Source organism: Nansenia antarctica (assembly GCF_963989245.1).
Source record: "Nansenia antarctica genome assembly, chromosome: 16".
Classification (NCBI taxonomy): domain Eukaryota; kingdom Metazoa; phylum Chordata; class Actinopteri; order Argentiniformes; family Microstomatidae; genus Nansenia; species Nansenia antarctica.
In genome coordinates this window covers 8,469,781-8,541,869 of record NC_137686.1, presented here as the reverse complement: position 1 = coordinate 8,541,869, position 72,089 = coordinate 8,469,781, and the positions used below count along the sequence as shown (strand labels likewise).

The 72,089-nt window shown below is 48.0% G+C and overlaps 3 protein-coding genes and 1 pseudogene across 4 annotated transcripts; all 4 read left to right on the top strand.

The window, feature by feature from the left end:
* Positions 1-15,261: 15,261 nt before the first annotated feature.
* On the top strand, positions 15,262-16,653 carry LOC308171917 (sentrin-specific protease 2-like; the record flags this gene model as incomplete). The annotated part of the gene is made up of 1 exon (XM_080546831.1): positions 15,262-16,653. The coding sequence occupies one exon, from the start codon at positions 15,262-15,264 to the stop codon at positions 16,630-16,632; it is 1,371 nt and encodes a 456-aa protein (XP_080402957.1). The 3' UTR covers positions 16,633-16,653.
* A 14,440-nt stretch (positions 16,654-31,093) lies between these two features.
* Positions 31,094-47,858, top strand: LOC308171605 (kelch repeat and BTB domain-containing protein 4-like; the record flags this gene model as incomplete). The annotated part of the gene is made up of 6 exons (XM_080546481.1): positions 31,094-31,262; positions 35,684-35,979; positions 36,220-36,361; positions 36,512-36,618; positions 36,757-37,275; positions 47,526-47,858. The coding sequence occupies 6 exons, from the start codon at positions 31,094-31,096 to the stop codon at positions 47,856-47,858; spliced, it is 1,566 nt and encodes a 521-aa protein (XP_080402607.1).
* On the top strand, positions 41,207-42,365 carry LOC308171647 (sentrin-specific protease 2-like; annotated as a pseudogene). The gene has a single exon. The product of its transcript is annotated as a sentrin-specific protease 2-like (transcript).
* A 953-nt stretch (positions 47,859-48,811) lies between the features above and the next one.
* Positions 48,812-49,972, top strand: LOC308171916 (sentrin-specific protease 2-like; the record flags this gene model as incomplete). The annotated part of the gene is made up of 1 exon (XM_080546830.1): positions 48,812-49,972. The coding sequence occupies one exon, from the start codon at positions 48,812-48,814 to the stop codon at positions 49,790-49,792; it is 981 nt and encodes a 326-aa protein (XP_080402956.1). The 3' UTR covers positions 49,793-49,972.
* Between the last annotated feature and the right edge of the window lie 22,117 nt (positions 49,973-72,089).

Here is a 72,089-nt window from a genome sequence, read left to right as displayed (position 1 = left end):
GATTTAAATCTTTAAAAAAGATTTTTAAAATTATGTTAGCTATTGTGTTATCTTAGTTTAATATAATTTCAATGTATTATAGACCTATTCTTTATAACAACAACAACAACAACAACAAAAGTTCACTCGTATGCTGATGTCTAGCTAGCTAGCTAACTTACAACATTGTTTTAAGGCTGATTTGTGCATTTTGACACAATCTATGTCGCTTGTGCTGTACATTTGGGTCTCTGATGACATTACTAACACAGAAATTGTAAAATAAAACATATTTCAAGTCAGTATATGAATGTATAGGTTATATAGGGTGGATAACATATGCTATAGTTCCTCATGTTACAAGGGCAAGTACGAACGCAGCCTTTGACTCATCGCGCCGTTCTGCTTTCGGCGCCAAAGAGAACTGGTCTCGCGACCCAGGACGCTTGAGAACGTTGAGAAGGTTTACCTCAGAAAGACACGAGACTCATTTGAGAGCAGCGGAGACACCAACGGTCGCACCTAGTAAGTAGAAAAGGTCAGTGTTTCCCCTACCATTGCCTTGGGGGGGCGGGCCGCCGTCCCAACGGAACCCCCCGCCCCCCCAAGAAAGAGGAATTATTACTGACGGAGACACCAAACATCTGACAAGCAGGCTAAAATATGCGCGTTTTTTAAACGCACCGAACCCGAATCTGGCGAGTGGCAATACAGCTTATTTAATTTAGTTTAAATGAGTGCTAATACCATACCACCATACCAGAACATCACAGCAGGAACAACCTATCTCAAAAAAGCGATCGTATTGTAATAAACCAGTCCGGAAAGTTCTCTGTCGCTTACCAATAATCACAGGATTTTTTCCCACTTTAAGCCCTGCCAATGTCTTCGACGACGAGGTCCTGCAAACACAGCGAGACCTATGCAATGCAGCTAATGGGAATTGTAGAGGAATTGAAAAAACTCTGAAGAGTTCTCACTCATTTGAATAATTCCATCATTGAAAGCCTGCAGTCCGAATAAAAATGTTGTGTGCATCAACTACATTGTGTTAATGAGCTGTTATTGATGTGCTAACTTAAATGCGTTGTATTAGCTGGCGCCTTATCCTAATCGCATTGGTCAGGGCTGCTGCTCCATCGGGTGGATTAGGGGGCTCTTGGGGATCCATCCTCATGTCCAGTGGGTTCAGCTCCAGTCCATGGCTTGTATTCAGACTCTCTTTTGACAATCTCTCAGAGATTAGGTTAGGGGACTATTCCCCAACAGAGTAAATGTTGTGGAATCTCACAGGGATGAGATTTTATCCCCCTACTACTGTATTTCTGTCCACTCAGAGTTGGAAAAAACAAAATAATCAATAATGGTAATAAAAAAAATGGAAATAAAATAAAAACACATAATACATCCAATCACAAGCAGTGTTGCCAACTTGGCGACTTTGTCGCTAGATCTGGCGACTTTCCATACACCAGTGGCGACTAGTCACTAGTCAAAAGCAACCAGCGACAAATCTAGCTACTTTTTTTGGTCATTTGGAGAATTACTGTAAAGTATCTAACATATCCCATCACAATGATTTTTGTACAGTTCAGTATAATATTTGTAGATAGGCCTATGTTTTTCTTTAAATAATATTCACTCAGTCTTTTAGTTTCACTCAATAATCCCTCAAACGGTTCACTGGCAACGCTGATCACAAGACAAATTGAGGAAGGGGCAAGGGGTCTATTCTAATTAGGATAGAAATCCACAAGCTCATGAGGGAAAAATAGTTGGTAGCAGTCTGACATGGAGCAGTAGCAGCAATGTACTTAAGGGCGGGCCTGTATAAAATAGGGTGGGCCAGCTTTTTAAAATTATTTTCTTTATGTTTCAGTTCATATCCATGGTCCTACTTTTGTTTGCATCCATCAAACACGTTTCCAATGCGATGTATATCAGAGGACACCCCGCACACATTGATTTACAGCTGATCAAGTACAGTAGCCTACGGTGCAAGCACACTAATGAAAGGGTGCTGGTGGAGAGAGAGCGCTGGAGCAGTGTTGCCAACTTGGCGACTTTGCCGCTATATCTGGCGACTTTCCAGACCCCCATGGCGACTTAATTAGTCAAAAGCGACTAGCGACAAATCTAGCTACCATTTCGGGTCATTTGGGGAATTATTGTAAAGCATCTAACACAGGGGTAGCCAACACGGTGCCCACGGGCACCAGGTCGCCCGCAGAGACCACGCGAGTCGCCCGTAGGGCAAGTTCTAAAATTAGCAATATTTACCATGAAGGTCCCTTTAAAACATGGGTCTCCAACACGTCGCTCGCGAGCTACCTGGAAAAAAGATGCAGCCTTCCCCCAAAAAAATCACCCTGGAAACCTTTTCCAATTTCAATCCCTTACTAATGTCCCACCCCCTCCAACACAAAAAAATGATATCAGCTGTCAATCAAATTGCTACCGTCTGTCAACACGTCGTCACGTCACTGTCCCAGCGCTGGAGAATAATTTGGTTCTTTGCAAGTGTGCGGGCGCGCGAGACGCAAGAGTTTTTGCAGGGTGAGATGTCTGCAGATGAAAGTAAGCAAGTTGAAAACGTTAGCAAATATACTTGCTGAGTGTTCTGACAGAGAAAGGTTGTTATTATTGTGACTAGTGTCTGATTATAGTTCCATGGTGTCAAAGAACTAGCTAGCTAGCTCAGAGGTGATGAGATGAGCTAGTCTGCTGCACACTTGCCAGCTAAAGAGCTAACTGGAGGCACTTTATTATTTTACTTAAAGTAGATAAACAATCTTTCTTATTCTGCTAGAATTGGGCTTCATGGTAATACCATAATGGTATATTTACAGTACATGGACAGTGGATTGAAGCATTGGCACAACCCTCACTCATTGGAAATGTCTGTTTTCTATAGATGGATATACCATTTATTTTTCAGCAACCCAATATTCAATTCGAATTATGTTATGAATTGATATGGATCAATTTATACCTCTTATTAAATGATAAATACTCTGGTTGTTATGTTTGCCTTTTGGTTGACAGCAAAAGAGGAGGATAGAGAAGGAGAGACGGAGAGAGAGCAGGATGGTGTCGGCACACCAAAGAGAGAGAGCAAGAACCAGGTGAGAAAGTGGACAGGTAGTCAAGACCACATATGCCACAGTCCATGCCACCCCCTCCCCAAGGCAGCAAACCTAGGGGAAACACTGTGAGCAGATAGCTGAACTGTTCAGTGTCAAGCCTAGAGAAATGGAGATGGAGGTTATAAAGCTCCAGAATAATGTCCAGCTACAATCGCAACAACGTTCACAACATTTCTGGAGCCTTGTAGACCCAGAAAACTATAAGAATATTCACCAAGCAGCCCTGAAAGTATTTGTTTTATTTGGCTCTACATACCTTTGAGAATCAGATTTTTCTGATATGAATGTAATGAAATACTACTACTTCTGAACAAGACTGACAGATGAGCATTTAAATTACTCTATAAGAGTGAACCTAAGTGGATACACTCCAGCATACACAACTCTTGTAGACTCCATGCAGTGACATTCATCTCAAGTGTAGGAATGAGTGAATGCATTATTACACACATGCACATTTTTTTTTGAAAGAGACAAAAGAAGAAAAAAATACTAATGTTTTCTGACTGAAAAAACTAGAAAAGGTGAATGCACTTATTACACACATCATGTGGACCATACAATTAAAGCTTTTGATATGTAAATGGAGGTGATGTGATACATTGATATATGGATACAGAATATACTGCTACTACTATAGTGAGCTTACACATTGACATTTGAAACAGAGCATGCTAGTGAAGAATTTCAGAGTGTTTTGATACGTTATGTGAATGAATGTAAGTAATACGATATGAGTAGCTCTCGGCCACTTAAATTTTTTCAAAGTAGCTGGATACGCACTTTTGAGAGCCAGAGCTATGCAGAGCTAGCAAACTGAACTTGAACAGATACTTTGTGTAGATTTCTACAAGCAGTTTTTTTTTTTCCAACCCACAATGGCTGAAGGAGGAGAAGAGATCGATTTTGTCGCAGATATAATTACAACACCATATTCAAGACAAACTTTTCAAGAAAAGCTAGACATCGTGAGAAGAGAACGGCCAACCCCGACGCTAGCGTATATACAGCGCTATACTGTATTTCTGTCCACTCAGAGTTGGAAAAAACAAAATAATCAATAATGGTAGTTTAGGAAGTAAAGAAACCAAGGAAATAAAATAAAAACACATAATACATCCAATCACAAGCAGTGTTGCCAACTTGGCGACTTTGTCGCTAGATCTGGCGACTTTCCATACACCAGTGGCGACTTAACTAGTCAAAAGCAACCAGCGACAAATCTAGCTACTTTTTCTGGTCATTTGGAGAATTACTGTAAAGTATCTAACATATCCCATCACAATTATTTTTGTACAGTTCAGTATAATATTTGTAGATAGGCCTATGTTTTTCTTTAAATAATATTCACTCAGTCTTTTAGTTTCACTCAATAATCCCTCAAACGGTTCACTGGCAACGCTGATCACAAGACAAATTGAGGAAGGGGCAAGGGGTCTATTCTAATTAGGATAGAAATCCACAAGCTCATGAGGGAAAAATAGTTGGTAGCAGTCTGACATGGAGCAGTAGCAGCAATGTACTTAAGGGCGGGCCTGTATAAAATAGGGTGGGCCAGCTTTTTAAAATTATTTTCTTTATGTTTCAGTTCATATCCATGGTCCTACTTTTGTTTGCATCCATCAAACACGTTTCCAATGCGATGTATATCAGATGTCTCCTCTCCCCCTCAACACTCACTCACGGTCACGGACCGCTCTGAGCAAGAGCTGCCTGCAAATGAATCGCGCGTGCGTACCTATCAAGAAAATCAAGAATGATTTTGTACAGTTGAGTAATATTTGTAGATATGTTTTTGTTTAAATAATAATCATTCTGTCTTTTAGTTTCACACTCAAATTCCCTCAAACGGTTCACTCTGTCTCAGTCGGTCTCTCGCAGCCTCTCTGTCAGTTTAGCGAGCTATGTGTACGCTATGCTAGCGTGTGTACACCTTATATAGGCGGAGGGTCCCGTCCCTCGTGACACAAGCGTCGCCTGGGCCAGCCAATGGGCTGGCGCAGTGTAATTCAGTTTCTGATGAGGTCACGCAGGGGGCGTGAGATACGAAATGGATACTGTGAAAGAGAACCATTCTTACTACACTCTCAGCAAGACTTGCCCCCCCCCCCCACACACACACACACACACTGTTTGTTATATACGGAGACAGGTTTATGACTGCCATAAAACCATAAAGTAGTCGGAGCACGGAGCTTCTGTTAGTGCGTCTTTATTTCCACTCGGTACTAACCGGTCTTCCCAACATGCATTGCACTTCCAGCTACGGCAAACAGCACAGACCAAAATACATAACATCTCCTCCCCCCTTAGAACAGAGGCCCTCCCCCAACAATTACAACTGAACTTTAAACTTCAAATCTTAAGGCACAAGAACAACAATATATAGTTATATCGTTTCAAACAGTCTGTTTACCAAAAACACAAACATAACTACGAGATGAGGGTAGAATACCTCATCCCGTGACCATACCCATGGGAATTATTCTGTCCCAGTTGTTTGGGTGGTCTTAAATTTAGAGTCTATAAGTTCAGGCGTTCTGGAGGACGACGATCTCTTCCCGGGTAACGCTGCTCAACAGAATGTTCAGTCTTAAGGCCGGTTTAGGCTTCTGCGTAAAGTCGACGCCGTAGGCTACGCGTAAGCTTACGTAGTCCCGCGTGGACGTGCGTAGCCTGGACGCGAATTTGCGAAACCTAGGATGGTAGGGGGTGGCAGGGCAATACCGCTACCTGATTGGTTGGCGAAGCACTCCCTCATTGCCCCCTCATACTATCTAAAGCAGTGGTCTTCAACCGGGGGTCCGCGACCCCTAGGGGGTCCGCAGAGGTACTGCAGGGGGTCCGCCATTTTTTGTCATAATAATTGACATTTTTCACCAAAATAATCAGTGAGAATTACAAAATATAACAAAAATGATATTGAGTAAAGTACAAGCATTAATAGGCAATAATAAGCTACCTTTGACAAAAAACTATTTACAAAATAAATGATGCCCATGATTCTAGAGTCTCACATAACGTCAGCTGAAAAAGAAAGAAAAAAACACCTGTCTAGCAAGCTAGGTGTTGGCTAAAACGCTGCAGTTCGGTCTTCATTGCGAAATTAACGTTAATTAATAACTAGCATAACGTTACTAATTTAGTTAGTTTGATAATAACAAACCCGCCTCTTTGCTTCTCTATGCGCCGCTATAACGCGCTCCTTTACCATTCCGAGGTCAGATGGCTTTCCCGTGGATCAGTATTGGCGCGCGTTTTTGAATTACATACAGCTATCCACGAGATTCTGCTACCGCGCGGAGCTGGCTGCGCATTTCAATGCATTTCCGCGGATTCCGCGGTGCCCTCGCCTGACGTGAAATGCGCAATTGTTGATCACTTGGAGGCTCTCGAAAGTCAATTTGAGAAGTACTTTTCTGAGACTAAGTCTTGGAGAAAGCACAAGACATGGATACGGTTTCCATGCAAAGACAATGCATCCGACGGCTCAAACCTGACCGCCGCTGAGGAAGATCAAATTGGTGAAAATGTCCACATCTACCTGATAGGGAAGGAAGAGACGCACACATTCACTGGCTGTGTCACTCCACTGCGATGAGGATGATGCCATCAGTGTGAGTGGCCAGAACAGCTTGTGTCATCAGATCACTGCAGCCTGTAAGCATGGAGGGGACCTGTACGTGGTTGGTGGCTCCATCCGCAGTCGCATGTGGAAGTGCAACATGCATACCATGGACTGGGAGCGCTGTGCCCCGCTGCCCAGAGACCGCCTTCATCACACCATGGTGTCAGTGTCCAACCAGGATACCATCTACTCCTTAGGGGGCAAAACCCTGCCGGACACACTGTCCAACGCTGTCACATACTACACTGTCAAGGACAACATGTGGACAGTGACCAGCCAACTGGACACGGCTGTGTCTGGGGCGGCAGGGGTTAACCTGGGAGGGACCATCTACCTGCTGGGAGGGGAGGAACATGACATGGACTTCTTCACCAAACCCTCCCGCCTCATCCAGTGCTTTGACACAGCCACTCAGAAGTGCCAGATGAAGCCCTACATGCTGCCGTTTGCTGGCTGCATGCACGCTACGGCCAGTGTTGCCACAGTTACTTTGAAAAAGTATTCTGATTACTGATTACTGATTACTCCTTTAAAAAGTAATCTAGTTACTTTACTGATTACTTGATTTAAAAAGTAACTAAGTTAGATTACTAGTTACTTTTTTAGTTACTATTGGCAGCTGCCTAGGCACCCGACCCCCCCCCCCCCCCCCGCAACATAAAAATGAAAACTGGTTTTGCCAAAACTCACTTTATTTTAACAGTAACTTAAATTACATAATTAAACTTTAAACAATAACTTAAAACAACAAAATAAAGAGTCTTTCTTTGCCTCACCCAACATAAATACTTGTTTTTAAACAATAAAATAAATATAATCTTTATTTAACACAGTAACTAGCAAGGAGTGGTTTCACAAAACCTAAAACCTACCCTGACCATTCAGATATGATCCTAATATAATCCTAATCCTAAACTGGGTGAGTCTGAGTTTATCAATGAAGAGTGAACTCAGCTGTCAAGACTGGAAGGAGGCCATGAACACGCTATGGAGGCCATGAACACGCTATGGAGGCCATGAACACGCTATGGAGGCCATGAACACACTATGAGTGAAACAGTGGAAAGGGGCGAGTAAACCAGTGGTTGTATCTCATTAACAGAAGCTTCTCAAACCTCTTGTCAGAAAGTCTGTTCCTTCTAGGCGTGAGCACCAAACCTCCCAGACTAAAGAGCCGCTCTACAGGAGCGCTAGATGGGGTTGGAGTGTTATACTTCAAGAAAATGTTCTTAATGTTTGGATACTGATTCAGAATCTGAAGCTCATGCCCTGACCTCAAGTAGTCCATGACTTCCTTTTCTGCCGAGTAGGTCTCCTCTGGCTCCGCCTCAAAAGCAAAAAAGTCCATCTCGCCTTGGTTGGCAGTCGTGGTGGGTACACTGGCAGGGCTCTGTGCTGCAGGAGCAGTTTTGCGACATTCTGCTGTGAGAAGCTCCTTTACTTGCTCCCTCCTACCTTCATCTCTCAGCCATCGGAGTTTGAATTTTGGACAACTAGCAGCTGCGAGAAGGGCATCTTTGTTGTCCAGCACACTGGCAAAACGAGTCTGGATAGCCTGAAAGATATAATTTGATATGTTTATTATTATCTAGTTGTAGCCTATAAGGTCTATTATTTATACCTTTATTTACTAATTATGTATGCAATTAGTTTGTGCAACTGACAACCTACATACTGCAGTATGGTGTGACTCTGCTCCATGTTCATGAATAGTGCAATGAAAATGTATTTATTTATCTTTAAGATGGAACAACATAGCATACCTGCACTATGGCATCTGGAAGGCCTGCAGTCATCTTGGATAGGGTGTCTTTCACAGCAAGGGTCTTCTGCATCAGGACTTCAAGTGTGGGCAGTAAAGTCCCATACGGACAGTCACCTTGTAGGATATCCAGTGCTATAGTTAGAGGCTTCATGACGGTACAGTACTCATGCAGGTACTGGTACTCCTGGTCTTTGAAGCACTTCACTCCCAGCTTGTTGCACAGAGTAGTCAGCTCATTCATGGGGATTTCTGCGATTCTCTTTATGGCTTCGTAAAAGGAATTCCACCTTGTGGATGTCGGTACCAGGAGCTTTCTTTTGTTAACCTCCTCCACCGTTTCTGACGCAACGGTAGATCGGCTTGCTTTCGTCCAGAGAGCTGTGCATTTTGCTGTGCTGCTCCTATACACAGCCTTGCTCTCTGGTTTGGAAGTGATGTACTTCTCCACATCACTTGTAGAAATAAGGTTGAGGGTATGTGAAGCACACCTTTGGTGCGGGGGAAGAATCAGCTGGCCATCACTATCATCCTCAGCTGATAGGATTTCTGACACATCTAAAAAAGTGACATCATCCGTGGCCTCCTCCACCGTCTCATCATCGGACTCTGTGACAGCAGGCTGATAGACTTGAAATGCCTTGACAAAGTTAGATCCATTATCTGTCACTGTTGCTACTACTTTGTTGATTAGTCCATATGAAGAGTGAATGTTTTCGATTTCTGCACCAATAACATCATACGTGTGTCTACCGCGGATTCTCCTACACGCCAATGCAGCCTTGTTGCGGTCTAATGTGGATCTACTAATCCAGTGGAGCGTTACTCCCATATAGCTCCTATTGTTAGCTGTCCAAATGTCCGCTGTAGTTGACACATAGTCGACCTCGTTCAGCGCAGCCTTCAGATGTTTTTCCATCTCTGCATACTCCTTCTCCAAGTACGAAGAAAAAGATGTTCTGTGAGGTAGCTCGGCATTGGTAGTAGTGGGGATCTTGTTAATGATGGCACGGAAAGAGGGCGAGTCAACTGTGTTTATGGGCAGCATTTCCTCTACAACATACCGCCCGACCAATTTATTCAACTCTCCCACACTTACAGGTTGTGATTTTGTAGGCCTACTGAAGTCCAGCTTTTGTTGCTTGAGCGGTGTGGGACCTCCCGCAGAAGTCGAGGCCGCGGTCTCTGGGACTTTCTCCGCGAGCTTGACTGTGCTGTGCAGAGATTCCAAATGTTTCTTTAAATTTGATGTTGTGGTTTTACCACAGGACAATATTTTCTTTCCAGCACAGAGTGTACAACGAACATTTATGTTCTTGTCATCCTTTGCTGACACAAACTCAAAATAATCCCTATATTTCCAGCTATTTAACGCATATCTCTGTTCTCGCTCCATTATACGCTTCTGTTTACACTGTGCAATCAGCGTGGTGATACACGTGAGCGATTCTGCTGCACCTCGTGTTGAAAACGTGATCACTGACGTCACTCCCCAAGACGCGAGAAAAGCAATAAATGTTTGTTTACTATCGAACATTACAAAGAAATACTGCATTTAGCCTAAGTTATGAGGTAGTAACGCAATAGTAACGCACAGTCACTCGAATAAGTAACTTTAATCAGATTACTGATTTGGAAATAGTATCGCGATAGAATACTCGTTACTGGGAAAAGTAATCAGATTAGAGTATCGCGATACTTAGTATCGCGTTACCGGCATCACTGGCTACGGCCCACATGGCCCTGATCTTTGTAGTGGCTGAGGGGGACTCCCTAGCGTGCTACAACCCTCTGCTGGAAAGCTTCACGCGCCTGCGCTTCCCTGAGGTGTGGAGCTGGGTGCCCTCTCTCTGGAAGGTGGCCAGCTGCAATGGCTGCATATACGTCTTCAGGGACAAGTGCAAAAAGGGCGATGCTAACACGCTAAAGTTCAACCCTGCCACCTCTGTCGTCACTGTCATCAGGGGGATAAAAATTCCCCTCACAAACTGGCAGTTCATATTGGCCTGAACATTTCACTCATTGTTGCTGATTTCCATATTTCCCCAAACAGATATAATTTTAGTTATCATTGTGACAGTCATTGTTACTGGTCTACATAAGAAAAACAATATTGTGATTAGCACATAGCATAAAGGTGTTGTAGCTTATTGTGTCTAAAGATTAATGTAAAATCCTGTTTGTGTGCACACAGGACCAGTGGGGATGTTTTGTAACTTTATAACTTTCCATGACTAATTCCTAAAATTTTATTTTCTTGCTGTTCATGTACATTAAATGTATCAATTATACAGTACATTTGTGTATCTCTTTTGATGAATTAGCTGTTGTAAGATGTTCTGATATTATTAAGTTACTAGCCTTGTGGACAGTGATGTTTAACTGTTACCACTGTACTGTAATACCATTTGAATGTTTTAGTGAGTTTTTAGGTTATGCTTTGTGTTAACACAAGGAGTTATGCAATGACAAAAACATGACGTTTAACCTTAGAGATTTATCTTGGGAAAGGTAACCCATCTTGTGAATGGCAAGGCGATAAAAGCGCCTATTTGTATCCCTGTAGACTCTAGAGGAACATGATAACCTACAGAACGGTAGGGAACGGGGAGTGTGTACGTGTATATGGCCTGTCCGACTTAGTCGGCAGGTCGTGACGGCATCTCCGTCACAATACACATCATTACAGACTACAACAAAACAACTGAAAACACAATGTTCAGTGTGTGAGAATGTTCTTTGTTTCACAACTGCCAAAGCACATTTTTAAAAACCTTACAGTATCTGTTCTCAGAATATATCACTGTATATCACAATTGGGCATTCATAGATTTGTGTGTTTCATATGAACAGTATGTAAATCTACAGAAAATACAGTATGTATGTTACGGTACATGTGGGAATACGGTACATGTGGGAAAACTAGGGTTAGGGTTAGGTGCTAGGGTGACTTGGTACATGCTGGCATGTCTAACCCTAACCCTAACCTTAACCCTAACCCTAATCCTAACCCTAACCTTAACCCTAGCACCCTAGCACCTAACCCTAGTTTTCCCACATGTACCGTATTCCCACATGTACCATAACATGTACACTACTGTACTGTATCACAACTCAATGCAAACACTACAGAGGATCCATTACACGCAACAATACTCACTGAAAACAATGTTCAGGGTGTGATGTTTTATTTTGTGGAACTATACCACACACGCACACACACACACACACACACACACCACAATCATTTGCAACAAGTGTCTTAAATGTTGAGTTGTTATGTTTAATGAATGAAGCTAGGTGTGTTCATTGTGTTCAATTTTTGCTGACTGTGGCAAGCATTTTGCATCACATGAGCTTTAATTTGAGAATTTGAGCAGAGTTTTTTGCAACTTGTGTTTTAGCAAGACAAAATGTGTTTAGATTTATGAGAAAAGGAGGATTGTGTTTTGTGAATTGTGTCTTCATGTGAAATGTGTTTATGGTTTTGGCAAATGGGAGCTAGTTTTATTAAATGTGTTTAGAGAACTGGTCATTTGGTTTAGAGAATTGGCTTTTGTGTTTTAGCAATTGGGAAAAACTGTAATAAAGATTTAAAAATGATGTTAGTATTTTTGTATTATCTATGCCATTGTATTATCTTAGTTGAATATAATTTCAATGTATTATAGACCTACTCTTTATAATAACAACAACAAAAGTTCGCTAGTATGCTGATGTCTAGCTAGCTAGCTGATTTGTGCATTTTGACACAATCTATGTCGCTTGTGCTGTACATTTGGGTCTCTGATGACATTACTAACACAGAAATTGTAAAATAAAACATATTTCAATTCAGTATATGAATGTATAGGTTATATAGGGTGGATAACAGACACCTACTAGATTACTAGATAAGTTGACAGTGGTGGCCCTTGCACAACAACAGAGACATAGGATCCCCGACTTGTTTTGCTCGATTGCAAGGTTTCACAATTCCCAACATTAGGACCGTGTCACACATATGTGTATGTGTATATATATTTTTTTTTTTTTACAAATATTTTTTATTTTATTATTTTTTTACTATGAGTGGGCCCCCCCCCCCCCCCCCCCCCCCCCCCCCCCCCCCGCCTTTCGGGGCCCCAGTCGACCGCCTGTATGGCCTGTAGGACGGGCCGGCCATGGTGGTAGTGCTACAAGGCCCTGCACACTGAGCTTTTTCAGAGGCACACTCCAAATGTAGTTGTGTGAAATCTCCCAGAATGCCTTGCAAATCATCGACAATAGTGGGAAATGCACAAGCAACAAAAGATAACAATTGTAATTATTTTCTTCTTTGCTTTGTCGCATATAAAAATATATATTTTTCGACCTCAAGGATCAGCCGTTCGTCGTCCATTCCTGCAACAAGCTTTCAAGCACCTGTGGTGAATAGCAATTCGCAATAGCTGAGTAGTTGGCTACAAGAATGTTCAATCTGGTATTATCTCTATTAACCGCTGTGGTGATTTAACAGCTGATAAAAAAATACCAAAATAATATAATAATATCAAGTAGACTACAAACAGAGCAAAACAATAAAACAACGCCAGAAAACAACTAATAGGCTATACAATTATAACCAACAACTACAATTGTAAATATACAATTTATCTCATTATGACGCATGCGTCCGCCGTCCAAAATCAATTTTTACTTTTGACGCAGCCATCGGACGCGACGCAACGCAGCAAGTGGAGCACCTTTCATTGATTACAATGCATTTGATCCCAATTCCGGACGCAACGCTCGATGGCCATGGTGGAGCTTGGCCGTTACAGGCTCAACATCCCCCATGTAGGAGGCCTCTACGCCACAAGTCAAAACTGTCTTGCGCCTTTGTGATGTCACAGGCGGATGACGGCATACTAGCATGGGTCGATTATAAATAGAGGTGAAACCCGGGATCACCTCAGTTAGAAAATAACATTTGATGCATGCACATGCTCTTTGTATATACAAAGATATATCTAATCTTGTTGAAGAGAAAGATGATACTGGAGAGCATTGGCAAGCCAGGTGATGGCACAGAAAATAACATTTGATGCATGCACATGCTCTTTGTATGTCTACTCTTGTTGAAGAGAAGAGCATTGGCAAGCCAGGTGATGGCACAGACATCCATATGTTCACCAGAATACTGTAGGATTCACGGATGACGGCGTACTAGCATTCGTAGACTATACATAGAGGTGAAACCTGGGATCAGGTCAGTTAGAAAATAACATTTGATGCATGCACATGCTCTTTATATATACAAAGATATATCTACTCTTGTTGAAGAGAAGATGATACTGGAGAGCATTTGGCAAGCCAGGTGATGGCACAGAGACAGTCAGGTCTACCCCGACACAGGGGTCGACAATAACATTTGATGCATCCACATGCTCTTTGTATATAGCATATCTACTCTTGTTGAAGAGAAGATGATATCTACTCTTGTTGAAGAGAAGATGATCAGGGGTGCAAACTTGTCACCTTTTAGACGTTTTTTTTTTTTTTACCTCAAAATAGGTCAACAATGTTCCTATGTTGTCACCTTTTTGGGCCATCACCAGTTTGCATCCCTGATGATACTGGAGAGCATTGGCAAGCCAGGTGATGGCACAGAGACAAGTCAGGTCTACCCCGATACAGGGGGTCGACCGAGGAGTTCATTTCACAGATAACAGGTCTCCTCTCTTTTTCAGGTCCCAAGGTCCTTCTGCAGTGGCCTGATGTCCTACCAGCAGCAGAGAGGCAGTTCTGATTGTGGGCTGTTTGCTGTTGCGAACAGTCTCCCTCTCTGCAGAGGTGAGGACCCAGCAAGCATGGAATATCATCAGTCTGCTATGCGTCACCACCAACAACAAAAGTTCGCTAGTATGCTGATGTCTAGCTAGCTAGCTGATTTACTACATTGTTTTAAGGCACATTTTCCTGCTTTCAGGCTGGGCACCTCCTGACCCCATTCCCCAGCTCCATATGGATGTCCAAGCACAGCCCAGTCAGTGGGACCCAGACGAGCCCTGTTAGCCTGATGGGAATAGATGAGCTCCAGACCTCATGGATGAGCAGCTCTGATTGGAGGATGGAGAAACAGACAGCTGGTGGAATGAGTGAAAGAGACACCCTCCGTGCCGCTGTGGACCGCAGCAAAGGCTCCAAAGATCAGTACCAGCTTCGCCAGAACCCCGCCAGGCACAGCGGGAGGCGCTCACACGCATCCACTTCCAAAGAGGCGGCGAGGGGGACAGCAGGGAAGAAGAGCCCGCCCGGCCGTGCCGCTCAGGTGGAACAGAGCTCCACGCGGAGGAGCGCCTCCCTGCCCGGCGTTACCCCCTCCGCTGCTCACTCCGACACTCTGCGGAGAAGCAGTAAGCAGGCCACCCTCACTGGGATGTTCCGAGGATGAAAGGCAGGGAGAAACACTTCCATGGTGCCAGTGGGCCAGACGACAACTGCCCAGTTGTTTTTGTGTTGGTGTTGTGTGATACAGCTGTAGTATGGTATCTTAGTTTTGTAGGTTGTGTTTGTTAATCTGATTTGATCTGTTAGTTAGGGTTAGAGTTAGGGTTACCACTTGGTCAGTTAATTAAATTACTTTATCATTCATTTATACATTAGATTCATTTCGCTCTTCTTTTATAGAGTAGTTTTCAGTTCATGTGTTTCTAGGAAACCTGTTTGTGTTTCTATTTTACAATAAATCTTGTTTTATTTATATTCTCCCACCTGAAAGAGAGATGGGTGGCCTAAACCATCTGCAGAGCTCCTCTAATCCTTTGTCGAGGAAACACACTAGGTTGTTGCTGTGTGGAGCGAAGGAGAGAACTCAGAGACGCTCCCTCCAGCTGCTGCCCTCCTGGCCCCCTCTTGGCATTGGGGTGGGAACGGGGCCCCCCAACCCAGATCTACCCGGCCCTGTCCGCAGCTATAGGCCCTGCCTTGCTGTAGAGGAGGCAGGAAAGGAGAGCGATCGGGAGCGTTACCATAGTTACAGACGATTGGTGGAGATGGTGTCTGAGAACTACAGCAAGAACCAACCTCTTCCCTTCACCCGAACTAAACCACAGGGTCGTACACTTCCACAAGACACACACAAAGCAGCCATCTTGGGAAGGACCTGTGAGACTATGACCAGAGAGGCCGGACCCCTAAGAGCTAACTCCAATGTGTTTAAGTGGAGAGATGTGTCCTCAACCAAACAGGTCAAAGACAGGAGAGGGGAGGTGGTTCTTCGTAAGCCACTTAGTGGAGCTGTGGACACACAACCTACCAGTGATGCAACAAAGCAAGCAGAGGAGATGGACCTCTCTGCGGAGGTTGCCGCCCGGCTCAATTTGGTAGACAAAGAGTCAACCATCCCAACCCAGACCAACGCATACACCACACACACACGCCACAGTGATGAGGACTTCCCCCGACTAAGCAAAGAGATGGTGGTAGAGGTGAGCCCTGCTTTGGGTCAAAGGGACCCTAACCTGGTCCTTAGTTCTGCCTTTAAACTACGCATTACACAGAGAGACCTGGCTACACTACAGGAGGGCAGCTGGCTCAACGATGAGGTGATTAACGTCTACCTGTCCCTAGTGATGGCACGTACGCCAGGGCAAGAAGGGGGGCTCAGGGTCTACTCATTCAGCACCTTCTTCTTCCCCAAGCTGCATGGTAGAAGAGGGGGACAGGAAGGGGGCCATGCGGCTGTGAGACGCTGGACAAAGGCTGTTGACCTCTTCCTGTATGACGTCATCCTGGTTCCATTACACCTGGGAGTCCATTGGTCTCTGGCTGTGATTGACTTTAAATCCAGAACAGTAAGGGCCTATGACTCTATGGGCCAGAGACATGACGATATCTGCAATTTGTTACTGTTGTACTTGAGAGAGGAGCACAAGGCCAGGAAGGCTAGAGAGCTGGACATCTCTAAGTGGACCATAGGCAGTATGAGGGCAAGTGAGATCCCCCAGCAGAAGAATGGCAGTGACTGTGGAGTTTTTGCCTGTAAATACGCTGACTACATCGCTCAAGGACGGCCTCTCACCTTTAGACAGTGTCACATGCCTCTCTTCAGGAAGCTGATGATCTGGGAGATCCTCAACCAGAGGCTGCTCTAGAACTACACACCACTACAAACGACTACAGAAACGACAGCTAGATGACCAACAACAACAGAAGGACTACTTCTCAACAACCACAACCGGCTCGACAACTACATTTAAGCAAGAATAAGCACAACAGCAATAAACAACAACCTACAGGACCAAATCAGGGGACCACAGAATGCTCTCCCTCTCTCTGACCCAGTGAACACCCCAACAGTATAAAAATAAAAAATAAAAAAAGAGCAATGAAAGAGAGGGTTAGTCTGTCACATGTATACCATTAACAACTAAACGTAAGTCTTAATGCTGGCTGTCAGGCTTTTCCCTCTAGAATGTCTTTAGAATGTCTCTACATAGGAGTTATCCTCAGCCTCTGAATATATCCCTAGCGCAGTTATGATCAACGGGTGCGTGTGCGCCATGGTCAAGCATCAGTAATGACAGAATATGTCTAATTTTGCCCTTATTATTTTGACTCTTGATTGTGTCTGTTGTTCTGCCCAGATACAGCCTGTGCCTTGACTAGGGGTGCATCAGAAATGCAGGACACTACATGCGGAATAACACATTTCGAGAAGCTTTCGGACTGAGATCATTATAGAGAATGGAGGTGAGGTTGACATTATATCTGCTACAGGGCTTTGAGGAAAGTCACCCCACCTCTGTCATAAAATAACCCAGCATCACTGAATGTGTTTCTGTGTTGGTCACAGGTTATGAATGTGTTTCTGTGCTGGTATGAACCAGTCTGGGTCTTTGCTCCATGTGATAGGATCACCAAGGTGTCACACTCCGGCCAGCAGGACTTCAAGATGGCGGGGTTGTACTTGTTGTACAAATTTCGTTGTATGGTACCTGTACTATGGTGTATGGTGGCGTTGGATTTGATGAACCGACGTTGGTGTGAAATGGTCAACTCTTGGGCGCCGTCCGGCATGTCGTGTTTACGATGAAGATGCCTGCTATAGTAGCAGATAGAGCCTCCCCTTCCTAATGTTGTTTCTCTATTGCTATTTAGATCAGAGCGAGTAAGACAGACAGTGGGAGAGATTAGGGATGTTGACGTCCCCCCCTTGACTTGCTCCCCAAACAATCTGTCCAATGGAAGGAGATGCCGAGATTACCCCAATCCCTCTTTGTAGTGCTCCCCCTCACAGTGAACCTCAACCTCACCTCCTCCCCCTTTCCCCGGGCTCCCCCAGCTGTGACCATGGGAAAAATCCTGCTAACAGGAGGAGTAGGCGCATTCAAGCGGTCAAGGAGAAGACCCAGAAGAAGCAGGAGCCCAAGGACAGAGTGGCAGCTCAGAGACCGTCCAGACAGAACACATCCCCCACCAAAAGAGAGAGGGAGAGTGCCATGACTGGTTTGGATCTCACTGTTGCTTCTGAATATGAGAATAAAGGAGGCAAGGACCCAAAATGCACAAGCAACAAAGTGACAATCTCCTCTCCCATACAAAATTCTGAGTTCCAGTAATGGCTGCATAGACATGGAGGCAACTGAGAAACCCACTGGGCCTTTCATGGAGGATGTGAGGGCAATAAGAAGAGGACGTAAGGGACGTCCTAAACGAAATCATCCTCTCATAACAGAGTCCTCTTTAAGTATGAAAGAGTCAGTAGATCCCTCAGTTACCATGATACATTCTTCACTGTATAGTAGTGAGGGTTTATGTGAGGGCAGCTCAGGAGGTGATGGTAAGGGTGCCTTGAGTTACGTAGAACACAACCCCCTCCCTCGCAATAAAAAACAGAAAAAATACAGCAACTTTGTTTGTCTCAGTGAATCTTACACTGTTAATGTTAATGTTGATCTGGAAACTACAGTGACAACTACATTGATGAAAGAAAAACAGGAAGAGTGTCTATCTGAAATCACAGCACAGAACTTGGATACTGAGGATCAAACAACATCCCTAAAATCTGTCTGTAAGAAGAGGAAAGTTTCCCCAATTGTTGAAGTGGAACCTTCTCAGAATCAAAGGAAGTGCTTAAACTTTAATAGGATTGCTTCAGAAGATTCTCCACTGAGATATCCACAGACATTGCCAAAGCAGAAGACATGTTCTCCATCCCACAAGCTTGGGACATCTTCGGAGCCAACTGATGTCAGTGGCAACCTGTTGCACAATGGATCTAATGGATCCTCTGGTACTGATGGAATACCAGTGGCTGAAAGATTTAAAAATACACAAGAACCTAAGACGGTCATGGGAGGCTCTTTAGCAGAGGACAACGATGAGAGAATACCTGAGCCTTTGTCCATGGAACTTGATCAAATACCAATCCTGTCCTTCAAGAACAGATACACCCTGCAGGCGTCAACCTTCCAGATGGCCATCCTGCTGCAGTACAATGCGGAGGACGTGTACACGGTGCAGCAGCTGGCCGACAGCACGCAGATCAATATTGACATATTGGTGCAGGTGTTGCAGATCCTGTTGAAGTCCAAACTGCTTGTCCTGGAGGATGAGAACGCCAACGTGGACGAGGCAGACTTCAAACCTGACACCTTAATAAAGCTGTTCCTGGGATACAAGAATAAGAAGCTGAGGGTCAACATCAACGTGCCGATGAAGACGGAGCAGAAACAGGAACAGGAAACGACCCACAAGAACATCGAGGAGGACAGGAAGTTGTTAATACAGACGGCCATTGTGAGGATCATGAAGATGAGGAAGGTCCTGAAGCACCAGCAGCTCCTAGCCGAGGTCCTCAACCAGCTGTCCTCCCGCTTCAAACCCCGCGTCCCCGTCATCAAGAAATGTATCGACATCCTGATCGAGAAGGAGTACCTGGAGCGCGTGGACGGAGAGAAGGACACGTACAGCTACCTGGCTTAACAACAACAACAACAACAACAACAAACAAACGTTTCCATTCTTCTCCTCCACCTTCCCCCTCTTTTTCTTTCTTCTTCATCATCAGTTCTCAATCAGTTCATCAGTTCTCGAGTAATAAACAAAACAAAAACAGAAACACACCGTTCGTTTCTCCTCCTGACACCCTGCTGCTGCTGCCGCCGCTGTCGTCGGACGGACAGATAAGGAGAGGAGAGGAGGGGAAAGAAACACACGTGAAAGAAAGAAAGAAAGAAGGAAAGAAAGAAAGAAAGAATGAATGAAGCCCCAGTCTTGGGAGGAGAGGAGAGGAGAGGTGAGGTGGAGGTGTTTTAGTCAGGTTGTGTTGCTGAAGCTGGACTTTGACCCTTGACCCCCCCCCCCCCCTCCCGGAGGACCCCAGCTGCTCCCCGCAGCGCCGGGCCGATCAGAACTGCTCAGGATCGACCAGACGCTCCTCTGTGACCTGTACATAACACACACAGACCTTTGACCTTTATCTAACTACGTTAATAACATCACCCAACCCCCCCCCCTCCTCCCTGTCCCCTGGCTCCCCCAATCAGAAAACAAACCAACCCCCCCTCCCTCCCCCTCTCCCCAAAACATAAATAAATCAGAAAACCAACCCCCCTTCCTCCTTGGAGCCCAGGCTGCATGCTACTGTCTCTCTCTAAAGGTTTCTGTAAAAAAAAAAAAAAAAAAAAAAGAAGAAGAACAGAGCAATGTGTCTTTGCTCTTGCAAGCTGATCAACAATGTATTCGAGGGTTGATAAAGCACAGGGAGGAGAAGAAGGTAGAGGAGGTTTGTAAAGGTGTACCATCTGAAACGAGGCAAAGGACAAGGAGGCCAAGAGAGAAGCCGAAGAAAGCAGAGAAGAAAAGGAGGAAGCCCAGGCCTTTGTTAATAAAGAGAGAGGAAGAGCAGGATGAGGATCAGTTGGACTTGGCCAGAGCAGGAGCACACGCAGCAGATGACAGCCCCAGGTGTCTCTTGTGTTTGGACAAGTCCCATTTCCTCCTCCTCCAGTGTGTGGTATAGCATTGATAAAAGAGGAATAACTTTTGAACCGGACACTCTCTTCTCCTCTGACAGCTCAACTGTGGCATCATTGAATGGGGATAGCACTTTTAGACATTCTGCGATGATGTCATATTGTTCTAATGTGAGTGGGGCAATGTCAGTACGTAGGCCGGCCAAAGCTGCTGCTATAGGCTCCTTGAGGTCATACACACGCTGCAGCATATGGTACGTACTGTTCCAGCGTGTATCCACCTCTTGGATCAGCTTCAGTGCCGGCCGGCCCATTTGCTCCTGCACCTGTGCCAGCCTCTCCTATAAAATTTGCCAACAAAAAGTGATTCATTCAAGAGTCACTGCAGCAGCAACTTAAACCAACCAGCGTCATTTAGAATAATTGCAATGAAAGAAAGGAATTCACCTTTGCAGTGGTGCTGCTCTTAAAATAGCCCACCATCTTCCGAGAATTTACCCGGATGTCAGCCAACACGTTGTTTTCTTTAATAGCCTTTTTTATAAGTAAATTTAAAGTGTGCGCCACACAAATTGTGTGACGCAAGTGCAACTCCTTGGCACAAGCACCCATATTTGCTGCGCCATCCGTCACCATGCAAGACACTTTGGTGGTAATACCCCACTGGGCCATAAGTGCTGCTTTGACGTTGGCCAAATTCGCAGCAGTATGTGCATCAGGGAAATGCAGCACCCCTAAAACAACAGTGTGCAAAGAGGTGCTTTCATCTATAAAATGGCAGGTCACAGCCAGATATGCATCAGTGTTGATGGAGGTCCACATGTCTGTTGTCAAGCTAACTGCAGATGCCTTCAACACAATGGCTTTGGCTTTCTCCTTGGACTCCTGATATCTGGACTCCACCATAGCTTTCAAAGCCTAAAGGAAAGAAGGGAACACTCTTGGAATGGCATATATGCGGAAATGGGGAAATGGGGAAAATGCTTAATGTGCTCACATACACACCTGCCTTGTGGGGAGAACATAGGTAGGGTTGAAATTTGAAAGCTTTAACAAGCTTTCTGAACCCTTTGTCCTCCACAATGGTGAAGGGCTGGCAATCCTCAATCACCATATTGACCATCATTCTTCAGTGCTGATGAAAAAAAATGCAGTATTCAATTGCAGATGTCATTCATTAGTCATATTTAAAATATAAATGAATGTTGTCTAATAAAAACGTACCCTGTAATTTTATGTTTGTATGCTGTCTTATCATTGCATCCTAAAAAGGCTTACCTGAGCTTGGTCCACCTTGGTTGGTCTCCTTGTTCTCATGCAGGGCTCTATAATGCCTCAGCATAGATGAAGTGTTATTGCTGTATCCAAGTTCTTTTGAACACACCAGACACTTCACCTTTTACAATAGCAGAAATTAGAAGAAAGACATTAGAACAATAGACGATACACTGTGTTGTCACATTTATAATTGGAAGGTGTAGAGTAGAGGATAAAAGGGGCCGAGGGGGGGCTACACTAGGGGGGGCTACACTAGGGTGGCCAATGGTCGGATCCCATTGATGTGTTTCAGGAGGCTGTGCAGCTGAAACCCAAGCTCAGTAACATGTCGGACTTTGTGAACTAAGAATTATTGGATGCTACTGAATAAACCAAACAGAATAGGAAACAGAATGGAAATGCATATATATTTTTTAAAAATGGATAGACATAGCTCTCAACTCGGCCAGGGGAAGCGGATGCTACTAGAGGCACCTAAAGTTCGGTCCGGGCCTGTTGAGAGGGTGTCCCACATTGTCCCACACAAACATACTCCTTGTCCCACATTTGGTTTGTTGGGACCTGGTCAGTAGAAGGCACAGGTGAGCTGTTGTACCAGTATGGGAACAATGAAGCAAACCCATGACATAGCATCCTGTAAATGTAGAGAAGACTGTAGAGAACAGTGAGTCCGCTATTACAGACTAAAATACCAAGGTTGTAATTACATGATTTTAATATACTGTAATCGGTTGTGAACTAAAGTGGGCCGGTCTGAGGCATGAAACTCCAGAGCTGAAAATGAGTCCCACTCCGACCCTGTAAGAGTGTATCCTCTTTATATTTAGGGATCTATTTAGGGATCTTGAAAACCCCATTCTCAGCCAGGTAGAGAAAGTGTATGTATGCAACCACTAGGTGTCACTCGGGTGCAGGCAATTAAATTGTCAGTGTGTCTAAAGAGGATTATCGAAGATGTGACAGCAGACGTGTCGTTTGGACCAATCACGATGCAGAACGCAGTCTCTCCGGCAACCTTTCAGTTGTCTCCTGGTCACGCGCACAGCAGGATGCAAGCATAAATGTTTTGATTTAATTTGGCTCAAGATTAACTCCATATAAGGATGCAAGCTGCCGTTAAATTCAACAACAGAAGGTGAGCTTCCCCGCAACTCGACGGTTGGACCTCGCCTTTAGTGTGAATAAAGTGAGTAAAAGGAGCAAACTAATAATATATATATATATATATATATATATAATATAAACTAATAAGCCATGAATTCATACTTTGTTTGATGCCCGTCGAAGGGGAGAACCACCCGACGACCCGGTGTAGTCGGTGAAAGAAGGATTTTATGACCTTGTCTTGACGGGGTCGTGTTTATTTCGATACATAGTGAATACTTCTCTGCCCAGAGCAAAGTGAATACTTCTCTGCCCAGAGCAAAGTGAATACTTCTCTGCCCAGAGCAAAGTGAATACTTCTCTGCCCAGAGCAAAGTGAATACTTCTCTGCCCAGAGCAAAGTGAATACTTCTCTGCCCAGAGCAAAGTGAATACTTCTCTGCCCAGAGCTGAATAGACGAGGATGCTCTCCGTCTAGCGTCCTGTTCTATATCGTGGAGCTCCGCCCCATAGGGGAGCTCTGCTCCTATTGGTTTACCCGCTACCTAAAGTAGCCAATGACTGAATTTTTCAATGCCTGCGCCCGCCTGGGGTGCTATATAAAGGGGCGTACTTCGCTCCATCATCCTCCCAAAAAGTTCAGCACGGGTTTATATCTGAAGACTGAGAAGGACGACTACTAAGACTGGAGGACCCGCCAGACTTTTCCCTTCAAGATGGATCGTCCGCCGCCTATGGAGAAGTTCCTCCGGGACGCCTGCCGCTGCGACTTCCAAGCAGAGGAGGACGCCTTTCAGCGGAGGAGACTTTTCCCTTCAGCGATGGATCGTTCGCCGCCGACCACGAAGAAGTTCCTCCGGGACACCTGCCGCTGCGATTTTCTAGCAGCGGAGGACAAGCAAGAACGGCGTTCTGGGCAGGCACCTCCCCAAGTAGGGATGGTCCCGCCCGCTCAGCCGGCCCTGACATCACGCCGCCCTCACCCAGCTGAGTGGTCGGTGCCGGTGTCAGAATCAGAAAGCTCTGATGAGAGCGAGCGGCAGGTAGAGCACGTGCTCCCCGCCCTCGCCCCCCCATCACTCCGCCACGACTTCCAGGGCCTCCTGGAAGCTGCGGCAGGCGTGTTGGCAATTCCCCGTCCCGCCTCCCCTCCCCCAACGGAGTCCTTCTGGGAGAAGGACCTGTTTTACGGGAAAAGGGCGAAGCGACAGGACCAACCTCCTAACGCTGTCCTCCCGGGCTTAGATAAGTTCGTGGAGGACAAGTGGGGAGAACCACTCACAGGCAGGGCGCCGGTGAAGGCGTTCTTGCCCTTTACCAGAGTGGAGGGGCTCGCGGAGGGGATGACCAACGGCTCCCCGCCGCTCGAACCAGCGCTAGCCGCCTACTTGGTACCGGGGTCCAGCACCTGGTCGGTGCCTAACAAACCTATGCCGCCCAACCAGCGTGACAGGTTTAACGCCACCCTGGTAGACAAGAGCTACGCTCTCGGTGCGCAGGCGGCGGCAGCGGCGAATAACATCGCCGTGTTTAACGCCGCCATTGCGAAAATCACCACAGACCGACCCTACGGTTTGTCTGCAGCGGAGACGGTGCTTCTGAGCAAGCTCAGTGCCGCGACGATGTACCTGGCCCAGGGCGTCGCGGTTTGTGGGGGTCGCCTGATGGCAAACGCGGTGGTGCAGCAGCGACAGATGTGGCTGTCTCTCACCACCATGACCGGGGCGGACCGGATGGCCCTACTGAATGCTCCAATAGAGAGACAAGGGCTATTCGGTCCCGCCATGGACACCTTGACGGTGCGCCTGGCCGCGATGGAGGAGGCTAAGAGGCACCTTGCCAGCCACCTCCCCCTCCAGCGACCCTCCACCTCTTCTTCTTCCGCCGTGGTGACGACTAGACCGTCAACGGCTGCGAAACGGAGGTTTCGGTGTGATGCGGCACTGGCTCCACCTCTACAGACGGAGCCATGCCCCACTCGGCATCCCCAGCCCCCGCCGCTGACCACTGGGAGGGCCCACTACGGCCCCCCACGGCAACGTGGCCCGGTTTCACTGGCGGAGGGGTCGGTAATGACCCCACCACCGGTTTCCTCTTCATGGCTGCTACCTCATAAAGAGGTAAAAGAAGGAAAATCCCCACCTTACTTTTTCAGTAAAGATGATTTCCCATGTTATCTACCGGAGCGGAGACCCGCCTGCCTTGTCGGAGCGTGGTCCAATCGCTACCGGTTAGAAACGAAGCGGAGACTGGCCCAGCGTACCAGCGTGTGGCCAGCTCTCTGCCTAACAGACTTACCCCTATCACGACACAAACAGGGTTAAACACCCCTGTCTGTAGCCGTATAGAGGGATCGTTATTTACATCAATAACCCCTCCATGTCTATCAGGATCTGGCCCAGCTCATGAGCGTGCGGACGGTCCTTTGATTATCAGACATAATAAACCTGCGTCAATAAAGGGCATTGTTACACATAGCAAACACTCTTTACAGACGGCAGCCCATCCCTTTCGAAATGACCCCACCTTGGGCTGTGCCACCTCCTCGGTGTGCAGCGGCGGCTGGGGTCATACAGAAATTCAAGCTTTTTCTGTCGACTGCACCACAACAGACGGCCCAGCCGCTGTCGTTGCGTTATGCAGAATGGCTAGAAGGGGCAGGTATTCTGTCGGGCTGGCTGGACAGGACATTGAGGAGGGGATATGCACTACAGTTCATTCAGCCTCCTCCGCCCTTCAGGGGCGTGAGAGAGACTGTTTTGTCCTGCCCGATAAAAACACGTGCGCTCCAGGAGGAGATTACGAATCTCCTAACAAAGGGCGCAGTGACAATGGTTCCGAGGGACCAGTGGGACGTGGGGTGGTACTCCCCGTATTTCCTTGTCCCAAAGAAATCCGGAGGCATGAGACCCATACTAGATTTAAGGGTCCTCAACGAGAGAGTGGCGAAACGCCCCTTTCGTATGTTGACGACGAGGCGCCTTCTGTCTTGTATACAGAAAGGCGACTACGGAATCAGCATAGACCTGAGGGACGCGTATTTTCATGTGCCAATCACAGAGAGGCACAGGAAATTTCTACGTTTTGCCTTCCAAGGGAAGGTTTACGAGTACACGCGCCTGCCCTTCGGGTACGCGCTTGCTCCTCGAACTTTCTCCAAATGCGTGCAGACAGCACTCGAACCACTGAGGCGAAACGGGATACGCATATTAGCTTATCTCGACGACCTACTGGTCTTGGCCCAATGCCCAAATCGAGCCATTCGGGACGCAACCTCACTGGTGCAGCACCTCACTCAGCTGGGGTTAGCTGTCAACTGGACAAAGAGTGCTCCGTGGCCAGCTCAACAGTTTTCCTATCTAGGCATTCAGTTGGATACTGCCAAGATGAGGGCCAGTTTATCGGCACCACGGAGAGCGACACTGACGTCAGCTCTCCGGGTGTGTCGAGTGACAAATACAATCACCGCTCTGTCAATGATGTCCTTACTAGGAATGATGTCTGCGGCCCATGTAGTGGTCCCCTTAGGCCTATTACACATGCGCAGACTGCAGAGGTGGTTCGCACGACTGCGACTGGATCCAGTGAGACACCGTCGCAAATTGATTGTAATACCGAGATCGGTCAAGACCGACCTGAGCTACTGGAGAGACCCGCGCGTCATCGCGCGCGGAGTCGCCATGGGCAGACCGGCATCCCACTACCCAGTCTTCACGGACGCGTCGTTGACTGGGTGGGGAGGAGTGTGTCAGGCAGGTTCGGTGGCAGGAAGATGGGGACCGTTAGAGACGCGTCACATCAACCTGCTGGAACTCGAGGCGGTGAAGTTAACGCTACTTCACTTTGCCCCAGTGTTAAAGGATCTGGACGTGTTAGTCAGATCCGACAACAGGACAACAGTAGCATACATCAATCGTCAAGGGGGAGTACGCTCAGCGTCACTTCATCGCCTAGCGACAGATATATGGCTGTGGGCTGTCACACACCTGAGTTCGCTAAAAGCTCTCCACATTCCAGGTCTGCTCAACGAAGGAGCAGATCTGTTATCACGGGGAGGCCCGAGGGACGACGACTGGAGGTTAGCACCCTCCATTGTGTCTCTGATTTGGGCACGGTTCGGGCAAGCAGAAGTGGATCTGTTTGCGTCCCGGACGAATGCGCAGTGTCGCCTTTGGTTCTCCCTGCGCGAACAGGACAACCCGCCATTGGGAGTCGATGCATTCGCACACCACCCATGGCCGAGGGTCCTGTTATACGCGTTCCCACCCCTGACATCTATCCTCCCACTGTTGGCACGAGTGAGGTCAGAGAGGCTAGAGTTAATTCTTGTAGCCCCGGACCGTCCCGGAGCCCCGTGGTTTCCGGAACTGATGGAGATGTTGGTAGAGGGCCCATGGCCCATACCTCATCGACAAGATGCACTCTCTCAGGCCAGAGGCTTGGTGAGGGGGCCGCCGATGATGGGGGGCCCCCTCATGGCCTGGTTACTGAGAGGGATTTGTTAGAACGCAGGGGTCTGACAGACGCGGTCATTCAGACCATTCAGAGTGCGCGCGCGCAATCCACTGCAAAGGGATATGCGGCGCGCTGGCGAGTGTTTACACAGTGGTGTGAGGGACAGGACGTTGACCCAGTCTGCTGTCGGGTCGAAACGTTCTTGTGCTTCTTACAGTCGCTGTTTGACAAGGGATTGGCGGCGGGAACTATTAAAGTTTACGCGGCTGCCATCTCAGCTTGTCATGAGGGTTTTGCGACAACGACACTGTTCAGTCATTCGCTGGTTAAGCGTTTTTTGACTGGAGTGTGTAGGCTTAGACGGCCTCTTAGTACTCTAATACCAAAATGGGACCTGTCGATTGTGCTAGAGGCGCTGTGCGTGCCCCCATTCGAACCCATTGACACTGTGTCGTTGCGTTTATTGTCTCTCAAGACGAGTCTACTCCTCGCCTTGACTACGGCTAAGCGAGTGAGTGATTTATGTGCTCTCTCGACACGGGCAGATTGTTTGATCATATCTGATGACGAAACAAAAGCTGTGTTACGCCCTAACCCGGCTTTTATCCCTAAGGTTAATCGTGGGTTTAGGGTTCAGAGCTGTGCTCTGAGCGCCTTTTTTCCTCCTCCTCACGACGGAGAGAGGGAGAGGCGTTTACATTGTCTATGTCCGGTGCGCGCGTTGGCACAATATGTGAAGCGCACGGCAGGACTGAGATCTTCTCCCCAGCTTCTGATCTGCTACGGCGGACAGAAAGCCGGGGCACCACTCTCGAAGCAGAGGCTGTCCCATTGGATTTGCGAGGCTATTAGCCTCGCATACGAATCGAAGGGGCAGCCCGTGCCGACTGGCATTCGGGCTCATTCCACCAGGGGCATGGCCACATCAGTGGCCATTCTCAGGGGAGTGGGAGTGGAGGAGATATGTGAGGCGGCGTCTTGGTCGTCGCCATCACCTTTTGTACGGTATTACTTGAAAGATATTTCTTCCTCATCCTTTTCTCATTCTGTCCTCAGTTTTGCTGATGACTGATGTAGTGGGGAAGGCACTTGGATTACCCTGGTCATGGGGATTCTATTCAAGTGCTGTCAGGATAAATACGGATGTGCCTGGGGAGGGGACCCTCCTCTAGGACATGTTCCGTTAGATCAACAACCCTACGTGCTCACGTATGGGTTAGATCAGTGATATTTCTTCCGCATCCTTTTCTCATTCTGTCCTCAGTTTTGCTGATGACTGATGTAGTGGGGAAAGCACTTGGATTACCCTGGTCATGGGGATTCTATTCAAGTGCTGTCAGGATGAATACGGATGTGCCTGGGGAAGGGACCCTCCTCCAGGACATGTCTGTTAGATCAACAACCCAACGTAAGGGTTAGGTAAGTGATATTTCTTCCTCATCCTTTTCTCACTCTGTCCTCAGTTTGCTGAGGACTGAGGTAGTGGGGATGGCACTTGGATTACCCTGGTTGGGGATGCTATTCAAGTGCTGTCAGGATGATTACGGATGTGCCTGGGGAGGGGACCCTCCTCCAGGACATGTTCCGTTAGATCTACAACCCTGCGTGCTCACGTAAGGGTTGGATCAGTGGAGCCGACTCGGTGTGGGTTGGGCCAACTTTTTAAGGTTGTCTTGAACCAACATCAGTGGTCAGCTCCGGGTGCCGCTGAGATTGTTTTCGGATTAATAGTCTCAGTGGGGGTACATTTGGCCTCGCTCGCTCCGCCTAAACCAATAGGAGCAGAGCTCCCCTATGGGGCGGAGCTCCACGATATAGAACGATAGTTATGGAGATAGACTCCAGTTCTATGAGTGGAGCGGAGCCCCATAGGGCTGCTGGCCCACTTCGACTCGTTCAAACCCGGCTGTTTTGTATGTTTGGGAGAATGATGGAGCGAAGTACGCCCCTTTATATAGCACCCCAGGCGGGCGCAGGCATTGAAAAATTCAGTCATTGGCTACTTTAGGTAGCGGGTAAACCAATAGGAGCAGAGCTCCCCTATGGGGCTCCGCTCCACTCATAGAACTGGAGTCTATCTCCATAACTATCGTTACTGTAGCCTGTAGGGCTCAGAGCAGAGACAGAGAGCTCATTACCGGTATTACATTGCTAGCTAACTTCAACACAATGACTTCATGAATTTCATAATGTGCTTTTGTTTTCTGCATGCAACTGTTTGGCCTGTTACAGTGATAGGCTAGCTGTCATCATTCTGGCGATGGCCACCTACTGTGACCACGTATACATTCAAGATTCAAGATTCAAGAATGCTTTATTGTCTGTCACAGAGTGACAGAAATTCTCCTTTGACAGGCAGAAGTGCAGCTCAAGAATACAGTTTCCACATTAAAACACACATAGGTCACATACATTAATACAATAAAGACAGACAGATATAACAGTGTTTATGTAGTGCCTATTTAAAAAGTCTAGTCATTTAAAAATAATAGTAATAAAAACAGTATTATGATTTAAAAAGCTAAAATGCTCAAATGCAGTGTGCTTCCTATTTTAAAATGTTCAGGGCGGTGGTTGCAGTGGGAATGAATGATTTTTTATATGTGTTTTTCCGGGCCAGTGGAGTTCTATAACGGCGGCCTGATGGAAGTGGCTGAAATGATTGGTGGAGGGGGTGAGAGGGGTCCTGTGTGATTTGTGTGGCTTTTCTGATTAGTGACCGGTTGTAGATTTCAGACAGGGGGGTTTGAGGTGAGCCGATGATTTTACTTGCCTGATTGACTATACGGGAGAGTTTGGTTTTGTGTTTAACAGTGAGGGAGTTGTACCAGGATGTGTTATTGAAGGTGAGAATGGATTCAATAAGTGATTTGTAAACCAGGGTTAAAATGTCCTTGCTGACGTTAAAAGCCCTGAGCTTCCTCAGCAGGTGGAGGCGCTGCTGGGCCTTTTTGTAAACTGAGTCAGTATGCTGGGAGAAGGACAGAGAGATGTCAATCTCTGTCCCCAGGTACTTGAAAGACTGTACCTGTTCAACCAGCTGGCCGTTGATGCTGAGGGGCTGGAAGAGGTGGTGACAGTCTGCCTTCTCCCTGTTCCCAAAGCACAGCTCCTTAGTTTTGCTGGTGTTGAGCTCCAGGGAGCTTTGCTGGAACACCAGGGCTAGGTCTTCTGCTGCCTGGTGGTACTTGGCCAGGGCGTCGGCCCCAGTCAGGTGGGCCACCAAGGCCATGTCGTCTGCATATTTCAGCAGCACCACCCCTTCTGTGCTGCAGGTGATGTGGTTGGTGTAGACAGCGAAGAGTTGGGGGGATGAGACGCAGCCTTGGGGGAGGCCTGTGTTTAAAATCATCTTGCTGGATGTGAAGCCGTTTACCTCCACCTGCTGTGGTCTGTCTGTTAAAAAGTTCTTAAACCATAAAATCAGTGTGGGGCTGACGTCAAGCTCTGCTAGGTGGTGTAGCAGAATGTCAGTTTTTACAGTGTTGATCATTCAGAATGTGTTTCAAAACAACTCTATTATTAGCTAGCTAGAGACATGTTTATCTTACTAAAGGCCCTTGCACACCAATGCGTTTTTTTCAGATGACGGATTTAAAAATATGCATGCGAAAACGCACGCATTGGTGTGCAAAGACCTTAACACGTTAGCTGCTTGCATCATTCTGAATGATCCTACATTCTGGAAAGTTCTGCTGCTTGCCTTTTTTTCTTCCGTAAACCCTCAATGTTTCAATAACATCTAATCTCTGTCTGTTGTGTTCATGCATTATCCTCAGATCGCTAACCTACAGATGAGATGGAGTCCAGTGAGGATGGGCTCAGTGTGGGGGGCTCAGTGGGAGATGAGAACTACTTCATGGGATATACCTTTACCGATCGCTCCCACTCCAGCCGGGTGGTGAAGAGCATCATGGACCTTTGCCTAGAGGACAGACTGTTTGCTGATGTCAACATGACTACAATACGTAATCTATGCACGACACAGACGTAAACAGATATGCGTGAGTTACGACAGTAGAGGGTATATAAGTCATGCTACTGTGTCTGTATGCCATGTGACTCTGAGTCGGGAGTATTGAATATATAAAGTTAACGAACCCTTGAGTTGAGTCCTCCGTGATTTATTACATGGTGTCAGAAGCGGACCATTTTTGCTAAAGTTAGTAAATCATGGCGAAATTTAACCCACCGGAGAGTTTTTCTTTTGATAAACCGACGGAGTGGACCGACTGGAAGAGGCGCTTTGAGAGATTTCGAGTAGCTACCGAGCTCAACAAGAAGACGGGAGAAATACAAGTATGTTCCTTGATATATGCAATGGGGAGTGAAGCGGATAATATCTTCAAATCGTTCACATTTACCGTAGAAAGTCATGCGAATAGTTACAACGTTGTGATGAAAAAATGTGATGAGTACTTTTTCCCAAGACGGAACGTTATCCACGAGCGCGCAGTCTTTTACCAGAGAGTGCAGCGGCATGGTGAGCAGGCAGAGACATTTATCAGAGCTCTTTATGACCTATCAGAACACTGTGAGTTCGGCGAAGTAAGGGATGAGAACATTCGGGACCGGATCGTAGTGGGGATTGTGGATAAGGAGCAGTCTCGTAAATTGCAGCTCATGTCAGGTCTCACTTTGGCGCTAACCATACAGTCTGTTCGGCAGTCGGAGACCGTTAACATGCAAGTCAATGCACAGGAGGAGGCTAATGTAGCCACCGCAGCCGTACAAGAAGTGCGGGGAGCGCGAAATAAAAATCTAAAATGGCGGCGAAATGACCAGAGAGGAGGAAGAGCCGCGGAGCGTGGAGGGAAGTGCGGCCGGTGTGGGAAAACGGAGCACATTGACCCAGAGAGGTGCCCAGCTCGAAATACGACATGCAATAAATGCAACAGGACAGGACACTGGCAGAGCCAGTGCAAAACCAAAGCGGTGAGTGAAGTAACGGATGAGACAGATGAGCAGGAAGAATACTACATGGGATCAGTGAATGCAAAAACAAGTGTTGAGCAGTGGAATGTGCAGCTTCTCATTGGTGCAACATCAGTGAAGTTTAAAATTGATACAGGAGCTGATGCCAGTGTTATGTGTGAAGAGACTTTTAACATGCTTATTCCAGAGAGGGAACTGAAACAGACCAGTGTAGCACTCACCAGCCCAGGGGGTCAATTAGACTGTCAAGGACAATTCCAAGCTAGCACTACATACAAGAGCAAGTCATACTCGTTCCCAGTGTTCGTCATCAGAGGACAGTCTGTCAACAACTTACTCAGCAGGTCCACAGCAGCAGAGATGGGCCTTGTGAAACGTATCGAGGAGGTCCATAGTGCCTTCGGTGAGCATGGCACACTCAAGACGGAGCCTGTGAAGATACAGCTCAAGGACAACGCCACTCCATATGCGGTGCACACAGCGCGCAGGGTCCCAATACCGCTGAGGCCCAAGGTCAGAGAGGAGCTACGCCGCATGGAGGAGAACGGTATCATAGAGGAGGTAACCGAGCCAACTGACTGGTGTGCCCTTATGGTGCCTGTGCTCAAGAAGAATGGAAAGGTGCGTATATGTGTTGATCTCAAGAAACTTAACGAACAGGTCAAGAGAGAGAGATTCATCCTACCTACACCAGAAGAGATCATAGCCGAGCTGAGTGGAGCAACGGTGTTCTCCAGCCTGGATGCAGCCTCGGGGTTCTTCCAGATACCTCTGCACAGCGAGAGTAGCCGGCTCACCACATTCATCACTCCTTTCGCAAGGTACTGTTTCCGGCGCCTGCCGTTCGGAATAACGAGCGCCTCGGAGATATTCCAAAGGAAGATGACTGAGACACTCCAAGGCCTGCAAGGCGTCGCAGTCTATATGGACGATATAGTCGTGTACAGAAAGGACATGGAAGAACATGATCTCCGTCTCCAGAAGGTCCTGGAGAGAGTCGAATCTTCTGGGCTCAAGCTCAACAAGGAGAAGTGTAAGCTAAGGCAGACACAGCTCAGCTTTCTGGGACAGGTGGTCGACGCCACAGGTGTGCGGCCTGATCCAGCAAAAGTGCAAGCCATCCGGGAGCTCGCAGCACCAGAGAACGTGCATGAGCTCAAACGTGTCCTTGGCATGGTAAACTATCTCGGTAAATATGTGCCGAACCTGTCCACAGTGGGCCAGCCACTGTACGAGCTGCTCAAGTCCAAGACAGCCTGGACCTGGGGCCCAGCACAACACACAGCCTTTGAGAAGGTGAAAGAGCTTCTGATGACATCACCAGTATTGGTATTCTACGACGCCAACCGACCCACTGCAGTCTCAGCTGATGCAAGCAGCTACGGGCTCGGCGGCGTGCTGCTGCAGCTCCATGGAAAGGATTGGAAGCCAGTCGCATACTGTTCCAGGAGGCTGACGGATGCGGAAACCAGATACGCTCAGATCGAGAAAGAATGTCTGGCGAGTGTCTGGGCCTGTGAGAGGTTTGAGAAATACCTCTACGGCCTCGAGACCTTCGATCTAGTGACCGACCACAAGCCCCTGGTCCCACTAATGAACAGTAAGGACTTGGACAACGTCCCTCTAAGGTGCCAGAGACTTCTCATGCGGCTCATGCGCTTTAAGCCAGTAGCTAGTTATGCGCCTGGGAAGACCCTTGTAGTGGCAGACACACTGTCAAGGAGCCCTCTGAGCCACGCTGAGAACGGGAGAGACACACACTCTGAGGTGGAGTGTTACATCGCAGCTGTCATGGACAGTGTGCCAGCTAGCCCACGAAAGATGGACAGCATACGAGTAGCTACTGCGGCCGACGAGAGGCTGCAAACGGTGATCAGGTACATCAGGTCAGGATGGCCTGAGCACGCATACCAAGTACCAAGTGACATACGTGAGTACTTCGCTACACGAGATGAACTTTCAGAGTACGACAGGCTCGTCGTCAGAGGAAGCCGCATAGTGATACCAGCGACAATGAGAGCAGACATCCTCGATAGAATCCACGATGGACATCAAGGACTCTCAAAGTGTAGGGACAGGGCGAACGCCTCGGTCTGGTGGCCCGGCATTTCCACACAGCTCAAGAACATTGTCTATTCGTGTCAGTCCTGTTGTGAGTTGAGAAGAGCACAGCAGAAGGAGCCGTTGATATCTACTCCGCTCCCCGACAGACCATGGCAGCGTATAGCTCTAGACCTCTGTGAGCACAACAAGCAGAACTCAACTCAAGTTGCTTTGAAGCTCAAAGGAACATGCGCCCGCTACGGCATCCCAGATGTGGTTGTCAGCGACAATGGACCTCAATTCTCGAGCGCTGAGTTTCGAAACCTGGCACGTAAGCTCGACTTCGAACACATTACTTCGAGCCCACACAACGCACAGGGGAACGGTCATGCAGAAAGGGCGGTCCAGGTTGCTAAGCGAATCCTGAAACAGAAAGACCCTCTCATCGCACTCATGTGCTACAGGTCGACGCCCTGCAGTACAACGGGGGCCAGCCCAGCTGAACTTCTAATGGGCCGGAAGATCCGGACGACTCTACCGACCATCGAGGGGAACCTGCAACCCTCATGGCCTGACAAACAGCAGATCAAGCAGAAGGACGAGGCTGAAAAGAGGAAGCAAGCCTTCTACTACAACCGACGACATGGGGCGAGACCCCTACCTCCACTACAGCCTGGTGGTAAGGTCCTCACAAAACTGGACCACCAGAAAACCTGGACAGCTCCTGCAGTCGTGACCAGCGAGAGTGTCACGCCACGCTCTTATCTCATCGAGACACAGCAGGGGGTGTCACACTGCCGCAACCGACGCCACCTCCAGGCAGTTCCTGCTCCACAGCCAGCTGGGGACACAGCACCTGCCTCACCTGTTCGTGAGGACACCAGTCAGGAGCCAGGTAACACCAGTATCAGCATACCTGCTGGTGCCGAAGGACTGTCACAGACCAGGTCTGGACGGATCTCCAGACCGGTTGTCAGACTGGTCTTGTGAGTTAACAAGTCCTCTCATGACTTTCTTTTTTTGGGGGGGGGGAGTGAAGGGAATAGAGTTCCTGGTGGTAAAACCACAATACTGAATGTCAAAAGAGTTCCAGAATGTGAACCGTTCATTTGATAATTATTTGCTAATCCAAATGTTGATTGATATTATTGTTTATTGATTGTGATAGAATAACATTGTTTTACAGAATGTTCATCTGTTGTTTACTTCAAGGAAAGAAACGAAAAGGGGGAGATACGTAATCTATGCACGACACAGACGTAAACAGATATGCGTGAGTTACGACAGTAGAGGGTATATAAGTCATGCTACTGTGTCTGTATGCCATGTGACTCTGAGCCGGGAGTATTGAATATATAAAGTTAACGAACCCTTGAGTTGAGTCCTCCGTGATTTATTACAAACATCACAGTGGATGGCAAGGAGTTCAACCTGCATCGCCTGGTGCTCTCAGCCCAGAGCAGCGTCTTCCGCTCTATGTTCACCTCCAATCTGAAGGAGGCACACAACCGCTGCATTGTACTCAAGGATGTCAGTGCATCAGTCTTCCAGTTGCTAGTCGACTACATTTATCATGGAACCATCAAACTGAGGGTGGAAGACCTCCAGGACACGTATGAAATGTCAGACATGTACCACTTAACTACCCTGTTTGAGGAATGCTCACGCTTCCTCTCACGCACAGTGGAGGTCAAGAATTGCCTGCAGGTGATTGGCTGGTAGCGATAGTTTACACATCGTGTCATACAACAAATCATTGCATTTGAATGAATGAGTTTACCATTATGCTCTATGCCTTTTCATGTAATTAACATAATTAACCTAGATGTGAAATCTGTCAAAGTGTGTTACCCTATCACCTGTCTGCCGTCTTGTTGTGGTATACATTCATCAGCACAGCTTGTGGTGTTCAGTTATTCAGTTGATCACTCTTTCCTCCCTCTCCAGGTGATGTGGCTGGCAGACAGACACAGTGACCAGGAGCTGTACACTGTTGCTAAGCATTGTGCTAAAATCCATCTGGTTCAGCTGCATCAGACTGAAGAATTCCTCAACCTGCCCCTCTGCCTGCTCTTGGACATTTTAAAAGGTTTGTGATTCATCCAATAGGCTTCTCCTCCCACCTCAGCTGCATGCATACCAACAGTGTGTTCTATATGTCGACTGCTTGTCTTAATACTTGTGATCCAGCAGAGTCATGCTGTGATGTGTTCAGAAGTATTTACTTTGCTTGTTGCAGATGGCGTCCCGACCTCTCAGAACCCAACCGTGTCCATTCAGTCCTGGATAAATCACAACAGGGTGGAGAGAGAGGAATTCGCTAGTGTTCTTCAGGAGAGCCTAAAGGTAAATTCTATGTTTTTTAAGTAAACACACAGCTGGCCTTCTTCCTTTGTGGTACCATAGATTAAAGAGATGTTCAGTAGTATTTCCATTTAGTGATTATTTTCTTTTGTCTCTAAATCCTCTCCCCTGGGCCAATAGGAAATTGGTGAAAATGTCCACATCTACCTGATAGGGAAGGAAGAGACACGCACACACTCACTGGCTGTGTCACTCCACTGCGATGAGGATGATGCCATCAGTGTGAGTGGCCAGAACAGCTTGTGTCATCAGATCACTGCAGCCTGTAAGCATGGAGGGGACCTGTACGTGGTTGGTGGCTCCATCCGCCGTCGCATGTGGAAGTGCAACATGCATACCATGGACTGGGAGCGCTGTGCCCCGCTGCCCAGAGACCGCCTTCATCACACCATGGTGTCAGTGTCCAACCAGGATACCATCTACTCCTTAGGGGGCAAAACCCTGCCGGACACACTGTCCAACGCTGTCACATACTACACTGTCAAGGACAACATGTGGACAGTGACCAGCCAACTGGACACGGCTGTGTCTGGGGCGGCAGGGGTTAACCTGGGAGGGACCATCTACCTGCTGGGAGGGGAGGAAAATGACATGGACTTCTTCACCAAACCCTCCCGCCTCATCCAGTGCTTTGACATTGTGTTCTCTCTGCAAGGATGGAGTCAGTCAGCTGCGAACAGTAGCAGCGCGTTAACCCCGGGTTTATACATAGTTTTAGTTTTTTAAAGTAGTTTTTTGTTTTTTAAAGTAGTTTTTGTTTTTTACAATCGAAACGATGGGAGTGGAAGAGTTCGACAGCGCCTTGCTGTACCTGATCTACCAGCATCTGAAGGACCAGGGCTACCAGAAGGCAGCCAGCGCGCTGAAGAAGCACGTGACTCAGGTTGAAACGCCCTCTGAGACCTCCTCCTTACACGAGATATACGCCAGTTGGACTAAGGTCTCAGACCAATGCGAGAACCCCAAACAGGAGCCCGAGGTGGACTCCACCACCCTAAAGAAGACCATCAAACCAGACCCCTGCGACCCCAAGCACACCCAAGAAGAAGACCTCGATGTGAAACCAGTCGCCCCGCTGCCTCTGAAGGCGGAGGCGGCCCCCACCCCACCCCCCGGCAGCGACACCCCCCCCACCGCCGTGAAGACCCAGAGCCCAGACAGCGAGAGCACAGACCCCTCGGAAGAGGAGGAGGTCCTTAAGACAGAGAAGGCGCCCCCTCCCACCCCTGAAGATGCCCCCCCCTCAGCCGCCCCCGCCAGTAAAGCTCCTGAGGCCCCCGAACCAGAGGAGACCCCGGTATCAGCAGCCACGCCCTCCAAACCAGCTGACACCTCAGACAGCCAATCAGAGAGCGAGGAGGAGCTTCCTGCAACACAGACTAAAGCCATAAAATCCACAACAACCGCCAGTAAACCTGCAGCCAGTAAGGCAGAGAGTTCGGACAGCTCCAGCTCGGACAGTGAGGAGGAGGCACCTGTGAAGAAGGCTGCAGCGGCGACGCCCAAAGCCAAGCCTGTAGCCCCGCCCACCACCGCCGCCCCCCCGGCCAAGCCAGCTGACAGCTCCGACAGCCAATCAGACAGCGAGGAGGAGACCAAGGCGACAGCCCCAAAGCCCACAGCAGCAGCTGCCCCCGCCATACCCACCGCCACGCCCTCCAAACCAGCTGACAGCTCAGACAGCCAATCAGAGACCGAGGAGGACCTTCCCCTGACGCAGAAGCCTGCTAAAGCCGTGAAGGCCGCTCCCAGCAAGACCGCAGCTCCCAGTAAACCTGCAGCAGCCAGCAAGACCGCAGCTCCCAGTAAGCCCGCCACGCGCAGTAAGGCTGCAGCCAGCCAGGCAGACAGCTCAGACAGCGACGATTCAGACAATGAAGAGAAGACCCTTGTAAAGAAAGCTGCACCTGCTGCACCCAAACAGAAGGTCACCCCAGCCCCGGTCAAAGCCGCCCCCGCCAAGGCCGACAGCGACTCCCCGGACTCTGAGGATGACGAGGCCCCCGCCAAGAAGGCCCCCGCCAAGAAGGCCCCCGCCAAGAAGGCCCCCGCCAAGCCCAAAGCCGCACCCAAGGCCCCTGCTGCAGCCCAGAAGGCCCCGGCCGCAGACAGCGACTCCTCAGACAGCGGGGAGGAGGAGAAGCCGGCGAAGAAGGCTCCGCTGAAGAAGAAAGGGGCTAAGAAAACCAAGAAGGCCCCTGCTGCTGCCCCTGATGCGACCCCTGACCCCGACCCTGCCCCCGAAGCTGCCTCAGTAGAGAAACCTAAGAAGAAGAAGAAGAAGGAGAAGAAGGAGAAGAAGGGCAAGAACAAGGAGGAGGCGACAGCGGTCGAGGTTGAAGAGACGGAAACGAATGTTGAAGCTGCTCCGGTCGCCACGGTGACCTCTGAGGCCCCGCCCAGCGAGGACGCAACAGCTGCTGAAGCCCCTCCCCTTGAGGCTCCTGACGTGCCCACCCCACCTGCCTCTGCACCAGAGAGCCCCAAGGAGGAAGAGGAGGAGGAGGAAGAGGAGAATGCCGTGCAGCCTGAGGCCCCCGCGGTGTCAGAGCCAGAGCCCAAGGTGGCGGAGCTGAAGGTGTCTGAGCCCAAGGTGGAGGACCAGACGGTCACCTCCACCACGCCAGAGGAGAGGAGTGACCCCCCCACCCTGCTGGACTCCCCCACCGCCACCCCTGACCCCGTCGAGGCCCCCCCCGCCGCGGCCCCCCCTACGGCTGCAGAGACTGCTGGAGAGGAGGAGGAGGAGGAGGTTGACCCCGTGACCCCTGCACCAGCCTCTGACGATGCAGAGGTGTCGGGTGACGTGGCCTCTGAGCCTGCCACAGCGCCCCCCGCTGGAGGGAAGAGGAAGAGGAGCAAAGAGGAGACAGACACCGCCGTCGCCACGCCCAAGAAAGTGGCTCCTCGTCGTTACGGACGGCCAACTGCAGATGACGGGGGATGATACGAGACTTCTTGTTGTCGCGGGCGGCGTGGATCTGAAATTATTTTCTTCATCTAGTTTCAGATCCCGCTAAACCGTCACCATGTCAGGAAGAGGCAAAACTGGAGGCAAGGCCAGAGCAAAGGCAAAGACCCGCTCTTCTCGCGCCGGACTTCAGTTCCCTGTGGGCCGTGTCCACAGGCTCCTACGCAAGGGCAACTATGCCCATCGTGTGGGCGCCGGCGCACCGGTTTACCTGGCCGCCGTGCTCGAGTACCTGACTGCTGAGATCCTGGAGTTGGCCGGCAACGCCGCCCGCGACAACAAGAAGTCTCGTATCATCCCCCGTCATCTGCAGTTGGCCGTCCGTAACGACGAGGAGCAAGCTCCTCAACACTGCATGCACGCTACGGCCCACATGGCCCTGATCTGTGTAGTGGCTGAGGGGGACTCCCTAGTGTGCTACAACCCTCTGCTGGAAAGCTTCACGCGCCTGCGCTTCCCTGAGGTGTGGAGCTGTGTGCCCTCTCTCTGGAAGGTGGCCAGCTGCAATGGCTGCATATACGTCTTCAGGGACAAGTGCAAAAAGGGCGATGCTAACACGCTAAAGTTCAACCCTGCCACCTCTGTCGTCACTGTCATCAGGGGGATAAAAATTCCCCTCACAAACTGGCAGTTCATATTGGCCTGAACATTTCACTCATTGTTGCTGATTTCCATATTTCCCCAAACAGATATAATTTTAGTTATCATTGTGACAGTCATTGTTACTGGTCTACATAAGAAAAACAATATTGTGATTAGCACATAGCATAAAGGTGTTGTAGCTTATTGTGTCTAAAGATTAATGTAAAATCCTGTTTGTGTGCACACAGGACCAGTGGGGATGTTTTGTAACTTTATAACTTTCCATGACTAATTCCTAAAATTGTATTTTCTTGCTGTTCATGTACATTAAATGTATCAATTATACAGTACATTTGTGTATCTCTTTTGATGAATTAGCTGTTGTAAGATGTTCTGATATTATTAAGTTACTAGCCTTGTGGACAGTGATGTTTAACTGTTACCACTGTACTGTAATACCATTTGAATGTTTTAGTGAGTTTTTAGGTTATGCTTTGTGTTAACACAAGGAGTTATGCAATGACAAAAACATGACTTTTAACCTTAGAGATTTATCTTGGGAAAGGTAACCCATCTTGTGAATGGCAAGGCGATAAAAGCGCCTATTTGTATCCCTGTAGACTCTAGATGAACATGATAACCTACAGAACGGTAGGGAACGGGGAGTGTGTACGTGTATATGGCCTGTCCGACTTAGTCGGCAGGTCGTGACGGCATCTCCGTCACAATACACATCATTACAGACTACAACAAAACAACTGAAAACACAATGTTCAGTGTGTGAGAATGTTCTTTGTTTCACAACTGCCAAAGCACATTTTTTTAAACCTTACAGTATCTGTTCTCAGAATATATCACTGTAGAGTATTGGGCATTCATAGATTTGTGTGTTTCATATGAACAGTATGTAAATCTACAGAAAATACAGTATGTATGTTACGGTACATGTGGGAATACGGTACATGTGGGAAAACTAGGGTTAGGGTTAGGTGCTAGGGTGACTTGGTACATGCTGGCATGTCTAACCCTAACCCTAACCTTAAAAAAAACTCCAATGTGTTTAAGTGGAGAGATGTGTCCTCAACCAAACAGGTCAAAGACAGGAGAGGGGAGGTGGTTCTTAGTAAGCCACTTAGTGGAGCTGTGGACACACAACCTACCAGTGATGCAACAAAGCAAGCAGAGGAGATGGACCTCTCTGCGGAGGTTGCTGCCCGGCTCAATTTGGTAGACAAAGAGTCAACCATCCCAACCCAGACCAACGCATACACCACACACACACGCCACAGTGATGAGGACTTCCCCCGACTAAGCAAAGAGATGGTGGTAGAGGTGAGCCGTGCTTTGGGTCAAAGGGACCCTAACCTGGTCCTTAGTTCTGCCTTTAAACTACGCATTACACAGAGACCTGGCTACACTACAGGAGGGCAGCTGGCTCAACGATGAGGTGATTAACTTCTACCTGTCCCTAGTGATGGCACGTACGCCGGAGCAAGAAGGGGGGCTCAGGGTCTACTCATTCAGCACCTTCTTCTTCCCCAAGCTGCATGGTAGGGGAGGGGGACAGGAAGGGGGCCATGCGGCTGTGAGACGCTGGACAAAGGCTGTTGACCTCTTCCTGTATGACGTCATCCTGGTTCCATTACACCTGGGAGTCCATTGGTCTCTGGCTGTGATTGACTTTAAATCCAGAACAGTAAGGGCCTATGACTCTATGGGCCAGAGACATGACGATATCTGCAATTTGTTACTGTTGTATTTGAGAGAGGAGCACAAGGACAGGAAGGCCAGAGAGCTGGACATCTCTAAGTGGACCATAGGCAGTATGAGGGCAAGTGAGATCCCCCAGCAGAAGAATGGCAGTGACTGTGGAGTTTTTGCCTGTAAATACGCTGACTACATCGCTCAAGGACGGCCTCTCACCTTTAGACAGTGTCACATGCCTCTCTTCAGGAAGCTGATGATCTGGGAGATCCTCAACCAGAGGCTGCTCTAGAACTACACACCACTACAAACGACTACAGAAACGACAGCTAGATGACCAACAACAACAGAAGGACTACTTCTCAACAACTACAACCGGCTCGACAACTACATTTAAGCAAGAATAAGCACAACAGCAATAAACAACAACCTACAGGACCAAATCAGGGGACCACAGAATGCTCTCCCTCTCTCTGACCCAGTGAACACCCCAACAGTATAAAAATAAAAAATAAAAAAAGAGCAATGGAGAGGAGGAGAGGCTACAAATGGCTCTGGAGGAGAGTAAGAAGGCTGATGGAACCCCCCTGGTTGCTGGGGCAACTGGCTCAGGCAAACTGGCCAAGAAGAAGAGAAAGCATCAGCCTCAGCACCAGCACCAGCCACAGGCCCAGTCTTCCCTGATTGACCTGACTGACGTTCCTGACTGTGACTCGGGGGCCGACCCCTGGGTGGCAGGAGGAGCAGCGGCCGCCCCAGACCCCTGGCACTCCTACGGTGCAGCCCCTAAGCCGGCGGCCCCTGTGGACCCGTGGGTCATGACCTACGGCAGGTCATGACCTACGGCAGCACCAACTACCCCTACCCCGCTGGCGCCACGCTGCCGCCCATGTACAACCCCCAGCGTCTCCTCCTCCAGCAGCAGCAGAAGGCACAGCAGCAGCAGCAGCAGAGCCAGAGACCCATGCCTGTAGGACGCCAGCAGGACCAGGGCCGTCCGATTGGCTCGTCCCAGTCGATGATGCAGCCCCCGAGGCACCTCGACCCCTCCCTGCTGAAACAGGCCACGCCTCCCCACCAGCCCCTCAAGTCCTACATGGACAACTACATGCCCCAGAATGCACCCGAGCTGCAGAAGGACCCCAACTCCATGGGCTCCTTCACCAACTTCCCTTTAGGCTTGAACTCTAACATGAATGTAAACATGGACATGGGGGGCTACAAGGAGCCTCAGTCTCGTCTGAAGAAGTGGACGGCCATGGACATGTCTGTCAACTCCCCTATGGATCACAACCCCAGCAAAGCTGGTGCTATGTCTTCTGGGCTGCGTATGGAAGACTCTCCCTTCGGTCCCTGTAACTTCCTGTCTGCTGGCCCCTCCCCCCTCAGCCCTCCCGGCCAATCAATGGGCTCAGTGGGTGACGGCTGGCCACCCCGTGCCAAATCCCCCCATGGAAACACCAATGTCACCTGGCCCCCAGGCCTGCACCCCCACCCGTCGGGGGCGCCCATGCCCAACCCCGCCCTCTACGCCGCCCCCCCAGTCTCCATGTCCCCGGGGCAGCCCCCCCCTCAGCAGCTGCTGGCCCCGCCCTTCTACCCCCCCCCGGGGGTCATGACCTACGGCAGCACCCACTACCCCTACCCCGCTGGCGCCACGCTGCCGCCCATGTACAACCCCCAGGTGTATGGAGGAGTGACGTACTATGACACCATGCAGCAGCAGGCCCAGCCCAAGCCCAGTCTTCCCTGATTGACCTGACTGACGTTCCTGACTGTGACTCGGGGGCCGACCCCTGGGGGGCAGCTCAGTTTCGTGAGCACTGTGTTTGTGTACAAGGAAACTACATCAAGGACCTCAACATTCTTGGAAGGGATCTTTCAAAGACGATAATAATTGACAATTCACCTCAAGCCTTTGCTTATCAGGTAAGCATTCAATCACTTCTTCTTTTTAATGTCCCTCTAGCCTCTCACAGGACTGGTTATTTGATTGAAAGTCAAATCTACTTTGTTTTGAACCTTTACAGCTCTCCAATGGGATTCCAATCGAGAGCTGGTTCATGGACAGAAATGACAACGAACTCCTCAAGCTGGTTCCCTTCCTGGAGAAGCTTGTGGAGATGGTGGGTACTCAATTTAAATCCGTCCATCTACCATATCCCATTTTGTGTCACACTTCACTTCATAAGTGATGAAGTGGGAGTGAGTTGGCATGGTGACTGGCTGTAAAAGTATTCTTTAGTTTGACTTCCGTCTCTCATCGGTCCGCCGATAAGAGGTCATAAGAGGTTTATAAATAAAATAAATAAATAAAATTAACAATTAACATAAAGGATAGGCCTACATGGTGCCACGTCCTCTCAGCCGGGCTCAGAGTTGGAGCAGGCCCGCCCCCAGACCAGCAGGGAGGAGGAGCTACAGCTGCAGCTGGCCCTGGCCATGAGCAGAGAGGCCGCCGAACAGGAGGAGAGGCTACAAATGGCTCTGGAGGAGAGTAAGAAGGCTGATGGAACCCCCCTGGTTGCTGGGGCAACTGGCTCAGGCAAACTGGCCAAGAAGAAGAGAAAGCATCAGCCTCAGCACCAGCACCAGCCACAGGCCCAGTCTTCCCTGATTGACCTGACTGACGTTCCTGACTGTGACTCGGGGGCCGACCCCTGGGGGGCAGGAGGAGCAGCGGCCGCCCCAGACCCCTGGCACTCCTACGGTGCAGCCCCTAAGCCGGCGGCCCCTGTGGACCCGTGGGTCATGACCTACGGCAGGTCATGACCTACGGCAGCACCAACTACCCCTACCCCGCTGGCGCCATGCTGCCGCCCATGTACAACCCCTAGCGTCTCCTCCTCCAGCAGCAGCAGCAGAAGGCACAGCAGCAGCAGCAGAGCCAGAGACCCATGCCTGTAGGACGCCAGCAGGACCAGGGCCGTCCGATTGGCTCGTCCCAGTCGATGATGCAGCCCCCGAGGCACCTCGACCCCTCCCTGCTGAAACAGGCCACGCCTCCCCACCAGCCCCTCAAGTCCTACATGGACAACTACATGCCCCAGAATGCACCCGAGCTGCAGAAGGACCCCAACTCCATGGGCTCCTTCACCAACTTCCCTTTAGGCTTGAACTCTAACATGAATGTAAACATGGACATGGGGGGCTACAAGGAGCCTCAGTCTCGTCTGAAGAAGTGGACGGCCATGGACATGTCTGTCAACTCCCCTATGGATCACAACCCCAGCAAACCTGGTGCTATGTCTTCTGGGCTGCGTATGGAAGACTCTCCCTTCGGTCCCTATGACTTCCTGTCTGCTGGCCCCTCCCCCCTCAGCCCTCCCGGCCAATCAATGGGCTCAGTCGGTGACGGCTGGCCACCCCGTGCCAAATCCCCCCATGGAAACACCAATGTCACCTGGCCCCCAGGCCTGCACCCCCACCTGTCGGGGGCGCCCATGCCCAACCCCGCCCTCTACGCCGCCCCCCCAGTCTCCATGTCCCCGGGGCAGCCCCCCCCTCAGCAGCTGCTGGCCCCGCCCTTCTACCCCCCCCCGGGGGTCATGACCTACGGCAGCACCAACTACCCCTACCCCGCTGGCGCCACGCTGCCGCCCATGTACAACCCCCAGGTGTATGGAGGAGTGACGTACTATGACACCATGCAGCAGCAGGCCCAGCCCAAGCCCTCGCCCCCCCGCCGCTCCTCCCAGCCCGTCACCGTCAAGCCCCCCCCCCAGAGCTGTCCTACGCCCCCCTCCTCCTCCTCCGCTCCCCCCATGAAGAGCAGCGACCCCTGGGGAACTGCTCCTGCCCCGGACCCCTGGGGCTCTGGAGACACCCGCCCCAAGACCACCAACACAGCCACGTCCCCTCAGCCGGGCTCAGAGTTGGAGCAGGCCCGCCCCCAGATGAAAACAGAAACTTTAGTGAAACTTTATTTCTCAGAAAACTACCAAATGGGAAAAAAACTCTCAAAAACGGGACATGTCTTTTTGCTTTTGCTGTAAGCTTTTCAACATAAAGGATAGGCCTACATGGTGCCACGTCCCCTCAGCCGGGCTCAGAGTTGGAGCAGGCCCGCCCCCAGACCAGCAGGGAGGAGGAGCTACAGCTGCAGCTGGCCCTGGCCATGAGCAGAGAGGCCGCCGAACAGGAGGAGAGGCTACAAATGGCTCTGGAGGAAAGGACTACTCTCCTGGAGTCTGAATCCAATCTGAAGGCAGAGGTTGCCTCTGTTTGCATCCAGTAAGGCAGAGAGTTCGGACAGCTCCAGCTCGGACAGTGAGGAGGAGGCACCTGTGAAGAAGGCTGCAGCGGCGACGCCCAAAGCCAAGCCTGTAGCCCCGCCCACCACCGCCGCCCCCCCGGCCAAGCCAGCTGACAGCTCCGACAGCCAATCAGACAGCGAGGAGGAGACCAAGGCGACAGCCCCAAAGCCCACAGCAGCAGCTGCCCCCGCCATACCCACCGCCACGCCCTCCAAACCAGCTGACAGCTCAGACAGCCAATCAGAGACCGAGGAGGACCTTCCCCTGACGCAGAAGCCTGCTAAAGCCGTGAAGGCCGCTCCCAGCAAGACCGCAGCTCCCAGTAAACCTGCAGCAGCCAGCAAGACCGCAGCTCCCAGTAAGCCCGCCACGCGCAGTAAGGCTGCAGCCAGCCAGGCAGACAGCTCAGACAGCGACGATTCAGACAATGAAGAGAAGACCCTTGTAAAGAAAGCTGCACCTGCTGCACCCAAACAGAAGGTCACCCCAGCCCCGGTCAAAGCCGCCCCCGCCAAGGCCGACAGCGACTCCCCGGACTCTGAGGATGACGAGGCCCCCGCCAAGAAGGCCCCCGCCAAGAAGGCCCCCGCCAAGAAGGCCCCCGCCAAGCCCAAAGCCGCACCCAAGGCCCCTGCTGCAGCCCAGAAGGCCCCGGCCGCAGACAGCGACTCCTCAGACAGCGGGGAGGAGGAGAAGCCGGCGAAGAAGGCTCCGCTGAAGAAGAAAGGGGCTAAGAAAACCAAGAAGGCCCCTGCTGCTGCCCCTGATGCGACCCCTGACCCCGACCCTGCCCCCGAAGCTGCCTCAGTAGAGAAACCTAAGAAGAAGAAGAAGAAGGAGAAGAAGGAGAAGAAGGGCAAGAACAAGGAGGAGGCGACAGCGGTCGAGGTTGAAGAGACGGAAACGAATGTTGAAGCTGCTCCGGTCGCCACGGTGACCTCTGAGGCCCCGCCCAGCGAGGACGCAACAGCTGCTGAAGCCCCTCCCCTTGAGGCTCCTGACGTGCCCACCCCACCTGCCTCTGCACCAGAGAGCCCCAAGGAGGAAGAGGAGGAGGAGGAAGAGGAGAATGCCTGAAATTATTTTCTTCATCTAGTTTCAGATCCCGCTAAACCGTCACCATGTCAGGAAGAGGCAAAACTGGAGGCAAGGCCAGAGCAAAGGCAAAGACCCGCTCTTCTCGCGCCGGACTTCAGTTCCCTGTGGGCCGTGTCCACAGGCTCCTACGCAAGGGCAACTATGCCCATCGTGTGGGCGCCGGCGCACCGGTTTACCTGGCCGCCGTGCTCGAGTACCTGACTGCTGAGATCCTGGAGTTGGCCGGCAACGCCGCCCGCGACAACAAGAAGTCTCGTATCATCCCCCGTCATCTGCAGTTGGCCGTCCGTAACGACGAGGAGCAAGCTCCTCAACACTGCATGCACGCTACGGCCCACATGGCCCTGATCTTTGTAGTGGCTGAGGGGGACTCCCTAGTGTGCTACAACCCTCTGCTGGAAAGCTTCACGCGCCTGCGCTTCCCGGAGGTGTGGAGCTGTGTGCCCTCTCTCTGGAAGGTGGCCAGCTGCAATGGCTGCATATACATCTTCAGGGACAAGTGCAAAAAGGGCGATGCTAACACGCTAAAGTTCAACCCTGCCACCTCTGTCGTCACTGTCATCAGGGGGATAAAAATTCCACTCAGAAACTGGCAGTTCATATTGGCCTGAACATTTCACTCATTGTTGCTGATTTCCATATTTCCCCAAACAGATATACTTTTAGTTATCATTGTGACAGTCATTGTTACTGGTCTACATAAGAAAAACAATATTGTGATTAGCACATAGCATAAAGGTGTTGTAGCTTATTGTGTCTAAAGATTAATGTAAAATCCTGTTTGTGTGCACACAGGACCAGTGGGGATGTTTTGTAACTTTATAACTTTCCATGACTAATTCCTAAAATTGTATTTTCTTGCTGTTCATGTACATTAAATGTATCAATTATACAGTACATTTGTGTATCTCTTTTGATGAATTAGCTGTTGTAAGATGTTCTGATATTATTAAGTTACTAGCCTTGTGGACAGTGATGTTTAACTGTTACCACTGTACTGTAATACCATTTGAATGTTTTAGTGAGTGTTTAGGTTATGCTTTGTGTTAACACAAGGAGTTATGCAATGACAAAAACATGACTTTTAACCTTAGAGATTTATCTTGGGAAAGGTAACCCATCTTGTGAATGGCAAGGCGATAAAAGCGCCTATTTGTATCCCTGTAGACTCTAGATGAACATGATAACCTACAGAACGGTAGGGAACGGGGAGTGTGTACGTGTATATGGCCTGTCCGACTTAGTCGGCAGGTCGTGACGGCATCTCCGTCACAATACACATCATTACAGACTACAACAAAACAACTGAAAACACAATGTTCAGTGTGTGAGAATGTTCTTTGTTTCACAACTGCCAAAGCACATTTTTTTAAACCTTACAGTATCTGTTCTCAGAATATATCACTGTAGAGTATTGGGCATTCATAGATTTGTGTGTTTCATATGAACAGTATGTAAATCTACAGAAAATACAGTATGTATGTTACGGTACATGTGGGAATACGGTACATGTGGGAAAACTAGGGTTAGGGTTAGGTGCTAGGGTGACTTGGTACATGCTGGCATGTCTAACCCTAACCCTAACCTTAAAAAAAACTCCAATGTGTTTAAGTGGAGAGATGTGTCCTCAACCAAACAGGTCAAAGACAGGAGAGGGGAGGTGGTTCTTAGTAAGCCACTTAGTGGAGCTGTGGACACACAACCTACCAGTGATGCAACAAAGCAAGCAGAGGAGATGGACCTCTCTGCGGAGGTTGCTGCCCGGCTCAATTTGGTAGACAAAGAGTCAACCATCCCAACCCAGACCAACGCATACACCACACACACACGCCACAGTGATGAGGACTTCCCCCGACTAAGCAAAGAGATGGTGGTAGAGGTGAGCCGTGCTTTGGGTCAAAGGGACCCTAACCTGGTCCTTAGTTCTGCCTTTAAACTACGCATTACACAGAGAGACCTGGCTACACTACAGGAGGGCAGCTGGCTCAACGATGAGGTGATTAACTTCTACCTGTCCCTAGTGATGGCACGTACGCCGGAGCAAGAAGGGGGGCTCAGGGTCTACTCATTCAGCACCTTCTTCTTCCCCAAGCTGCATGGTAGGGGAGGGGGACAGGAAGGGGGCCATGCGGCTGTGAGACGCTGGACAAAGGCTGTTGACCTCTTCCTGTATGACGTCATCCTGGTTCCATTACACCTGGGAGTCCATTGGTCTCTGGCTGTGATTGACTTTAAATCCAGAACAGTAAGGGCCTATGACTCTATGGGCCAGAGACATGACGATATCTGCAATTTGTTACTGTTGTATTTGAGAGAGGAGCACAAGGACAGGAAGGCCAGAGAGCTGGACATCTCTAAGTGGACCATAGGCAGTATGAGGGCAAGTGAGATCCCCCAGCAGAAGAATGGCAGTGACTGTGGAGTTTTTGCCTGTAAATACGCTGACTACATCGCTCAAGGACGGCCTCTCACCTTTAGACAGTGTCACATGCCTCTCTTCAGGAAGCTGATGATCTGGGAGATCCTCAACCAGAGGCTGCTCTAGAACTACACACCACTACAAACGACTACAGAAACGACAGCTAGATGACCAACAACAACAGAAGGACTACTTCTCAACAACTACAACCGGCTCGACAACTACATTTAAGCAAGAATAAGCACAACAGCAATAAACAACAACCTACAGGACCAAATCAGGGGACCACAGAATGCTCTCCCTCTCTCTGACCCAGTGAACACCCCAACAGTATAAAAATAAAAAATAAAAAAAGAGCAATGGAGAGGAGGAGAGGCTACAAATGGCTCTGGAGGAGAGTAAGAAGGCTGATGGAACCCCCCTGGTTGCTGGGGCAACTGGCTCAGGCAAACTGGCCAAGAAGAAGAGAAAGCATCAGCCTCAGCACCAGCCACAGGCCCAGTCTTCCCTGATTGACCTGACTGACGTTCCTGACTGTGACTCGGGGGCCGACCCCTGGGTGGCAGGAGGAGCAGCGGCCGCCCCAGACCCCTGGCACTCCTACGGTGCAACCCCTAAGCCGGCGGCCCCTGTGGACCCGTGGGTCATGACCTACGGCAGGTCATGACCTACGGCAGCACCAACTACCCCTACCCCGCTGGCGCCACGCTGCCGCCCATGTACAACCCCCAGCGTCTCCTCCTCCAGCAGCAGCAGCAGAAGGCACAGCAGCAGCAGCAGAGCCAGAGACCCATGCCTGTAGGACGCCAGCAGGACCAGGGCCGTCCGATTGGCTCGTCCCAGTCGATGATGCAGCCCCCGAGGCACCTCGACCCCTCCCTGCTGAAACAGGCCACGCCTCCCCACCAGCCCCTCAAGTCCTACATGGACAACTACATGCCCCAGAATGCACCCGAGCTGCAGAAGGACCCCAACTCCATGGGCTCCTTCACCAACTTCCCTTTAGGCTTGAACTCTAACATGAATGTAAACATGGACATGGGGGGCTACAAGGAGCCTCAGTCTCGTCTGAAGAAGTGGACGGCCATGGACATGTCTGTCAACTCCCCTATGGATCACAACCCCAGCAAACCTGGTGCTATGTCTTCTGGGCTGCGTATGGAAGACTCTCCCTTCGGTCCCTATGACTTCCTGTCTGCTGGCCCCTCCCCCCTCAGCCCTCCCGGCCAATCAATGGGCTCAGTGGGTGACGGCTGGCCACCCCGTGCCAAATCCCCGCATGGAAACACCAATGTCACCTGGCCCCCAGGCCTGCACCCCCACCTGTCGGGGGCGCCCATGCCCAACCCCGCCCTCTACGCCGCCCCCCCAGTCTCCATGTCCCCGGGGCAGCCCCTCCCTCAGCAGCTGTTGGCCCCACCCTTCTACCCCCCCCCGGGGGTCATGACCTACGGCAGCACCAACTACCCCTACCCCGCTGGCGCCACGCTGCCGCCCATGTACAACCCCCAGGTGTATGGAGGAGTGACGTACTATGACACCATGCAGCAGCAGGCCCAGCCCAAGCCCAGTCTTCCCTGATTGACCTGACTGACGTTCCTGACTGTGACTCGGGGGCCGACCCCTGGGGGGCAGCTCAGTTTCGTGAGCACTGTGTTTGTGTACAAGGAAACTACATCAAGGACCTCAACATTCTTGGAAGGGATCTTTCAAAGACGATAATAATTGACAATTCACCTCAAGCCTTTGCTTATCAGGTAAGCATTCAATCACTTCTTCTTTTTAATGTCCCTCTAGCCTCTCACAGGACTGGTTATTTGATTGAAAGTCAAATCTACTTTGTTTTGAACCTTTACAGCTCTCCAATGGGATTCCAATCGAGAGCTGGTTCATGGACAGAAATGACAACGAACTCCTCAAGCTGGTTCCCTTCCTGGAGAAGCTTGTGGAGATGGTGGGTACTCAATTTAAATCCGTCCATCTACCATATCCCATTTTGTGTCACACTTCACTTCATAAGTGATGAAGTGGGAGTGAGTTGGCATGGTGACTGGCTGTAAAAGTATTCTTTAGTTTGACTTCCGTCTCTCATCGGTCCGCCGATAAGAGGTCATAAGAGGTTTATAAATAAAATAAATAAATAAAATTAACAATTAACATAAAGGATAGGCCTACATGGTGCCACGTCCTCTCAGCCGGGCTCAGAGTTGGAGCAGGCCCGCCCCCAGACCAGCAGGGAGGAGGAGCTACAGCTGCAGCTGGCCCTGGCCATGAGCAGAGAGGCCGCCGAACAGGAGGAGAGGCTACAAATGGCTCTGGAGGAGAGTAAGAAGGCTGATGGAACCCCCCTGGTTGCTGGGGCAACTGGCTCAGGCAAACTGGCCAAGAAGAAGAGAAAGCATCAGCCTCAGCACCAGCACCAGCCACAGGCCCAGTCTTCCCTGATTGACCTGACTGACGTTCCTGACTGTGACTCGGGGGCCGACCCCTGGGGGGCAGGAGGAGCAGCGGCCGCCCCAGACCCCTGGCACTCCTACGGTGCAGCCCCTAAGCCGGCGGCCCCTGTGGACCCGTGGGTCATGACCTACGGCAGGTCATGACCTACGGCAGCACCAACTACCCCTACCCCGCTGGCGCCACGCTGCCGCCCATGTACAACCCCCAGCGTCTCCTCCTCCAGCAGCAGCAGCAGAAGGCACAGCAGCAGCAGCAGAGCCAGAGACCCATGCCTGTAGGACGCCAGCAGGACCAGGGCCGTCCGATTGGCTCGTCCCGGTCGATGATGCAGCCCCCGAGGCACCTCGACCCCTCCCTGCTGAAACAGGCCACGCCTCCCCACCAGCCCCTCAAGTCCTACATGGACAACTACATGCCCCAGAATGCACCCGAGCTGCAGAAGGACCCCAACTCCATGGGCTCCTTCACCAACTTCCCTTTAGGCTTGAACTCTAACATGAATGTAAACATGGACATGGGGGGCTACAAGGAGCCTCAGTCTCGTCTGAAGAAGTGGACGGCCATGGACATGTCTGTCAACTCCCCTATGGATCACAACCCCAGCAAACCTGGTGCTATGTCTTCTGGGCTGCGTATGGAAGACTCTCCCTTCGGTCCCTATGACTTCCTGTCTGCTGGCCCCTCCCCCCTCAGCCCTCCCGGCCAATCAATGGGCTCAGTGGGTGACGGCTGGCCACCCCGTGCCAAATCCCCCCATGGAAACACCAATGTCACCTGGCCCCCAGGCCTGCACCCCCACCTGTCGGGGGCGCCGATGCCCAACCCCGCCCTCTACGCCGCCCCCCCAGTCTCCATGTCCCCGGGGCAGCCCCTCCCTCAGCAGCTGTTGGCCCCGCCCTTCTACCCCCCCCCGGGGGTCATGACCTACGGCAGCACCAACTACCCCTACCCCGCTGGCGCCACGCTGCCGCCCATGTACAACCCCCCAGGTGTATGGAGGAGTGACGTACTATGACACCATGCAGCAGCAGGCCCAGCCCAAGCCCTCGCCCCCCCGCCGCTCCTCCCAGCCCGTCACCGTCAAGCCCCCCCCCCAGAGCTGTCCTACGCCCCCCTCCTCCTCCTCCGCTCCCCCCATGAAGAGCAGCGACCCCTGGGGAACTGCTCCTGCCCCGGACCCCTGGGGCTCTGGAGACACCCGCCCCAAGACCACCAACACAGCCACGTCCCCTCAGCCGGGCTCAGAGTTGGAGCAGGCCCGCCCCCAGATGAAAACAGAAACTTTAGTGAAACTTTATTTCTCAGAAAACTACCAAATGGGAAAAAAACTCTCAAAAACGGGACATGTCTTTTTGCTTTTGCTGTAAGCTTTTCAACATAAAGGATAGGCCTACATGGTGCCACGTCCCCTCAGCCGGGCTCAGAGTTGGAGCAGGCCCGCCCCCAGACCAGCAGGGAGGAGGAGCTACAGCTGCAGCTGGCCCTGGCCATGAGCAGAGAGGCCGCCGAACAGGAGGAGAGGCTACAAATGGCTCTGGAGGAAAGGACTACTCTCCTGGAGTCTGAATCCAATCTGAAGGCAGAGGTTGCCTCTGTTTGCATTGAAAGAGATACAGTGGCCTCTGAACAACATCGCTTGCTTAAAGAGGTAGAACAATTTAAGGCCACTCACACTGGATTGATAGCTGAGAAACAGGGTCTGCTTGACGAGAAAGTCCAACTGAAAGTCCAACTGAAAGTCCAAGCCAAAGTACAGGACTTTACTCAACAATCTCTCACTGGAGACAAGGCCATGGATGAGATGTCTTCCAGCCTTAACAATGCTGCACAGGAAATAAAAGCCTTGAATGCAGAGGTTAAGGCCTTGAAGTCTGAACTGAAGCAGAGAGACCAGGCAAAGGGGGACTTGGCTGGAGAAAAAGAGTGTCTGTCTACCAAGCTGGAAGAGCAGTAAGAAGGCTGATGGAACCCCCCTGGTTGCTGGGGCAACTGGCTCAGGCAAACTGGCCAAGAAGAAGAGAAAGCATCAGCCTCAGCACCAGAACCAGCCACAGGCCCAGTCTTCCCTGATTGACCTGACTGACGTTCCTGACTGTGACTCGGGGGCCGACCCCTGGGGGGCAGCTCAGTTTCGTGAGCACTGTGTTTGTGTACAAGGAAACTACATCAAGGACCTCAACATTCTTGGAAGGGATCTTTCAAAGACGATAATAATTGACAATTCACCTCAAGCCTTTGCTTATCAGGTAAGCATTCAATCACTTCTTCTTTTTAATGTCCCTCTAGCCTCTCACAGGACTGGTTATTTGATTGAAAGTCAAATCTACTTTGTTTTGAACCTTTACAGCTCTCCAATGGGATTCCAATCGAGAGCTGGTTCATGGACAGAAATGACAACGAACTCCTGAAGCTGGTTCCCTTCCTGGAGAAGCTTGTGGAGATGGTGGGTACTCAATTTAAATCCGTCCATCTACCATATCCCATTTTGTGTCACACTTCACTTCATAAGTGATGAAGTGGGAGTGAGTTGGCATGGTGACTGGCTGTAAAAGTATTCTTTAGTTTGACTTCCGTCTCTCATCGGTCCGCCGATAAGAGGTCATAAGAGGTTTATAAATAAAATAAATAAATAAAATTAACAATTAACATAAAGGATAGGCCTACATGGTGCCACGTCCTCTCAGCCGGGCTCAGAGTTGGAGCAGGCCCGCCCCCAGACCAGCAGGGAGGAGGAGCTACAGCTGCAGCTGGCCCTGGCTGTACTACTACTATCTCCACTCTTCTACCCCCGCCCTCTCTCTCTCTCTAGGTGGTTGTGGAACGCTGGCAACAATCTGGTGAAGGGAGCTCTTGTAGCGGGGTGCGTCACCCTGGGTTTCATGATCCTCCTGGGCCTGCTGGCCTCCATGTTCCCCAACTGCTACTACCGCAGCTCCAGGACCTGTGCAGACTGGGACACCATATGGGAAACCATATGGTGTTGCATATGGGACCTATTGGAACCCTACTGCGAACTGCATTATAAACAGGGGTGCACATAACTTTTTGGGGCCAGTGCTCAGAGGAGCACCTAGGGATGCTGCTTGGTGCTCCCCGAGCTCGCGAGTCACGACCCGTCCCACAGGATGGATAAAAAAGGGATACATGGATATATTATTAGCAAAACGATATTTATTCATAAATAAAGATGAACGACCAAATTATTGTGTGCAAAACAAAAGAAACAAATGCAAAATCAAAGGACTGCTCTTTAAGAATGAAAGTCTGTCCGACTCCTTTAAACACAATGAAATCAACTGACATCTCTTTAAGCACTAACTGAATGTCTGTTCTTTAAACACACTGAAATAAACGGACATCTCTTTAAGCACTGCTCTGTTCTGTAAACACTGAAATCAACTTTTCAACAAAACAAAACAAAACAAACAAAAAAAAATTATGTTGGTGCGCAAGAGCGCCTTCATGCAGCTGATCTGCCGCGCAGCATGCATTTTGGCGACGCATGCGCACTGGCGCACCAGTTATGTGCACCCCTGATTATAAACCCCCCTTCTAAGACCAACTAACCAGTGTCCCATATGGGACCTAGTGGAACCCTACTGCGAACTGCATTATATTGCACCACCCCCCTTCTAAGACCAACAACCAGTAAACAAAGAGTGCAAATGACTTGATTTTTTTTTTTCAATGTGTCCAGGGGCGGACTGGGATCAAAAAACAGCCCTGGCATTTGCGACACAACAGTCCTATTTCCAAACCCAACACGCAACACGGATTGTTAACAAGCTTGAGATAACCAGACTGACTAGAATCCAATGTAGACATTTGGAACACATAACACACGCAACTGACACACACTACAATCGCTGATGAATTCAGAGTGCCGACAACAATCCACAGTGACTGACATAACCTGAACTGTGGCATCTATCTTAGCCAAAAGGACCTTGAGGTCCAGTTAAGCCTAATAGCTTACGTTAATATAGACTCGGTGTAGCTAAGAGAAGCTGCTCTGACACGGAATACAATAACGTTAGCAAAAAAAAGCTACAAGTTCAACTGGTGACATCACATATTGGTGATGGTTGGTATCATCGCTCTTCTCAGACCAAACATGTTATGTCCTGCAGGCCATTTTGTATAAACTATTATACTCAGATAGTGTTTTGGCTGGGGAAAGGTTGGATGAGATGTTTTGCTCTGTAGATTGGTAAAAAAGGATTGATGGTTCATGATATGTTTATGTACTGAAAATAAATAAACAGGGTGTCTGCAATTTGAGGTATGCACATGTCTTTAATGAAATAAAATATTAAGAAAATTTAAAAAAAACACAGAAAGACACCAACAACTCCCTGGGGCAGATGAATGTGGTGGTCAATGACCAGGAGAACAGGTGGAAGAACATGAGGAAGATCCAGAAGAAGAGACGGAGGGAGAACCAGGCCATCAGGGAGGAGCTGAAGAACCTTAGGGCCCTGCTAGCGGAGGTAAGTCTACACCGTTATCTCCTGTTGCTAGGTAACTACCACTTAAAACACTTGGCATTCTAGGTGGTGGTGTTATGGAATTGGGCCTGGATAAGATGGAGAGTGACTCCTTCATTATGGATTTGCACTGCATGAGTGTCTAGTCCCATTTCATTTCACTGCATGTTTTACTCTGTATTTCTGTGCATGTGACAAATAAAGCACCGGAGGAGCAGAGCCTCTGGTATCCTGCAGGAGGTGTCTTAAGAATTTTCATTCATCTTGTGTGTCAATGAATACGAGGTTTCCTGATGGATTTGTATGTACTGTTTGTAAAGTTGTTTTTAAAAAAAAAAGTATTTTACAGATTGTACCCCGATAACCCTGCTTAGGACCTCCGTGAGGAACCGTTCCCCTGTACAGAAGTCCCTGACCAGCCCTGTCTACCTCAGGCTACTGCAAGTATGAGCCACAATTACATCATTGTTATTTTGAATGAAAAATAATCGCTAGCAGTAGTAGAACAGAGAAGATGGATATTAGGAAAAAGGCTGAATACAAAGAATGCAACCGTCCAAATTAAAGAAACTGATAACCTAACAGAATTACCACAGGTTCTTTCGCCACGAACCACAGCAATCTTTCAAAGTATTCACCGGTAAGTACAGAATTAGCAAGCACAAGATGACCTGTAATAAGGCTCACAGAGACACGAACTAGCTAGCAGTAGTAGAACAGAGAAGATGGATATTAGAAAATGGCTAAAACCAAAGAATGCAACCGTTACCGATAAAAATAAAGTGACGGATGACGAAAGCCATACCATATACCTAACAGAATTACAGCAGGTAAACATCTTTCGCCACGATTGTAGTTGGGAAGTAGAGGTAAGGTGATGTGGTAGTGCTACAAGGCCCTGCACACTGGGCTTTTTCAGAGGCACACTCCAAATGTAGTTATGTGAAATCACCCAGAATGCCTTGCAAATCATCGACAACAGTGGGAAACGCACAAGCAACAAAAGATAACGACAACTGTAATTATTTTCTTCTTTTTTTGTTGTTCTTTATTGACCAGGGACAGTACACATTAATAAACCAGTTGGTAAATGAGTCAGTGATAGCCAAATGGCTATATTTCAACTGTCAACATCCCTATGGCCAGATGTCATAAGTTGTTCTCTAAAAAATAAAAAATAAAAAATGGTATACAAGCAAATTTATAAGAGCAGTATAGCAATAGGCTCTCGTTAACTAACTAGGCCTACTAGACAATATATACAATGTTGTTTTCAATGACACAGAGGGGCCCGTCAAAAAGCCCTGTGTCACCGTTAGACGGGCTGTGAAGGTGTCCCGAAAAGCTTTCCCTTTACCCAGCTAGGGTGATTGGCCCAGTCCTATGAAGACTAGAGCCAGTTGTAGGGTGGAGCCTAGACCCCCCCAACCTCCCAGGTTGGTGGACCGGTCTACCCAATGCAGCTTGGGCTCACGTCAAAAGAGGAGAGGTAAAATAAGGCGCAAGGATTCGTCTTACACAGATGAGGAGGCTTAAACGTGTGAAAAAGCTACGGGAGGTCAGCTCAGATCAAAACTCAGACTCCAGATTATCAGACTTGTCAACAAGTTGCCAGAGCAGTGAGATTAATGATGAGGTGATGACCCGCGAGGCTCAGAGACACGGGGGCGCTATCTAGCTAGCAGTAGTAGAACAGAGAAGAAGGATATTAGGAAAAAGGATAAATACAAAGAATGCAACCGTTACCGGACAAAATAAAGAGACGGATTACCTAACAGAATTACCACAGGTTCTTTCGCCACGAACCCGTCCCACCCACCCCCACAGTGACAACAGACAGGGAGAAGGGAAAAAGCATAGAAAAACAACAAACAAAAACAAAATAGAAGGAGAGAAAAAAATGTATAATAATAAAAAAAACTGCAAAAGGAAGAAACTAAAAACAAGCAGCAACACATATAACAGAAATAGTGCCGTATTATTGACAATTAAATGAGTAAATATTGAATAAGTATTCACCGGTAAGTACAGAATGAGCAAGCTCAAGATGACCTGTAATAAGGCTCACAGAGACACGAACTAGCTAGCAGTAGTTGAACTAAGAAGTTGGATATTAGAAAATGGCTAAAACCAAAGAATGCAACCTTTACCGACCAAAATAAAGAGACAGATGATGATAGACATAGCTTGTAGCTACAGAATTACTGCAGGTAAACATCTGTCGCCACGATTGTAGTTGGGAAGTAGAGGTAAGGTGATGTGGTAGTGCTACAAGGCCCTGCACACTGGGCTTTTTCAGAGGCACACTCCAAATGTAGTTATGTGAAATCCCCCAGAATGCCTTGCGAATCATCGACAATAGTGGGAAACGCACAAGCAACAAAAGATAACGACAACTGTAATTATTTTCTTCGTTTTTTGTTGTTCTTTATTGACCAGGGACAGTACACATTAATAAACCAGTTGGTAAATTAGTCAGTGTTAGCCAAATGGCTATTTTTCAACTGTTGTCCCTGTGGGGCCAAAGAGATTTTATCCCCCTACTACTGTATTTCTGTCCACTCAGAGTTGGAAAAAACAAAATAATCAATAATGGTAATAAAAAAAATGGAAATAAAATAAAAACACATAATACATCCAATCACAAGCAGTGTTGCCAACTTGGTGACTTTGTCGCTAGATCTGGCGACTTTCCATACACCAGTGGCGACTTAACTAGTCAAAAGCAACCAGCGACAAATCTAGCTACTTTTTTTGGTCATTTGGAGAATTACTGTAAAGTATCTAACATATCCCATCACAATGATTTTTGTACAGTTCAGTATAATATTTGTAGATAGGCCTATGTTTTTCTTTAAATAATATTCACTCAGTCTTTTAGTTTCACTCAATAATCCCTCAAACGGTTCACTGGCAACGCTGATCACAAGACAAATTGAGGAAGGGGCAAGGGGTCTATTCTAATTAGGATAGAAATCCACAAGCTCATGAGGGAAAAATAGTTGGTAGCAGTCTGACATGGAGCAGTAGCAGCAATGTACTTAAGGGCGGGCCTGTATAAAATAGGGTGGGCCAGCTTTTTAAAATTATTTTCTTTATGTTTCAGTTCATATCCATGGTCCTACTTTTGTTTGCATCCATCAAACACGTTTCCAATGCGATGTATATCAGAGGACACCCCGCACACATTGATTTACAGCTGATCAAGTACAGTAGCCTACGGTGCAAGCACACTAATGAAAGGGTGAGAGAGCGCTGGAGCAGTGTTGCCAACTTGGCGACTTTGCCGCTATATCTGGCGACTTTCCAGACCCCCATGGCGACTTAATTAGTCAAAAGCGACTAGCGACAAATCTAGCTACCATTTCGGGTCATTTGGGGAATTATTGTAAAGCATCTAACACAGGGGTAGCCAACACGGTGCCCACGGGCACCAGGTCGCCCGCAGAGACCACGCGAGTCGCCCGTAGGGCAAGTTCTAAAATTAGCAATATTTACCATGAAGGTCCCTTTAAAACATGGGTCTCCAACACGTCGCTCGCGAGCTACCTGGAAAAAAGATGCAGCCTTCCCCCAAAAAAATCACCCTGGAAACCTTTTCCAATTTCAATCCCTTACTAATGTCCCACCCCCTCCAACACAAAAAAATGATATCAGCTGTCAATCAAATTGCTACCGTCTGTCAACACGTCGTCACGTCACTGTCCCAGCGCTGGAGAATAATTTGGTTCTTTGCAAGTGTGCGGGCGCGCGAGACGCAAGAGTTTTTGCAGGGTGAGATGTCTGCAGATGAAAGTAAGCAAGTTGAAAACGTTAGCAAATATACTTGCTGAGTGTTCTGACAGAGAAAGGTTGTTATTATTGTGACTAGTGTCTGATTATAGTTCCATGGTGTCAAAGAACTAGCTAGCTAGCTCAGAGGTGATGAGATGAGCTAGTCTGCTGCACACTTGCCAGCTAAAGAGCTAACTGGAGGCACTTTATTATTTTACTTAAAGTAGATAAACAATCTTTCTTATTCTGCTAGAATTGGGCTTCATGGTAATACCATAATGGTATATTTACAGTACATGGACAGTGGATTGAAGCATTGGCACAACCCTCACTCATTGGAAATGTCTGTTTTCTATAGATGGATATACCATTTATTTTTCAGCAACCCAATATTCAATTCGAATTATGTTATGAATTGATATGGATCAATTTATACCTCTTATTAAATGATAAATACTCTGGTTGTTATGTTTGCCTTTTGGTTGACAGCAAAAGAGGAGGATAGAGAAGGAGAGACGGAGAGAGAGCAGGATGGTGTCGGCACACCAAAGAGAGAGAGCAAGAACCAGGTGAGAAAGTGGACAGGTAGTCAAGACCACATATGCCACAGTCCATGCCACCCCCTCCCCAAGGCAGCAAACCTAGGGGAAACACTGTGAGCAGATAGCTGAACTGTTCAGTGTCAAGCCTGGAGAAATGGAGATGGAGGTTATAAAGCTCCAGAATAATGTCCAGCTACAATCGCAACAACGTTCACAACATTTCTGGAGCCTTGTAGACCCAGAAAACTATAAGAATATTCACCAAGCAGCCCTGAAAGTATTTGTTTTATTTGGCTCTACATACCTTTGAGAATCAGATTTTTCTGATATGAATGTAATGAAATACTACTACTTCTGAACAAGACTGACAGATGAGCATTTAAATTACTCTATAAGAGTGAACCTAAGTGGATACACTCCAGCATACACAACTCTTGTAGACTCCATGCAGTGACATTCATCTCAAGTGTAGGAATGAGTGAATGCATTATTACACACATGCACATTTTTTTTTGAAAGAGACAAAAGAAGAAAAAAATACTAATGTTTTCTGACTGAAAAAACTAGAAAAGGTGAATGCACTTATTACACACATGTAGGGATGGGACGATTATCGTTTTTATCGTTAATCGCGATAAAAACACCCGCGATAACTTAATCGTGGAGAATTTCAATTATTTAAATAATCGTCATAATTGTATGTTATGAATTAACTGTGTTTAACAAAATGTCTGGCGCTATTTTTCAGCCTAGGCTACATTACTTTTGCAGTCAAGTTAGCGACTGTTACTGTAATATAATTGCGTTTCCTCACATGAGCCACGCGCGAATATCCTCACAGAACTTGTCACGCGCTATTGTTCAGCCTGCATGGGTAACGTTACTGTCAAGTCAGCCTTGTCAGTCAGTCACTAGGTAACGTATGCTAGCCTTCTCACCATGGCTGGTGAAAAACTTTAGACGGGATACTGTCATTGGCCTTCTTTGTTATTTTACCAGGCAGTGACAGTCTATGGCTGCAAAAGGCACGGTCGCCCCTAAGCTTTAGCAAATATATTGTGGTTTACTTAATACTGTTCAGCACTTGAGGTTACATGCAATGCATGACTTGTGCTATATAGGCTAAATAAAATTATGAAAGCGGCAAGTAGCAAGTGTGCGCATCAAAGGCATTAGGCACGTAACATCCATGCTGTATAAACACATGACAACCGTCCGTTATTTCCCGAACTTTGCCCGAACCCCCCGCAAGGACCCGGGGAACAACGGCACGCTCCCCGCGGCTGCTATCAGACTGGCCGCGGGAGTGAGTGTTGAGGGAGAGAGGAGACGGCAACCCTCGCTCGCCATAGACTGTATCCCTACTCGTCTCTCCTGAGCTCGGTTGTAACGTGAACCGTGGAATACGGGATATGTTAGATGCTTTACAGTAATTCCCCAAATGACCAGAAAAGGAAGTTAGATTTGTCAGCGCTCGATTGCTCTTTCTTAAGGACCCGGATTATGTCCAGAGATAGAATCTAGTGCCACTAGAATCTGAATTTGAATTACTGACTTAAAATGTCATAAAAAAGTGATTACAGTGTGTTTTATTGGCATTCGAAAAAAATAAAACTTTTTTTTTCGCGATAATATCGTGGATCGCGATTATTTTGCCCATGATAATCGTGATATGACATTTTCTAATCGTCCCACCCCTACACACATGTGGACCATACAATTAAAGCTTTTGATATGTAAATGGAGGTGATGTAATACATTGATATATGGATACAGAATATACTGCTACTACTATAGTGAGCTTACACATTGACATTTGAAACAGAGCATGCTAGTGAAGAATTTCAGAGTGTTTTGATACGTTATGTGAATGAATGTAAGTAATACGATATGAGTAGCTCTCGGCCACTTAAATTTTTGCAAAGTAGCTGGATACGCACTTTTGAGAGCCAGAGCTATGCAGAGCTAGCAAACTGAACTTGAACAGATACTTTGTGTAGATTTCTACAAGCAGTTTTTTTTTTCCAACCCACAATGGCTGAAGGAGGAGAAGAGATCGATTTTGTCGCAGATATAATTACAACACCATATTCAAGACAAACTTTTCAAGAAAAGCTAGACATCGTGAGAAGAGAACGGCCAACCCCGACGCTAGCGTATATACAGCGCTATACTGTATTTCTGTCCACTCAGAGTTGGAAAAAACAAAATAATCAATAATGGTAGTTTAGGAAGTAAAGAAACCAAGGAAATAAAATAAAAACACATAATACATCCAATCACAAGCAGTGTTGCCAACTTGGCGACTTTGTCGCTAGATCTGGCGACTTTCCATACACCAGTGGCGACTTAACTAGTCAAAAGCAACCAGCGACAAATCTAGCTACTTTTTCTGGTCATTTGGAGAATTACTGTAAAGTATCTAACATATCCCATCACAATTATTTTTGTACAGTTCAGTATAATATTTGTAGATAGGCCTATGTTTTTCTTTAAATAATATTCACTCAGTCTTTTAGTTTCACTCAATAATCCCTCAAACGGTTCACTGGCAACGCTGATCACAAGACAAATTGAGGAAGGGGCAAGGGGTCTATTCTAATTAGGATAGAAATCCACAAGCTCATGAGGGAAAAATAGTTGGTAGCAGTCTGACATGGAGCAGTAGCAGCAATGTACTTAAGGGCGGGCCTGTATAAAATAGGGTGGGCCAGCTTTTAAAAATTATTTTCTTTATGTTTCAGTTCATATCCATGGTCCTACTTTTGTTTGCATCCATCAAACACGTTTCCAATGCGATGTATATCAGATGTCTCCTCTCCCCCTCAACACTCACTCACGGTCACGGACCGCTCTGAGCAAGAGCTGCCTGCAAATGAATCGCGCGTGCGTACCTATCAAGAAAATCAAGAATGATTTTGTACAGTTGAGTAATATTTGTAGATATGTTTTTGTTTAAATAATAATCATTCTGTCTTTTAGTTTCACACTCAAATTCCCTCAAACGGTTCACTCTGTCTCAGTCGGTCTCTCGCAGCCTCTCTGTCAGTTTAGCGAGCTATGTGTACGCTATGCGAGCTATGTGTACACCTTATATAGGCGGAGGGTCCCGTCCCTCGTGACACAAGCGTCGCCTGGGCCAGCCAATGGGCTGGCGCAGTGTAATTCAGTTTCTGATGAGGTCACGCAGGGGGCGTGAGATACGAAACGGATACTGTGAAAGAGAACCATTCTTACTACACTCTCAGCAAGACTTGCCCCCCCCCCCCACACACACACACACACACTGTTTGTTATATACGGAGACAGGTTTATGACTGCCATAAAACCATAAAGTAGTCGGAGCACGGAGCTTCTGTTAGTGCGTCTTTATTTCCACTCGGTACTAACCGGTCTTCCCAACATGCATTGCACTTCCAGCTACGGCAAACAGCACAGACCAAAATACATAACATCTCCTCCCCCCTTAGAACAGAGGCCCTCCCCCAACAATTACAACTGAACTTTAAACTTCAAATCTTAAGGCACAAGAACAACAATATATAGTTATATCGTTTCAAACAGTCTGTTTACCAAAAACACAAACATAACTACGAGATGAGGGTAGAATACCTCATCCCGTGACCATACCCATGGGAATTATTCTGTCCCAGTTGTTTGGGTGGTCTTAAATTTAGAGTCTATAAGTTCAGGCGTTCTGGAGGACGACGATCTCTTCCCGGGTAACGCTGCTCAACAGAATGTTCAGTCTTAAGGCCGGTTTAGGCTTCTGCGTAAAGTCGACGCCGTAGGCTACGCGTAAGCTTACGTAGTCCCGCGTGGACGTGCGTAGCCTGGACGCGAATTTGCGAAACCTAGGATGGTAGGGGGTGGCAGGGCAATACCGCTACCTGATTGGTTGGCGAAGCACTCCCTCATTGCCCCCTCATACCATCTAAAGCCAGACTCCTTGCTATAAGCTATAGCTTGGGCTAACGTAAACGGCTAACGTAAACGCTAGCATGCGGCGTGTGAACGGGTTGAAATGCACGCCCAGAGAAGTTAGAAGTCATAAGGAAACATGTTTATTGACTGAGCAACACAGTGTAAAAATACACAGCTTCATAAAATAAACCAGAAACACTCATTCTGCAGTCTGCACGTTTTATTCTGATATTAACCACCCACAAACCATATTACTGCATAAGCAACCACACAGGGGAAATACAGTATCAAAGGAGCAGAACATTTCAGGAACATTTCAGAACTTTAGGAGTTGTTTAAACTTGAACTCTCTTAGATTATATTCAAGCCGATCTTCAGACTTAATGTTCATGGCTGCCTCGATCTTTTCCCTCTCTCTCTCGTCTCCTCTCTCGTCTCTCGTCTCCCTCCTCCGTCTCTCGTCTCCCTCCTTATAAGGTTCTCATCCGTAGCTCCTGTGCACAGGATATCGTCCAGGTAGCACTGCACTCCAGGGAGACCATGTAGGATTTGATCCATGGCCCGTTGGAAATGCGCAGGAGCCGACGTGATTCCGAAAGGGAGCCGGCAATATCTGAAAAGCCCCTTCTGTGTGGTTACTGTGAGCAGTTCCTTAGAATCCTCATGAACGTGCATCTGCAGGTAGGCTTGGTTAAGGTCTATCTTGCTAAACTTTTGTCCATTACTCAGGCCTGCAAACAAATCGTCAATGTGGGGAAGAGGATACTGTTCTGCTGACAGCACCGGGTTCAGTGTCACTTTGAAATCTCCACAGATGCGAATTTCTCCAGTCTTCTTGGGTACGGGTACTATGGGCGTGGACCATTCGCTGATAGCTACTGGTTCCAAGACCCCGTTCTTAACCAGGGCATCCAATTCATCTTCTACTTTCGATCGGATAGCGTACGGCACCGACCTGGCCTTCATGAACTTTGGTGTTGCTTCAGGCTTAACGCTTAGTCTGACGGTGATGCCTTTCATGCTGCCTAATTCGTTCCGGAAGATCTCTTCATGTTTCTTCAAGATAGCAGCTAAGTTGGTGGTAGTTTTTGATACCATTTTCACTGTGTTCCAGTTCAGCTTCATTTTCTCTAGCCACACCCGTCCTAGGATGGCCGGGTAGTCCCCTCTAACAATGTAGATGGGGAGTTTCTTTACTAGGTTGTTACTCTGGACCATGACATCTGTCATTCCTGCCATGGGTACAGGTTCTCCCAGATAGGTTTTGAACCTAGTGTCAGAAGGTCGCAGTGGTAGGTGTCTCAAGACTTGTTTGTAAACCCCATCTGAGATGATGGATGCTTTTGAGCCAGTGTCAATTTGCATACTCACTGGATGCCCCTCCAACATGGGCTTGACCCAATAACCCTCTGAGTCTCCATCGACTTTCATTATCCTCAGTGTATGCACCTCCATCACTTGCTCTCCCTCCGAAGAATCACTGGACACTGTCTCTTTTTGTCTCACGGTGTGAACTTGTGTTTTCTTCCTGTTTTTCCAAGGTTCCTGTCTGCCGGCAGACTTCGAGGTTTTCTCCATGGTTCTTCTGCCTTGACAGGCACGCTCTATGTGGCCCCTTTTTCCACAACTGCGACAGTCCATATCTTTACACCAGCAAGTCGTGGCTTGATGTCCCGTTCTGCCACAACGGAAACATGGCCCTTGTCCACTCTGCTTCTCTGTCTGGACGGCATGCACTCTGCCTGTTGAGTGTAGCTGTTGAGCCTCCTTTGAGGCCATCTCCATGGAGACACTGATGTTTACTGATGTTTACTTTATTATTATTATTCTTATTATTAATATTATTATTCTTATTATTATTTATTGATGTTTACTGATGTTACTGATGTTTACTGATGTTAACTTCGGTGCTAATTTTAGGCCTAGGTGAAATTGAAAAAAAATCCCAATTGTCGGGACATTTTTAAGAGTGGCCGTATGTCTGGAGTCTTTGCCTTGCTTAATTTTTCGCTTGGCAGAGCCACTCAGTTGTCGCCTGTCCGTTTTGATTTCTTCGTTGATAGTTTGGCGGCACTGCGTCATCGCGAACTTGTCTGTGACTGGGGGGGGGGGGGGGGGGGCACTTACACCGAACTCACAATTATTTATCTTTTTATACATGATAGCCTAAATATAACCGTTAGTTTTGTACCTGTGTGGATGTCTTCCAGTAAATATAGCCTATATTTTTCAAATGTGCGCAAAATATTTTAAAGGTCTCTTCATTGTCCGAATAATTTGGTGCCCCCCCATTGGCTGGTGCCCCAGGGCGTTCACCCGATGCAATATATGGATAATCCGGGCTTGACAAGGCAGATGAGGCTAGCAATGAGGTTGCTCCTGTTTTTCATTTCATTTCATTTTTGGCATTTAGCAGACGCCTTATTCCAAAGCGATTTACAATCAATAAATCCTGTTGAATAAAAGAGAGGGGTCAGATGAGGAGGCAGGAGCAATGTTGCCAAACTAGTCAAAAGCGACCAGCGACAAATCTAGCGACTTTTTCTGGTCATTTGGAGAATTACTGTAAAGTATCTAACATATCCCATCACAACAATGATTTTGTACAGTTCAGTATAATATTTGTAGTTATGTTTTTGTTGAAATAATATTCACTGTTAGTTTCACACTCTAAAATCCCTCAAACGGTTCACTCTGTCTCAGTCAGTCTCTCACACCCTCTCAGTCAGTTTAGCTAGCTCTCACAACTCAGCTCATTAACCATAATGGCTCAGTCAAAACTTGAAGCTAAAAAAAATAAAGTTTGTGAATACGTTAATAGTTAGTTTGTAAACCTGGTCAGCCTTTTTAAAAGAAAATATCATTTAGACTTTCAGTCTAAGTTTTTCAGTCTCAACTTTTAGTTGATTACATCATCTAGCGACTTCTAGCTACTTTTGGGAGAGCCACCAGCTACTTCCATTACAAAGGAGTTGGCAACCGAATAGTTGAGGGAGATTCAGATTTCGAATTGTCAGATGAGGACAAGGCAGAAAGCAATGTGGTTGCTCCTGTTGAAGAAGAGAGAGAGGGCTCAGATGAAGAGGCAGGAGCAGTGTTGCCAATGTGTTAATCTGGCGACTTTCCAGACCCCCGTGGCGACTTAACTAGGAAGGACTGTGGAGGTAGAGCCGCCGTCTAATGATCGCAAGGTTGACAGATCAGCGGTTCAAGCCCCGGCTGGCCACATGTCGAAGTGTCCTTGGGCAAGACACTGAACCCCAAAATTGGGGTGTGAATGGAAAAGAGCCCCGAAGAGTCGAAATGAAGATACTACACTCCGCAGCGGTCCTACTTATTGCGCAGCACTCCTGCTTATTGATCTTTATGAAGACGAAAAATAAGATGTAAAATAGTGCAATACTACCGCAATTAACAAGGCGAGGGAAATGGTTTGGCAAGAAATTGCTAGCCATACTAGCCCCAGTTATTGTTATATGTTATTAATAAATGTATTTTAATAAATTAATATTTACTACTGTGGTGATATGAGCAGCAGGCTACACACCGTCATATCATCACGATGGCATAGTGGTATTGACCACTGCCATGGTATTAATTCGTCATTTTAAGACAGTGGTTCAAATCCCTCTTCTGACACACTTTTTACTGCATTTCGCTGACTGAATCTAATCTAAAAAAAGTATGTAGGCTATAAAATGATGGTGCAGGCTAATTTACAAGAACTGACACGATTACAATGGTGTTTTAAGCCTTTCTGAGTAGTAAATTATGTTCTTCTAACTGGACCCTGGATTTGGCATAGATACTTTTTTCTTATGATTACTGATGGATATTTGATTCACTTAGACAGATATATATATATTGTAAATCGATTTGCATGAAGGCTTCGGTTAAAATATTTTAAAAAACATGAACCCTTTAGGCCTAAAACGCCTGCTAAAAAACACCTTCTGTAAACAACCTCCTAAAACCTGAGGATTTTCAGAATAATGTAACAGAATTGTCAACGCTTACTAAAACCTTCGTTTCTCAGATTCTATAGCAGATAGAAACATGGAATAAAAAACAAGCTTACACCTTAAGCTTTTATTTGAACTGACTTGCTTTGACTGAACAGACTGAACTGCTGTCAATAAAATTATAAAATGAATAAAACCAAATCAGACTCAAGTCATCTAACGGTTGTTGCGGACATGTTTGCCGAAGCACTCGATGGTGCAGGGGCACGTTGCACTGTCGGCATCCATAGACCGTTGCACCGGCACAGGCCTCAGTGCCAGTCTTCGACAGTGAACACTACCTGCAGACCTTCCTCTTGTCAAATATTTTTTCAGTCGTGCTCCCACAGGTCCTGAGGCACACTGAGGAGCACTCCTTGCTGTCACAGGGGTGACAAGTCCCTCTGCAAGGGCCTCCCACCACTCTTTGTAGCCACCCTTGTTGCCTCCACTCCTTGCCTCAACAAAATGTTTGTGGCCCCCCCTCCTACTGTACAACGACAGTATCTAGACCCACTAAAAACACAGCATGGCTACCATGAATACAACCTGCCCTTGCTTTGCCGCCTTGAAATATTTTTAACCTAAAAATTGTTGTGTACGCTGCTAATATTTTTTGTCATGTATGAATTATCTCTTGTCATGTAAATTCTGCAGTTTTTCAGTGGGGCCTTGGCTAAACTGCAAGCATGAATTAATCAAATCTCCTCCTCCACCGGCGTCTCTGGGAGGGAAGGGAGGCAGTGTGTTTTCCTCTGGTGGATTGGGCGGTTTTAGACTGGTTGGGCTGTGGTCCAGGCTAACCAGTCTAAAACCACCATTGGCAGGTATAAAGCTGCCAACATAAATTACATATTGCCCGAAAAAGTATTTCGGCAAAATGTTTGTGGCCTCCCCTCCTCCTCCACCTTCTCCTCCTGGGGCGGGAGGTCTCTCTGGTTAGGGAAGGGGAGGGTGAGGGAGGCAGTGCGTTTTTACATAATTATTGCCCGAAAAAGTATTTCGGTAAAATGTTTGTGGCCTCCCCTCCTCCTGGGGCGCCGGCAGACAGGGCAGGAGGTCTCTCGGGGCATGATGGTGTCTGAATAACGGAGAAGCTCCGGTATTTATATGGTTTTCGCCCCGTGACTTCACGCTCATCGTTGTGACGCAATCGGCCCGTTTTATCAAAACCACTTTGATGTCTGTCACAACAGAGATGACTTGGCTAACTTGTGACACACATCGCTTGCCTACTCCCAAGATTTTGATATTTTAATAATAATATATTCAATATAAAATATTGTGGCATGATTTTATGTTTGAAACCTTTCAAATAAACATGTAAAAAAAATAATAATAATAATAATATTATGCCATTCTGAAAGGCTAAATGAATTTTTTAAAAGGCTGAGCAGGTTTACAAACTAACTAATTAGACGCTTTACAGTAATTCCCCAAGTGACCAGGAAAAGTACCTAGATTTTTCGCTGGTCGCTTTTGACTAGTTAAGTCGCCAGATATAGCGACAAAGTCACCAAGTTGGCAACACTGGGAATGAAGGTTGGACCTCCTCCGTGGCGAGGGCCGAGAAGACTTCATCCACCAGATCGAACGACGTCCCCAGGGGGCTACACCAAGCCTGCCAGTACATCTACACTGGCTGGTCTGCCTTTTAAAAAAAAAGTTTTTCCAGTCTCAACTTTTAGTTGATTACATCATCTAGCGACTTCTAGCTACTTTTGGGAGAGCCAACAGTTACTTCCATTACAAAGGAGTTGGCAACACTGGTTGTACCGAATAGTTGAGGGAGATTCAGATTTCGAATTGTCAGATGAGGACAAGGCAGAAAGCAATGAGGTTGCTCCTGTTGAAGAAGAGAGAGAGGGTGTAGTTTCTTTTCTCTGTTTGGTGATCAAGAATGAGGTAAAAACTCCTGGCCAAAGTTTAAGAGTATTTATTCAAAAAAGATAAGATCGGGTCTTCAGATTACAGGATCAGGTTTACACACAAACAGTCACGTCGTGGGCAGAGGAAGACAAAAACAGAGCCAGGAGCTCCTCAGCACAGGATTTTATAGCGGCCTCTCAGCCAATCACATCACAGTATGTTCTTGGCCAATCGTGATCCTTCCTTCTAGGCCTCTGATTGGCCTAGACCCTCGGGGGCGTGCATGTGCGTGTGTGTGTGTCTGCGCATGTGCGACAATTGCTTATCAGGTCTCCCCGCGATCATTTGTAATAATATGTATGTATATATATATAAAAATATACGTTAATATATGTGTAAGATATACGTTATATAAGAAGGCTATTAATGTGTAAAAATATACGACACATCCCCCCTCGGACCACCCAGAGGGTGTTCCGAAACTAAATGATCACAAACCAAAACAAAAACACAAACCTCACATATCACAGCTAAGAAAATATAAAAAAAAATAAATAAAAAAAAAAATAAAAAATAAAAAATAACTATTAAGAACCCAAAGACATCATGCAAAAAATAGAAACCAACCAATAATAAAAAGAATCTTGAAAATAACAATCACAATTAAACTAAACACAGTCCATCATGCACAAATTAATATAGAAACTTCCAACGACCGATGTTTTCTTTGTCCTTGAAGCGCCAGGGACAGAGGTTACTAGCACATGAACCCAGTTGGAGAACAGCCTTTACCGCTGTCTCAGATTGATATCCTTTCCCAGTCAAGAGCGTTTTCTTCGTTGTGCTAGGAACAGAACCGCTTTCCTATCTTTGCATAACCACCACACCACTTCTCAACTGACATCAATCACATGATATAGAAAGAAACAAACAGTAATCGAAGCAAATAATCATAAAACATCACTTAATAAACAAATCATCAAAGGAGGAAACAAAATCAGAAAGCAAAACAGAATCCAGCTTTTGCTCATCAGCTATGTTGGTCAACATTAAAGCATTAATAGGAACATCAGAAATACACTTTCCACAACATTTGATCAAAATACCAAGTAACATAATACAGATGATAATGACAACAAAAATAATAGCGACGGACCTGATCATATTACCAATACCTGAAAAAGCAGAATCAAAGAAATCTAACATATTCCAACCGTGTTCTTTATGTAAATCCTCTACACCCTTCTTGTTAGATTCATGAAAATCATACAAAGCGTTATCAGAATCCGAAATATAACTGCAGCATTCACCGCCTATCAAAGCACAAGTACCACCCTGACTGGCCAAAATAATGTCCAAAGCCATTCTA